The sequence below is a fragment of the Melanaphis sacchari genome, unplaced genomic scaffold (assembly GCF_002803265.2).
Source record: "Melanaphis sacchari strain LSU unplaced genomic scaffold, SCAv2.0 Contig16_pilon_pilon, whole genome shotgun sequence".
Taxonomy (NCBI): Eukaryota; Metazoa; Arthropoda; class Insecta; order Hemiptera; family Aphididae; genus Melanaphis; species Melanaphis sacchari.
The window spans coordinates 22,881-91,854 of record NW_020270786.1 but is presented as its reverse complement, the minus strand read 5'-3'; the positions used below and the strand labels follow the sequence as shown (position 1 = coordinate 91,854).

The 68,974-nt window shown below is 24.8% G+C and overlaps 7 protein-coding genes and 1 non-coding gene across 8 annotated transcripts in view; 1 reads left to right on the top strand and 7 right to left on the bottom strand.

Moving 5' to 3' along the window:
- Positions 1-4,357: 4,357 nt before the first annotated feature.
- LOC112592340 lies at positions 4,358-4,476 on the bottom strand. The gene has a single exon (XR_003114552.1). It is a non-coding gene; the product is annotated as a 5S ribosomal RNA (ribosomal RNA).
- Positions 4,477-7,402: 2,926 nt separating this feature from the next.
- LOC112592331 (coenzyme Q-binding protein COQ10 homolog B, mitochondrial) lies at positions 7,403-10,103 on the bottom strand. The gene is made up of 3 exons (XM_025336351.1): positions 9,900-10,103; positions 8,053-8,229; positions 7,403-7,983 (listed from the first exon to the last, which is right to left on the bottom strand). Exons 1-3 carry the CDS (start codon positions 9,962-9,964, stop codon positions 7,539-7,541), a joined length of 687 nt encoding a protein of 228 aa, XP_025192136.1. The 5' UTR covers positions 9,965-10,103; the 3' UTR covers positions 7,403-7,538.
- Positions 10,104-14,655: 4,552 nt separating this feature from the next.
- LOC112592332 (ionotropic receptor 93a) lies at positions 14,656-30,714 on the top strand. The gene is made up of 19 exons (XM_025336352.1): positions 14,656-14,773; positions 14,869-15,021; positions 16,343-16,447; positions 19,674-19,823; positions 19,927-20,041; positions 21,014-21,122; positions 21,197-21,358; positions 22,603-22,770; positions 23,495-23,707; positions 23,929-24,035; positions 24,326-24,392; positions 24,455-24,532; positions 24,845-25,000; positions 26,555-26,717; positions 27,380-27,603; positions 29,342-29,525; positions 29,589-29,667; positions 30,289-30,443; positions 30,508-30,714. The coding sequence occupies exons 1-19, from the start codon at positions 14,656-14,658 to the stop codon at positions 30,600-30,602; spliced, it is 2,601 nt and encodes an 866-aa protein (XP_025192137.1). The 3' UTR covers positions 30,603-30,714.
- Positions 30,715-30,727: 13 nt separating this feature from the next.
- Positions 30,728-34,700, bottom strand: LOC112592333 (protein TEX261). Its single transcript, XM_025336353.1, has 6 exons — positions 34,605-34,700; positions 34,342-34,511; positions 33,797-33,876; positions 33,336-33,557; positions 33,159-33,255; positions 30,728-30,877 (listed from the first exon to the last, which is right to left on the bottom strand). Exons 2-6 carry the CDS (start codon positions 34,409-34,411, stop codon positions 30,768-30,770), a joined length of 579 nt encoding a protein of 192 aa, XP_025192138.1. The 5' UTR covers positions 34,412-34,511; positions 34,605-34,700; the 3' UTR covers positions 30,728-30,767.
- Positions 34,701-35,226: 526 nt separating this feature from the next.
- On the bottom strand, positions 35,227-36,277 carry LOC112592334 (THAP domain-containing protein 2-like). Its single transcript, XM_025336354.1, has 3 exons — positions 36,010-36,277; positions 35,689-35,923; positions 35,227-35,471 (listed from the first exon to the last, which is right to left on the bottom strand). Exons 1-3 carry the CDS (start codon positions 36,078-36,080, stop codon positions 35,457-35,459), a joined length of 321 nt encoding a protein of 106 aa, XP_025192139.1. The 5' UTR covers positions 36,081-36,277; the 3' UTR covers positions 35,227-35,456.
- Positions 36,278-38,973: 2,696 nt separating this feature from the next.
- Positions 38,974-44,268, bottom strand: LOC112592338 (putative serine protease K12H4.7). The gene is made up of 9 exons (XM_025336358.1): positions 44,053-44,268; positions 43,781-43,962; positions 43,274-43,503; positions 42,938-43,073; positions 42,658-42,844; positions 41,906-42,038; positions 40,295-40,427; positions 39,185-39,354; positions 38,974-39,092 (listed from the first exon to the last, which is right to left on the bottom strand). Exons 1-9 carry the CDS (start codon positions 44,266-44,268, stop codon positions 38,974-38,976), a joined length of 1,506 nt encoding a protein of 501 aa, XP_025192143.1.
- A 6,212-nt stretch (positions 44,269-50,480) lies between these two features.
- Positions 50,481-60,964, bottom strand: LOC112592337 (putative serine protease K12H4.7). Its single transcript, XM_025336357.1, has 10 exons — positions 60,942-60,964; positions 58,811-59,026; positions 58,510-58,691; positions 56,587-56,825; positions 56,162-56,297; positions 55,883-56,069; positions 54,618-54,750; positions 52,290-52,422; positions 50,704-50,873; positions 50,481-50,605 (listed from the first exon to the last, which is right to left on the bottom strand). The coding sequence occupies exons 2-10, from the start codon at positions 59,003-59,005 to the stop codon at positions 50,481-50,483; spliced, it is 1,500 nt and encodes a 499-aa protein (XP_025192142.1). The 5' UTR covers positions 59,006-59,026; positions 60,942-60,964.
- Positions 60,965-67,022: 6,058 nt separating this feature from the next.
- The window catches only part of LOC112592328 (putative serine protease K12H4.7), an 8,993-nt gene continuing 7,041 nt past the window's right edge, over positions 67,023-68,974 (bottom strand). Inside the window, exons 7-10 of the mRNA XM_025336346.1 lie at positions 68,283-68,412; positions 67,963-68,095; positions 67,380-67,549; positions 67,023-67,239 (exon numbers count right to left, since the gene is read on the bottom strand). Coding sequence (XP_025192131.1) covers positions 67,100-67,239; positions 67,380-67,549; positions 67,963-68,095; positions 68,283-68,412 — 573 coding nt within the window. The 3' untranslated portion in view covers positions 67,023-67,099. The remainder of the gene's footprint in view (positions 67,240-67,379; positions 67,550-67,962; positions 68,096-68,282; positions 68,413-68,974) is intronic.

Sequence of the window (68,974 nt, the reverse complement as noted above, 5' to 3'; positions counted from 1 at the left end):
TATTATTGTTTGTTGTGTACCTATATATATATAGGTATACGTAAACATTACACAATGTTTTCGCGGGTTTTTATTATCGTATATATCGTGCAGTTATTATTATTATATATCCTTTTTTTACATGTCATTGGCGTGTTTTCAAAATAGTCAGCCATATATACTTACGACGCGTCGTCGTTTTATTTTATTTTATTTTTTTTGTTTAAATTTAAACGCATATTATGTTCATACAAATATATCTATATAATATATGTATATATATATAATTTTATTTTTCGCAAAGCCCCGTGACTGTCACCGAATGCCGTTAACGTAGGATGGCGTGGCGCTGTGCTGCAGAGGGCCGGTATTTACACGAGGCCTTATTATTGCTTTGTTGCGTAGCCTCACATCATGCGAATTTTCGTGTCCCGGGCGGTATACGGGAGTGCAGGTCAAATTCTGCTGTTGCTGTACAAGGTGGATATATATAGTGGACATTATGGCGGTAAAATATTCACATCACACGTAATGTCGCGTATAATCAAAGTCTACGGTGTCTAGTATTGATGTCATGACCTGCAATAGGAATCTGAACTAAAGAAAGCTTTATAAAAAAAAAATACATATATTTAGTGATACGGTGCTCGAGAAATGTGTAGAAATTGAATTGCACATAAATAATGACAAATGTCAAAAAGTGTCGGAATTAGTAAAGTGTCGGATTTAGTAAAAGAAAAAGGAACTTTATTAAATCGTACAAGACAAAGGCGATAGCTATGGCATATAATATGTTAGACCATTCAGTGAGACACGATGAGAAACTCCGTCTGACATCAGTGTCGCGTCACTGAGACGTGGTAATTTCGACGAAAAGCAATTTGGTTACACATATCTACGCGTACCTACTACCAACGTTATTTTTTTGCGGCACATATCTGCAAAGTAATTGTTTGTTAAAACATTTTAGTTAAGTTATATCATGATCTCATTTTAACACGCATCAATGAATGACTGGTTTCGTACAATTTATTAGTGCTGAAAATATATTATGATACAGCTCTACATTGAGCATTGTTCCTTGAAAGATCATTTTGAAGATGACTAAAACATTCGTTCTATTGAAAATAGTTGAGTTTGACGTTTACCTCTTCTATCCAAAATTCTGAACCACGTCACCTCAATATATGTTATAACAGGTGATAAAATGTCTAAATTTTTATTAAAAATCGAATATTTCAATTTTTAATAATAAATTTCAAACTATAATTAGTTAATTATCTGTTTTTTCCACAAACATAAAAGCAAGTTCTTTTAATGTTTGTGTTAATAACACAAGTTCAGTATTATCCGTATATTTATTTAAACAGTCATAATTTTATATTTGTTTCCAAATTGTCTGGCTAAATAGCTATAAATTTCCGTGTTTGATCGAAAATTCAATTGAAACAACGCTATTTTTTCAAAATCAGTTTAAAGTATATTAGATTTTGGACAGAAATGGAAAATCCGTGCACGCATGCCCAAGATTGCTCGGAAAAAAGGTTCAGAACATGCGAACAATTAAAATTCTTATTAGGTATATTATTATATTTTTAATAATAAATAATAACATTATAATATAAGAATGTTTTCATTATCGTTGATGTCTTCCCAAAAATTAAATTTAAGTTTGTTTATTTTTTTTATTAATTTACTACATAATTACAATAAATACACTTTTCCTTATTTAGATCTATTATAAAATAGAATAATTGTTTTTATAATTTTTTATTGAATGGCACGCGAGAAAAAAAATAGTTAATTTTTGGTGCGTGACGTTAGAAAAAATTTTCATTCCAAATTTAGAATATAAATTATATTTTAGAGATTTAATTACATTTAAAATATTACTACTTGAAAAACAAAAGTTTAATACAATTATTAATAAAAACTTATTTCCGTTTCGTAGATTTCAAAAAAAAAAGAAAAAATTAACATACTTGCAAAATATTAAAATTCAAGTGAAGAAGTTTATCCCGATAAAATTTTTGTTGTCATAATAATTGTTGTGGCATATAATAATTAATATGTATCTTTCAATTTATTAATTATTAATTGTTTTGTTTAAATTAATGTTATTATTTTATTTGGTACACGAATATGTTCTGTCAATCTTATAATTTCATTGGCATAAAAACCAATATGCTATTTGATAATTAGGTAGGTAATAGGTATATAACATGAGGTTTTTACCTTGCATGTACTCATCCTGCACGACATACTTTTTTCATTGCATCTACATTCTACATAATACATTTTCTCCACTTCACATTTTCTGGTTGTAACTTTTGTACCTTTATTTTGATATTTCTATATTATACATATATACATCATATATAGATTTGATTGTCATAATACTTTTCCGATTATATGAATTTAACGTATTTTAATATGATCTTATAGTTCTATGAAACTAAAATATAAGATTTAAATTTTGGAATTTATATGACAAAATACGTACAATACTGAATTATAATAAAGGTATTAGGTACTTATAATATTTTTCAAAAAAATATTTTTCTAGTTAAATTATTTTCCCAAATTTGTTAAAAAAATTGTATTTGATTTGCATAATATAATATTTTCCAACGTCGCGTCGTACTTATATTCAGGGCAGGAATGTATTGCACTTAAGATCATAAAAATATTTAAATGTGCATCAAAATATGAGTTTAAATATGTGTTTAATTTTTAATTAAAAATAGACATACTTGTACAAATGAATTGAAAAAAATGAAATATGAAATGTGGAGTCACGTTATTGATTATTGCCTTATATTAGCATTAATACAGATGAAATCATAAGACAAAATTAATTAAGAATGAATAATGTATATTGTATCTACACATTTGTTTTCTAAGTAACTTTTTTATAACGCGTCAAAAAGGAAAATTTTACATTAATATATTATTTTATTTTTCTTACAAATCAAATTAGAAAATATATAAATTTATAAAATATCCAATAAAAATGAATAAATCTTTGCAATATGTATCTGAAGAAAAAAACCTAAAATATGTAAAACATCCAATAAAGATTTTTGAATTCGAAATTTTGCTATCAAAAAATAAATATGTATCAAATCCAATTTATTTTATCTATTTCCCGAACAAATATGCAAATGCATAGTCCCGAGCCCTGATTATAATCATTTGCGCTATCTATGAAAGCGATATTTGAATTACATAAATTGACTTCTATTTGTAGCATACTATCTATCCATCTTAAGAGCAAGTTACATTTCTTTATGAGACGTTTAAAATGTATTTAATTTAGTTTAAATTTTATTATTTATACTATAGGTGCCTAGTGGAAATATAGTATTTTATTACAAAATCATGAAAATTTTAAAATTAATTTTTGTACTTAAGATTTTTAATTTTAAAAGTTAAGCCTTGGAAATTTAATGTTGGGTCTTTCATTAATTTTTTTACAGTAGTTAAAATTTGTAAAATTCACAAAATTAAATATTTAATATTCAATCTGCATAACTAATAAGTAATAACTATATCTATAATCTGTGGACTATGAGTAAAAATTCCACAAAGAAGTTTCATAAAATATTCAAATGTAAGACTTAGATAGCAAGTATCTACAAGATATTTTTGAATTTTGATATTGATTTACATTTGTCTTTGTTACAATGTTCCTTTTTATTTTTCCAATTATATTCGTCAATAATTTTAGTCTATTTATTAAGGGCCAATAAAGGGCACATGATCATTATTAATAGTTAAAGATAAAGGTCATAAAACACTTAGCAATAATTTTCTTAGGCTTTATAAGGCAACACCTTATAGATTTTAAGTGGAGCAATGAGTGTATTTTAAAATTAAATTTTACAATAATGTTTTTATATCTGCCAAAAAAGCAAAAATGTTTCAATCTTCTTTAATATTTTCTAATAAAAAAAGTGAATCTATATGGTACTTTTAGGAGTGAAGTGTACAAAATTCCCAAAACTTTTTTTAATAATTGAGAAAAATAAACAATGATTTGATTTTTACATAAATTTAGTCTTTGGCAATACAAATTTTGTTATTTTGTTGTATATTTACTTATGTTGTAAGTACCTGAAATTTTCATCAAATGTATGTAAGTGCTAGTATTTTCTTTGCGTAATATAATTCTCAAGATAATTTAATATAGACAATTGTTTATCAGTTATAGAAATATTTAACCATTAATACTTTAATTTTTGAGATATTATTAACATTGTCAAAATAAATAATATTTATTATAATAGATAATCGTATAAAAATAAAAATTATAATAAATTAATGAACTAAAAAAATACTTAAGGAACTTGAAATTTTAATTTGAAATAAAAAAAAATGCCAACGGCACGTAGTGTTCCCAAGCGGTCACCCATCCAAGTACTAACTACGCCCGACGTTGCTTAACTTCAGTGATCGGACGAGAACTGGTGTATTCAACGTGGTATGGTCGTTGGCGATGGGTTATGGACTGCTCGAGTGTATATACATACGGATTGTTAAAAAGATTTAATATAATTAGGTAATTAATTACATTTAGTAGTAAAAAAAAAAAAAAAAAATGTTTAAGTACGTATTTGAATTCCCAAATATTATCAATAGTATCAAAAAACATATTTGAATGCATTAAATTAAATGGTATTATTTTTCCATGTATCTCTCGGAATCAACCGTTCCTAAGTACTAAGTGGGTACCTTATTTATCATTAATTAATTTTTTTATGGAATTGTGCAAACTTGTAGGTATTTAAATGATCTATGTACCTGTTTTATTTATGATGGGTGTAAATGGGCTCAAAGTACTTTTAGTTATCTATGTATTTTAATAGTTTAACGTTTATTTTATAAAAACTAGCTGAAGTGTCATATTTTAGTTTTCCTATTATTTTCAAAACTAAAATATGAAAATAAATAATATATATTTTTTAAATATTGAATTATTATCAAATGTGTATATTTTTTTGTATAATTATTTATTTATATGTTTAACATTAATACTTACCTATCATTAATACCCAAGAACTTTATAATTTTTTTATTTCTTATTTTCTACTTCGATTAAAAAAATGTATTAAAGAATTGTGACACATTTGGTAAGTACAATACTCTTTTGAATTGTTTTTGATCTTACTATATTGATTATGATAGATATTATTTAATCTGATTTTTAACTTCAGTATTAAACTGTAAAATGTTTTTAAATTATAATGGTATTTAATGTAAAAGGACATCAAATGTATAAATTAGACTCTAAAATATACCGTATTAAAATTACTATAGGTCTATAGTCTATACACATCATTATTTGGCTCCATATTATTAGTACGGCTTGGATTTGAATGAAAAATGCAATTTTTTTGGGAAATTCTAGACAATGCTTTTCAACCACAAAATCTCTTTTTATACTTCAGAGAATTTAAAACAAACTTTTATTTTATATTTTCAACAGTTTAGACGCTCATAATGCATTTTTTCAAATAATTTTTAGCTTATATTTATTAATTAGGTATACTTTATGGATAAAATTTGTTTAATAATTCAAAATTTTTAGTCAAGAAATTTTGTTCCGGAAATTTATTATTTGTTGATTACATCATTGTTCAACGAATTGCTTGCAATTTAATACGTACAATAGCTTATCATAGAAAATAAAATTAATTATGAATTTTGGTGTACTCAAAATGAATAAATCAGTGTCAAAAGTGATGTTTTTCATCAGTCAAAATTCCATCGTCAATGCATCTATTAAAAATTGCAATAAAATAATAAAACGAAAATGTAAAAAGAAAAATTACTATTTTATAGCTTATACCTCTTGGCTATTTTTTAGGCTATTTAAATCCAGGCTATAATTATTATATATTCTTAAAATAACACGGCAGTAGGTCAACATTTACAACCAATTAAAAAAAAACAATTTCTTTAACAACTAATATCAAAATGTTCAGTTAAACAAAAAATTTAATTATGTTGGAGTTAACCTTATATGTTTTTCATTTTGTTAATAATTAACCTCTTGCAATAGTTTAGATCTCCAATTATTGAAAATGTATATTACGAGTAATTACATTGCATAAAATACCTAGAAAATGATTTCTATGATGAAAACCCTTTTCTGGAGTCTGGATAACTAATATTGTGATTAAATCATATTTAATACCTTGCGGCTTGCACCAATATACAGACATTCAGTGTCTTATACTCTTATCATCACGTCAATCCCGACATTTTAACAGTAGTATACTATTATCATTGATTTTAGAATATACAGTCATAGACTTTATATAAGGTCTATGTATATAGTATATTAATTATTATTCATAGATAACACCATATTCTATAATCAATGATAAAATTAATAATGTAATTAATCTTACTAGTCTAGTAATACTAAAATGATTAAATTCACGACATTTATATATCCAACTGTAATTTATTAGTTTCCAAGTTGCCAATACAATGATAATAATTTATTAAATACTTAATAAATTATTAATAGGTATGTACGGAAATTAAATAAAAAAACCAAAATAGAGAAATAATCTAATTTATATTATATAATACATATATACAAAATATAATAAAATAAGTAAGGCAATACCTATTAATAACAATAAATTGGTAACGTTTAAAAATAATTTATGCTATCAATAGTAATAGAAATAGCTGGTGTAAATTAAATTTAAATATAATAAGCTCAAGTATTAAAGATATAACACCATTTAGTAATTGATATAAAATTTTCTCAAATGTATATTTTTGTATCCATAATGTTGCTTTATTATGTGACTAATGTTTTACTTTTTTTCTACTAATAAATAAAAATATTAGTTATGCTCAATTACAATAGTTCATATTAAGATAAAGATATATATAAATCGACTATCTTGGATGGTACTGAAATTTATTTAAGACATGTAGAGTATTTGGATTAAATTTGGCACTTTTAACTGATGTATAAATAAATAGCATATAATTAGTGTAATTTATTAAAAATTGTTACAGATCAATGGTTTTAATATATTTTAACCATTTTGTTTATTACCTTTCAAATTAAAAATAACAAATAAAAATTAAATATGAAGGATTATAGAAAAGAACAAAATATTTAATAACATTCAAAATCAAATAAAAATCAGTAATAATAACACCGGTTAAAAGTTAAAACATGACAGAACATAACATATGTATTACTACTGCCTATATTATGATAAAAGTAAATATATTAAAAATATATAATATATACATTAATACATTTTAGTATTTATTTTCATTATTATGTTTTCATTCAATGTTATCACAATTGATTTTTTTCTTTTTATTAATATTTTTTTTACTTTCTTAAGTAATTAATCAACAATGATAAATACTTAACTATGGATAATTAATTTTCTAGATATTCTCTTCAAAATAAATATAAACAATAGGCAACACTAAAATTTTAACAAAAATTATTCACTTGGAAGTACTTTCATTAGTTACTTCTTTTGGAATCGTTAAACAACATATTTAATTTACAGTTAATTATTAAGTTTTTGGGCTTTTATACAAGGTTTACCATATCGTCGACCAGCTTCAACAAAGAAAGCATGTTCCATTTGTTTAACTAATTCATTGAAAAACATATTAGCTAACGCTGAATGTAATTGTGATTTAAATTCATAAGCCACAAAAAAAGTAATGACACAAGTATTTGGATTATCTTTTAACCCAGGATCACAATTCCATTGAGTTGTTAAATATTTAAACAGTTTTCCATCACGACATTCTGCTTTAATCATATGAGGGCGTTGAAATGTTATATGTGATACATAACTTTCTATTATAGGAGGAAAACCAATTTCTAAATAAGTTTTAGCATGATCTTTTCCTTTAACTTTGACTGTAGACTGTCGACAGAATGGTAAAAAATGTTTATAATTTTCTGTGTCTTGAATAACATCAAACATTTGCTCAGGAGAATATCTACAAATTAAGTATTTGATTAATAAAAAGGAAAGTATAGTAATAATTTTTAAATTATGTAAAATTTACCCAATCAATTGTTTTTCTTTATATTTTTTTTCATTATTTACTCCAGGATTAAAAACATTTATAAATGTTCGTATTTGTATGGAATACAGAGAATTAGGTGTTATCGCTATTTTTGCAAGACCACTAGTTGAATAGAAAATATCTTTGCCATTCATAAAACTGATGAATTTCCATTCCCTATAATCAAAAATTTAAACAAATTAAAAGGGAAATATTAAATTAAATATTTTAAAATAAAATAAAAAATGGTTATCAATTTAATCCAAAAATTTTAAACTAAAAATATTTTTTTTATAAATATTGAATATAACAATTAACAAAGTAATTATATTAGATATAAATTATAATATTAAAGATACTTCTAATTTTCTATTTTTAATATAGGAATATTTAGAAAAGTTGATTGTACCAATTATTATTATTTATTAAATAATTTAAATTAATAGACATAGGTATGGTGAAAATATATCTTAACTATTTGATTCAAATAAATAGTAATTTGTTTTCTATATTTTAAACAAGCAAAAAAGTAAATTACATTTTAGAATAGATGTATTAAATGATATTAAATATTATATGTAAAATTGGAAAGAAAATTAATAGAGGCTTCCTTCCCTTAACCCGCCCAGTCTAATTAAAAAATACAAACACAATTACTTATACTATTATATTTGTATACAGATAAAAAAAAATTTCGGCTGTTAAATTATCTAATTATTTTCTAACAATTTAACTAATATTATCAGTTTTAAAATATATTGTACTTATAGTAGACTATTAACTACATTTCACATATGTTTACCTGCTTATATAAATAATATTTACAAAATAATGCATCTCAAGTACCCATAATAAAAAATATTATCCTGAAAAATATTCTTTACAATGAGTATTATTTTACTTTTCTAAGACTAAATCTAGAATATATGTCAATTTAAAAGCTTTGAAAAAATAATTTACACAATTTTGTTTATAAAAATTAATATTTAAAAAAAACATGTTTATGTTTAGTCATACATTATAAACATTAATGCATATGTAGGATTCTTGCTTAGAAAACAAATAAATAAATGGGTCATAAAAAATATTTCACTATTTGTCACTTATAACATAATACCTTCAGAGAGCAGTATCCACTATGTTAAAATTTCTATTAGAAAAAATGTATTTTCCTTATCATTTAGGAATATAATAATTAATAAATTAAGAAAGAGTAATTTAAAACGAATGTATATTTAATATTCTTTTAAAATTTTATATATAAATAAATCAAAAATAAACTATCTTTATTAAAAAAAAAGACAAATGAAATGTAAAATAAAATGTAAAATAAAATATATTAAATGATTTTTTTTTCAGATACTAAGCATCCAAAAAAAATATAATTTTAATTTAAATAATTTTATTTAGTATTTTTGAAATAAATTATACTATACTATATATTATTGAAGAAGAATTGTAAAAAAAACAAATTAATTAATGTGAACACCAATTACTTAATATTTTATTTTATTATACTACCTATTATTGTATAGTAGCAATTGTGAAATTTAACAATTATTCATTTTTTTGTAATACATGACCTCGGATGTTTAGCTAAAATTGAGTAGGCGAAAAAAAAACCTAATTTTAACTTATAACTAATGAATACAAAAATAAATTTAAAAAATGCATCCTATCAAGGACAAAAATTTTTTTTTTATTGACACTAAAATAATTTTTATTTTTTTATTTTTTGAGTAAATATTAATACATTGATATGCAAAATACATTATGAAAATATTTGAAATTATCTAAAAAATACAAGCAAATTGTTACTTTATACAACGATAAAAAAAAAAATGTACCTGTTTTTTGAAAACGTGTTTGTATTAGTTATTCGTCTTAAATTGATAAACGTTGCTCTAGACATGGCTTCAAACTAAAGAGAAGTGATCAACTACAAGGAACCTTTGGCATAATGTTACGTAATTTATAAACGATGTCGAGTGGTTAAAAAAAATTTTTAAGGCGCCGATTGTAAAATAAAACTTTTGAGATAGAAACAATTTTGTGATAGCTTATCAACAGCAATAGTACTTATCATAGTGTGATACTAACAATTATAGTTGTGTACGCCGCGTAGATTGATAGTGTGAACCAAAAAATACGTCATTATATCTAATAGTAGTTTATTCCAATAAGCAGATTTAAATATGTATAATGTTATAAAATATGAATAAAAAATGTACAACCGCTGAATAAAACATTTTATTTAATATTTTAGTATTAAAAACTATGCATGAGTGACATTACTAACATATGTGTGAGATATGGTTAGGTAGGTACCAAATTAATAGGTAAAACCGAAGTCCACACTACTCGTTCAAACTGCACTAGCACTTAGGACACCACCAAACACTTTTTTCCAATGTCCGAGACAGGGTGCAATGAGTTTTGAGGTTGCCTTGAATACTCGCTCTTTGAAAGGGAGGGGGAAGCATCTTGGACAAAATGTCAGCTTATGTCTTATAAGAATGCGTGTAAATATTTTGTAAGCCAATAAGTAATATTATAAATAAAAATTGGTATTTTGATTCTTTTTTTTTTAAAGATGTTTGTTTTGCATATTGAAAAAAAATTCGTTTGGGATCTAAGCTGTATTTGTTTCAATTAAATGTACATAATGATAACAAATAATAACTTAAAATTAATTATAAAACATGTTATTTAAAAAAAAATCACTACACAATAAAATCGCTCGTTTACGTTATTTTGCAAATAAAACTACTACACACTTTTGGGTTTGACGTTGATGATCGATGTTGACTGCGACCGTGTGCGTATCGTACGTCAACTAAATTTTAATTTTTACCAATACTACAAGTAGGTAATAAAACATAGGTATAATTAGTGAAATCCTAATAACTACGGCTTTCTTAGTGTATTGAAAAATTTGATACGATATTATGTTGTATAGTTATATTAGGCGCTTGTTATAAAAGATAATTAGATTAGCCTCGTACCCTTTAATACAAATAAATACATTATTAATTTATTTTGTCAAACAAATTTAAGTGTTCGATAAGACATCGGAATAACATTTTGACTGTGCTTGACCATTGACCACGGTAGATGTGCCAGATTATGCTTTGTGGCTCATTTTTTTCTACTTTCGCGGTTTCAGACCAATATGGCAGAGAGGTCTATGGCTTTTTATGAGACCGAAGAATATTAAATAGAGTATTTTACAAGTTAATAGAGGACAGGACATTTCTTCCGCCGAGAAAGATGAAGAGCGTGCAACGCAATTCGTGGGAAAGTGGTTTACACGAAACAGGATAGTCTCGCTGTCACGATACTGTTGGAGGTGTCATCAACCAAGTCTTTTCATGACACCTCATATACTTATGGTACTATGGGTGAAACGACGATCACGGCAGATCCACTTTGTCTCATGTTGTTGTAAGCGGCCTATAATGTATTGTAATGAAGATTATTTTGTATGACTTGCGCGTCGTTGTTATTGTTTTAATTGCACAATAAACGATCCGACTGAGGCGGAAAGTACCTATAGTAAGTATGCTTACCTACCGTTAAGAATTAGGATGGAAATTTATAATTAATGAATTAGGTACTTAACTTTTATTATTATTATTTTTAAGTCCACAAGCTTACACATTAACTTGGTTTATATTTTAAAAAAAGTTTGCGTAATAATACAATTATTAATAGTACTAAGTTGGTATTGATATTAAACTTAGTACCTACTATTGTTGCGTTGGTAGGTACAATCAGTTGTTTTGTGTTCAGATTAATTATTAATTAATAGAACGTTAAATAATTCCAACACTGCAGTTTTGTGAGTTTTTGAAGAAATATTTTAAATGTTTTAAAAATTGAAAAACAATTCAAATCAAAATGACAATAAAATAATGACTGTGTTGTGGTAGCTAGAGAGGTAATGACACAAGCTCTGTGATTTTGTGTCTGACAAAACCTTGTCAGTTAAAGTGTCAACTTTACTAACGGAGAACTTTATCCATACTATAATTATGCATAATATATGGATAAATGATTATGTATGGTCTGCGGAATCTTCCTATGCTATTTTAAGATTGTAGCAGAGACTGATTGACATGTTCATGGCCTACGGTACCTTTCATATTATTATTTTTAAAATATACGTTACCTACTATATAGATACATTTATACTTGCAATCATAATATGTGTGTGTGTGTGTGTGTACGTGTGAGTACGAGTTATCACAGCTCGCTATACTCGCTATACTACCTACTAAGTACTAACAACAAATTATTATTTTTATTTTGAGTTTTGAATGGATTTAAATGCTAGAATACTAGATACTTATTTTACGATAATATCTATTTTTTTTTAAGCAAATATTTTGTTTTCAACGTTCAGTAGACATAAACAATTTAGGTTGTGAGCAGAGTTATAAATGTATTGATTTTACAATGTATTTTTATTTTATTTTTGTGTCTGTTATATTAGTTATTAGTTATTACTTTATAGAAGACTTATTTTTAATTATTTATAGGCATTTAAAATTTTTAATTTGATATACCTAAATTTTATTGTTTGGTCAAACGTTTAGAAAATTTAATACAAGGTTCTTAATAATTTGTAGTTACCTATGAATAACAATTTAAAAATATGAAAGATATATTTGAAGTGATTTTTGTATAGAAGTTAAAAGTTAAAATGTTGATGATATTGTATATTATTGTTAAACTAAAAATAACGATTTTTACGTTATTATGTTGAACATTTTTAATCCAAATAATAGAAATATAGTAACTGTTAGGTACTACTACGAACCTATAAGCTACAATATTATTTTTTATGCACAATGGCACAATGAAATTTTCAAAATATTTAAATTAAATGTTAGGATATTTTTACTATGAATCTATTTATGCCGTTATCTATAGTACATACTACATTAGTACGTGTTATTGAATAAAACAGAATAAAAATATTATTTTTGCTAATGTTACGCGATTTACGTATCGTATATGCATACTTAATACTATCCAAATTTTTACTTTTGACCCCCTGTTTCCTAAAACAAAAACTAAACCAATATTGAATATCCTACTATAGAAACCACTTTGATGTTGAAAATTTAAGTATATTTTCTATTTCAAAACGCAATGACAGATATAAAAAAATTAGGTATTTAACCAGTAACCACTCTACTGTATAGTTTACTATAATATATGTGTTAAACTTGAATTTAATAATAAATCATGGTATATACAAAAAACGATCCTGACTTCTGAGTAAAAAACGATCTGTTAGTTTGTATATATAAACATTAAACACATATATTTCTAACTATATTAGCAATCTGATATTTTTATATTGCTATTCAAGTAATTTGTTTTAGTATTAATATTTCGGTAGTCTGTCAGTGGAATTAATAATTATTTGAAAATATAATTGTGTATACAAAATTATAAAATATAATAATTTGTCACAAATTCCAATAATCTATGAATAGTATTTTTATTTTTTTAGTTATATAACAAAATAATTAAATTCATTACTCTTCTTTTAATAACTAATTTTATCCAGACTTTAAAATGCCTATAAAAAAATGTGTTTGTATATTTTTTAGATTTTTCGATTACTGTATAAAGTAAAAATAAGGAGTATTGTTTTAAATATTAGTCCTAAAAAATTAAATTATTAAACATTTTACATATTTTTGAATTTAAAAATAATTTTTAAATTTTCATGAATATATTAAACTTTGTTAAAATTTTAACTTCAAATACTTTAAAAAAACTTTAGATACTTATTATATGTATCTGTAATGATACTTCTAAATGGACATGGATATTAAAAAATTATAAAGTACTTTGTAATAAATTTTGACTGAGTGAAATTATTTTTATTAATATATTTATTGATTTAATAAATATTCAAATCATAGATATGAATTTTTAACTAAATAATAGTTTTATTACTAAATTCGGGCTCTTGAAATAATAGTGTTTTAGCTTGAACAATATATACTTGGGTTAATAAATTATTATTCTCATAAGTTATATAACACTTATAACTAACTGTTGTAAGTAATGTAGAAAAATGAAAAATCTTTTCAATCCTCACTATTTATATGTTTATTTAATTCAATTTAGATAGTTTTATAGGTAATAAAACATTTAAATTATTCCTTTGTTATTATATTTATATTAATGATTTATTTGTTTGGTGAGCTCATTAAAGAGGTTGTCAGTTTATTTATTTACACGACCTAGTTTCTTTTCTAGAGGTGAACGAAACTACCCTTATGATAGACTATTATTTTTTTCCACAAACATTCGTGTGTGGTACCTTCACAAAACCTACGTCGCGTGATCGTTGATAATGTTCATATGGTTAATAATATTATTGCCGGCTTTTGAGTTCAATCAGAGTATAATTTTTATCGAAAATTAAAATTATAGAAATTATTAAAGTAAAATATGACAAACCGACATTTGATTTAATATTCAATTATATTTTCGATAGTATCTAATAGTAGGTACCGAAAACAGTTTTAAGTCAAATTTTTTAAAGTAATACTTAGAACGGCAGGCAGTTGTTCAGACATGATGATTTTAACCAAGGTATATATTATTATTGTACAGAACATTCTACTTATTACGATTTGTAATGGTCTTAATATTTACAACATTGACACTGGTCCAAGGAATAACGACACAGTTGGTAAATAATAAAAATATAAATATTTTTACGTCGTTTAAAATTATATTATTAGTTTTAATATTATTTATTTATATGAATTATTTTATTAAACTCAGCTATAGTCATAAATCCAAAGTTTACTACAAATAAAAATAATGACATTTGGAATACTATTAATGGATACATTAATAAATTAAAGCAAGATGTATTTAAACAAGCTGGGGTATCTGTCGAAATCTATACAAAAACGAACATTAAACTTTCGAGAGGTAAAGCAAAGTTAAATTATTATACATTGATACTTTTAGCAAATTAATTAAATTTATTAGAATTATTATCAACCAGATCTTTTATAGGTAGTTATAACTTATATCCCAATGAATTCAATAATACATAAAAAAAAAAATGAAAACATTTTTGTTCATGAAACTATATTTTATTTAATAGTAAACTAGTCTTACTACTTTAATATGATAATACTTTGTATAATATACAATAATGTATATTATATTTTATTTATCAATAATAAAATTAATAGTCAATAGAATGTGATAGAATGTGAATTACGAGAGAATGATTGGATTTCAATTGCATATTTGAAAGCAGATTTTAACGTTTGTACATTTTTTGAGCGAAAATTGTATTTTTAAATTATACGTGTACATCAGAGATCTGATATCGTATCAACTTTTCATTGAGGTCTGTAGTAAAATTAAAATAAACGTTATTAAAAATACGTTGGGTATGCTTATCAACTAATTTTGAATAAAATATACTGATAGAGAAAAATTTATATTATTATGATTATTGCTTTGAATAAAAACATGAAAAAAGTATACTAAAATATAATTTCTAATATAATTTTTGGCTTAAAATATTTAATTTATGCTCTGTTTCATAATGACGTTTAATATTATATTCTTTTACAGATAATTTAGTTTTTTGGTAAATTAAACATAGCAGTTTAAGCAGTTCAACTTTATTTTCGATAAAAAAAAATAAATATATATAAATCCTTTTATAATTTGTTGAATACATATAACAATCACGCATTTTTTACATTTTTTAACATTGTAATAATAATTATAATACACTTAAGATTATTTAATTCAAATTTAAAATTTTCTAGCGATGTCTGCATGTCGGTAAGTTTGAAAATAAACTACACTAAAAATATAGCTACAAAAACATTTAATATTAATAATCAGAAAAACATATTTGTCGTAATCATTGTAATCTAATAAGTAATAGTAAGTATATGGAATGTCACTATATTATTACTATGTTATTAGATTATAAATTTGACAATAATAGTTGAAATAATATCATAGCTTAAACTGTGAAAATATAATAGCCATGAATTGAAATCATAAAACTAATACTTCACATTTATAATTTGAAATATAAAATTAAAATTTTTAAACACCACGAGGGCTGCAAAAAAAAAGTTACAAAGACCACATGTAGCACGTGGGCTACGGGTTGCCACCGGTGTCTGCTGTACACTATACACGATAGTCGATGTTGAGGACTTAATGCATTTATAAAATAAAGAAAATACTAAATAGTATAGTTTATTTTTAATTTCAGATATGGTTTCGATTTTCATTGTATCATATTGTGAAGATGTTTGGGACTTATACTACAAAGCTGAATTCGAAGGATTAAATGGAATACTGTACATTTCAATAACAGGTTATGTATACAATTTATAATTTATAAAATCAATTAAAAAAAACTTTAAATATTTGATAACATTTTTTTTATTAATTGCTAAATCAAATATTTAGGTATTCATATTTTAGTACCTAGTAATTAGTAAACAAAGTTTGGTCTGCAATATACCTAGTGGATAATGTTTACATTTTTTATTCAAAGAGGTGAAAATAGTAACATAATAATTATTATTAGTTCACCATATAACGTTAAATAATATTTTCAACATCTAAGTTAAGATAAATCACTGTACCGTCTGTACCTACATGATAATGAAGAATGATTCTGAAGTCTATCATTTTTTAAGCATATATTCGTATTTCTATAAGGATTATCTTATATTTATATTGTTATTAATGATATGGTAGGTAAGTTGATATGAATTTTTAAAAAATAAATCACATAATATATTTATAGTAATTAGTTATTATTATTATTATTATTCCATATTCATAAATCAAACAAATTTAGTGAAATGCTTATAAAAATGTAAGGCTTTAAGTTAAATGTTTTTTTTTTATTTACAGTCATCAAATCTTTTGAAATTACATTTTCATCCTTAATATTTATAATGTTATATATTTTTAATGATAAAATAATTCATATATTTTCCTGTTTTTATTGAATTCCTTAAAAAAAGCTTAAATGAATAGTGATTTAATATTATTTTCAATTATTTTAAATCGCAGTAATAAGAACATATGAGAATCTTTGCATTAAATGTTCAAGCTTTTTACTCAAAAGATTATCATACATAAATTTAAAAACTAAAATAAGTAGAACATTTTAAATAAATATTTATAAATAGCATAAAAAGTATCAAAATATTTTGAAAATTTTATCATGGCATACGAAAAATAATAGTTAAAATAATTTATATACAAAAAATACAAGTAATTGTAAAAAAAATACATTCATCACTCCTCTCAAAATAATTAACCATCCAGTGTTATGTATACTAATATTTAATAAAGTGATTTTAGTATTTATTATTGTTAAATATAAGCTATTTTAAATTAATTATTACTTTTTTTTTTTTACTGTTTAACCGACGACTCCGCGGCGACTGCTTTTCGCATTACTTCAGCGACGCCGCCATCGTTTATTAAAGATAAAATACGATTTACAATTAATTTTTAGAATCATTGCCCCCTAAGGGCGCACATTATAATTTTTAAATGAATATAAGAAAAATTTTTTAAAATCTTTTTTGCTTATGGCCCAATTTTTTCCTGAGAAGGTTCTCGACCAGGCTTTGCTGCCCGCCAGTCATGAACCTCTCCGCCTTCGCGGCCCGGTTTGCTAGCCCGCCAGCCTCACCTCTCGGTCTGGCTTCCTTCCTTCTCTCGATGTTGTTGAGGAAGGAGCCTCGTCTTCTGGTCTCTGAACCGTTCGTTCCACAACCTAGCGCGGCGTCTGCGTCCACAAATTCGTCGCCTGCGACGACAGGACGGTGCCCGGTTGATCTGTGGAAGTCCTACTAAGGCCCTGAATTCCCGAGTCTCGTGAGCGGTTTCGAAGGTGGGGAGGGTGCGGTCGAGCCGCCGGCGGCGCTGCCGTCTGATCACCTCCGGATTTCCGGCTGTGAGTCCTGTTGGCCCCTTGTGGCCTGTGTGGTTTTAGCCACCGTTGGTTTGCAGTTTTCCATCTTTTCTCCGTTGTCTTTTTACGCTCAGCTCGAGAAGCTCCGTCGGCGGAGCCGTGCGGGGTCCCGTTCCGTACGCCTTTTTGTTTCAACCGAGATCACTCAGACGGTAACCAACCTAGCTGTGGGCATCCTACTAGCGCCCCAGGGCAAGCCGACTGCTGGGGGGCAGTTTCGTATGGAACTACTGGGGTGTAGGTGGGTCGCGCGTGGGTTTGCTTTTTGGAGTACCTTCTGAGGCTGAGTCTTCGGCCTTTTGTCCGGAGTTAGGGGACGATTTTTGTCCTCTGGTCGCTGTTATTGACCGACCGGCGTTGGTTTTATACAGTTTTCCTTCTATGCCTCCCCCGTTAGCTGGAACGAGTTCTGTTACCAGTCAGCACCGCGTGAAGGTAGGGGTAGGACTTCGCCGACCAAATTAATTATTATCTATTGATATCGAAAATACAGATTTTCACTTTTTGTTTAAATACAATTTACAAAACAATTTCTTATTAAGTATTTAAGGATATATTTCGGGTTTTCAAATAAATAGTCATCTAATCTAATATTGTATTCTGTAATTAGTTATTACTTACAACTAATAAGTATTAATTATATAATAAATATACACAATGACTAATGAGCATTAAACATACAACAACTCGTCTTATGATTATGATTTTATTTGTTTCATGATTTAATTTTGATTAATTAAGTATTGTTATTAAACACACTATATGGTTAATGTTATCTCATACTAGTATAAACAAGATTATGGTTTATTAGGAAGTGATGTCTGGATACTGCAGTAGTGCTGTCGTTCTTAAACAAATGTACAAATATGCAAATTTTCGTTCAGCTAAATCCATTTTATGTTGTAAGTTTCACATTAAAAATGGTAAATTTACCTATTGAAAAATTTAAAGTCAAGAATTTTGTCAGTTTTTTTTTTAAAACTTTAAAACCAGTTATTATGAGTACTGTCTAATGTTATTATTAATAACATTGGTTATTATTTTTTATCGATTAAATTTGAATTCAAATAATGTAAAAACATTAGTTTGTTGACACGTTTGAAAAACAATAATAAAAAAAAATTAAATTAATATTTAATAGTATCTATATCTTATTTGGAATGAAATAAAAAGTTATTTGTGTTTGTAAGGGAGGAGTATTAAACTTTAATAATAAATAAGAGCGGAAATATATTAAATGGCCAGGAGTACAGATAGGCTTCGCTTCAGCTCTGCTTCAAGATATATCTGAATATCTAATTATATTAACTATTACCTAGCTATTAAATAACTGCATACATATGTAAGCTTTATTTTATGAGCTTTTAAAATTGTCAAAACATACATTAATAATTATTTCTTAAGTATAAGCGTTATACACTTAAAGTAAACCATACAATACATTTGTAATGGGTTTCCGTATACTATACGACTAATGTTTTATCGTGTTGCTTTAAAATGCTAAATTGATCAAAGTGAAATGATATTCCCCAATACCTGCAGGTCATTAACCATTACGTCCTATTAGTTATGTTTAAAAAATAATAATTTAATTATTCCTTAGATACTGACTGTCCGAGACTACCAACCGATGAGGCAATTACTATTCCTTTGACTACCTATCAATCAGAACTATCTCAATTAATATTGGATTTAAGAATGTCAAATGCGTTTACATGGAGATCAGCAATTTTAATGCATGACAATTCTATTGGTAATTTTTTTTAACTATTTTATATTTTAACAATTTAACACAGATAAGAATAATATACCTAAAACTTCACATAAATAAAATAATTAATATATTTTTATTTTAGGTGATAGCATTGTACAACATATTGTCACCTCATTAACAAAGCACTATCCAAGTAATATTCTATCACCATCTGTAGCTATATTTGAAATCTATACGCAAGGATCTGAGTGGAAAAGGTACTAAAAATTAATACTTTTATATTATTATATTATTAACTAACGATCTCCATTCAATACAAATTATTTTTTAAATTAAAATACTATATTTTGAGTTACAAGTTTATGACTAAAATATTTAACCTTAATATAGCCTATAATTTATACTATTTAATTTATTAAAATTAAGATTATAAAATGAACACTTAATAATTTAATAATTTAAGATACAATAAAAGACGATACATGTCAGACATGTTAAATTTGGTACGAGTAATACCTATGATAGTAATTTAAGATTACGATAAATTATAAATATTTTCATTCACGGGTCTTTCACGTAGGTATTTCACGTAAAATATTATGGTATCTATTATTAGTATGGTTTATTTAATAAAATTTTTTTATTGATTTATTTTATTTGGAAAATTTTTTTTACTTTTAATAAGTTATACCTATCCAATAAATACCTATACTATATTTAACAATAATTTTGATTGCTAAATTAATGAAAAATTGTTTCAGATAAAATAAAATTTACGATAACATTATATATTATACTAATTAACTGATAGATATAGGATAACTTTTAATTAATCTTGATAATTCGAATGACTGGATGATATAAAATCTGATGCAGTTGGTATTTGGTATAAAAATATAAAATACAAACTGAAAAGTATTGTAATGAATAGTAGAATATCAAATTCAATGTTAAGTTTAAGGAATAGGTCTATGTTAAGTAATAATTGTGGTATAGTACTATAGTATCTACTATTTACTAATTTTAACGCCATTAAAACGTTTATTCAATGATGCTAAAGATCATTTGTGTACTCGTATAAATAATAATTTAAATTTAAAACAAATAAACCAATTAAAATTAAACAAATCAATATAAAAATAATGAATAATTATATTTTTTGTAATCGATTTGTCTTTATATACTTACATGGTTCACAAAAATAACAATTTTTCATCATACATTTTAAGGAGGAAATTATTTATGGAGGATCTTGAACATTTTTTAAAAATGAGTGAAATGAATTCAAATTATATTTGCATTGTTAGTATTCATTATGTACCTTTAATTATAGATGTGGTAAGAATTATTATATATAAAGAATAAAATATTGCATATTCGAGTTATTAATATCGTATATTTTATAATTTTAGGCTAAATCATTGAATTTAATGACTGCTGAAAATAGTTGGCTAATTATTATTCCAGATATAGACTCGTCTAGAAGTAATATATCATCATTTTCAAGTCTATTGAGCGAAGGAGAAAATATATCTTTTATTTACAATTCTACAAAAACAGATTCTAAATGTCTCGTAAGTTAAAAATGATGATATTATATGATAGATAAAACTCTTCAATAATAAAATATTATCCTTAGTTAATTATTTCTCAAGATACTAGAAACGCACTCAAAAAATATTAATGAAACACGTTTTAAATAGATGTTTAATAGAAAAAATTAAAATTGAGTAAAATAATTTTGAAATATCAATTTATGTTTAACGGATTATTTAAAGCTTTGTGCAACATACAATACTATCATTAATTATAAATAATACTATTTAAAATCAATAATGTAACTTACAAAACTCGAATAGATACTTTTTAACTAAATATTAATCCAATATTTACATTTTTCATTTAAACTTGAAAATTAATATAGTTGTTATTTTTATGTTACAGCGTCAATTAGGTGTATTTTGTTGGTTTTAATGCCTACAACTAAATCAGTAAAGTGAACTTAAAATAAATATTGAAGTTAATAATGAATGCCATTAAATGTATCATATCTATTATTGATTTTTAAATATAAAACTTCAATATAAGATCATATTTTGTGATTTTAATAAATGCAAGACTGTTCTTTTCCAATTTTTTAAAGCAAAAGCGTATTTACAAATTTATATATTTTAATCACTTTAATATAACGATCATACTTGACACAAGATACATAGAATTACATAAAACAAAAAATAAATCAATGTATTTATTAAAAAGTATAAAACATAGAACTTTTTTAATAAAATGTATTAATAAAAACTATTTCATCATGATAATCGTATAACTGTATGTCTGTATGTACGTAAAATAATATACGGGTATCTAAAGTAACATTTCAATTATTTTAAATGAAAAAAAAACACACATACATTTAATTTGTAAAATCAATACATTTATTGTAGAATCTTAAAACAAATCTATAGATGTATGTATTTAATATAATGAATTAGGATTTTTCTATTAAGTATCTGAAAAAAAAAATTTAATCATTATATTAAATTTGGGTATTTATATAATAATATATTATCCAAATTTTACATTCCATATTCCATGTACACCTATATTTTTGACAATTAGTTAAGTGTTCAATTCATTGAAAATCCTGAATATATTTTTAGTATTATCTATCCTTCAATGTCTTTTACACACATTGTTCTAAACAATATGCTAACAATACTCATATATAATATGTATAATTCAAATTGTATTTTTCTTTATGATTTAAAAATATTATATATTTTACTGTTTAGTTTTTACTATAATACATATTTTAAAGGGTGGTATCTTGTGTTTGGTGGATGAATTAATGTCTGTATTCATAATGGCCTTCAGTGCATTGATTCAACAAGAAATAGAGTTATCACAACGAGTATCAGAAGAAGAATGGGATGAAATTAGACCATCGAAAATTGATAGGAGACAATCGATGGTATCTTTCATCAAGGTAAAATATAACCATAAAACTAAGTAAAATGTATATAATAATAAAAAAGGTAGTGATTATATTCATTGTTTTTATTATTTGGATATAACTTGACAATTTTTATATTTATAACATAGATATTCAGAATTTATTAAATCGAGATATTAAACAAATATTTACGTATAGTTATGAATACACATGCTGACAGTTGTACACTTTAAACCTAGACTAATTGAAAATGTGATAATCAAAATAAAAAAATTTTAATTACCCATCTTATTATTTTTAAGAATTTATAACTATAATTATTAATAATATAATATTTTATTTTTATTTTTTATTTATTAGAGTTTTTTAACTTTTTTTAATTTAACCGTCATACATACTATTTATAGAACTTTCAATAGATGGCAAACCGCCTCAATTTTAGTGAGATATTTTTTCCCCTTATATACTAATCAAGATTGTAATCTTGTAAATTACATACTTAGTCGTAATGAATAATTACAATTTATTTGTTAAACTGAATTTTTTTACTAAAAAAATATAAAAATGATTAAGGTCGGGGAACATTAATGTACATCAAATATTATACATACAAAATAAATATAAATATAATATATTTTTAATGGTTTTTTTTTTTTAAATAATTTATTAAATGTAATTAGTTCTATTTAATTAATCTAAAAATCAATATTAAATACTATAGCTGCTTAAAAAACAAAAACTTGTATGTTGTTTATAGTTTCGTTTGAATGAATCCGGTATATGTGAAACATGTCAAATGTGGCACATTGATTCTGGTGTTACTTGGGGCCAAGAGTATTTTGGTCATGGATGTTACATTCTTCCAGTGGGTTATTGGAATACAAAAACTGGTTTAAAGCTAACTGAACCACTTTTCTTGCATTTGGCGAATGGTTTTAGAGGAATATCATTACCTATTGCTACTTTTAATGTAAGTAGTATTCGAATTTATAAATTTTTAATATTTCAAACAAAATTAAATACTACCTAATAGTCCAATAAACACGATTTTCAAGTTAAACAGTACATATACCAATTCATTTATTTTAATAATTTTATTTACATAGCTTATTACATGGCAAACTATATTATTTTAGGTAAAAAATATTAATATATTATTACTTTTATATTATATACTTTTAATGTTTACAGTTTCCACCTTGGCAAATCGTAAATTTCAATAAAACTGGTCATTTAATAAGTTATAGTGGTTTAGTTTTCGATATTATCAATCAATTGGCAAAAACATTAAATTTTACGTAAGTATAATGCTTACATTAGTGGTTTATGTACATTTTGTAAAATAATGAAATTGATAAAATTTGAAAAATTATATTTTATTAATCTATTCTCGTATAGTCGTATACTCGTATGTATTGTATCTACCTAGTACCTATGTATTACATGCAACTTAGGTAAAAATAAAAATGTAATTAGAAAATATTGTAAATTATTTATACATAACGTGTTTCAAAAATATAATACGTTATAAATAGATATTATAATATTTTTAAGTAGTAGATTTTTAATGAGAATTAATATTTTGTAGTTATAACGTCATTGTCATATCTCACTCGGATCAAATGAATACTACGAAAGCTCTGTTTATGCAAAATGTAAGTCAATTGTTCTTAATTTATTTATTTTTAATAACTAATCATTAAATATTATGTCATAGAATATATTGGGTGAATATGACGCTGTGGTCTCAAAACCCATATGGGATAAAATGATAGATCTCGTTCGATCTGAAAGAGTAAGTTTCAAATAAAAATCGTATGTCAAATACATTATTAAATCGATTTGGAAATTTTTTAGAGTTAGACTATTTTACTTCATTGTATAGTTATTCCTTCAAGTTATTACTAGGTGTAGTTTGTTTTTGATTTAAATGTGCGTTATTTTTACAAAATTGATTTATTTATAGAATGAGTAAGTCTATAGCTATAGAAAACAAATTCGACAAAATAATTTTTATTTGCTTGTCTAACATGTTATAAAGATACTTACATTATACATATTCTAATAGTGTATAATGATTAATTGAAAGCTTATTTTTACAAATTAGGTGTTCATTGCAGCAGCTGCATTTGCTATAAAAGAAACGAACCAAATATTTATCAACTATACAACACACATAAGTCTAGAGCCACATCACATTTTAGTGGCTAAACCAAAGGAACTAAGCCGAGCTTTGTTGTTTACTGCTCCGTTTACGTTATTGGTAACGTCAATGCTAAAATATAATTATTTACCTAGGACCTAGGTTATAGAAATATTTTTATTAGCGATTTGTATCAATTCAAATATGCTAAATCTTTTAAATTATAATATGAGTTTAACAAGAGCAGTAGACAGTGTATATTTAGAAAGATGCGGGTGGATGCCCATAGACCTTAATACTATACTAATTTATTAAAGGGTAATGTAATACTTATACATAGGTACTAAATTGTATTTGACTGATTACCATATTATTAAGTTGCAATAAGGAATACCTATAAGGCTATAAAATTAAATATAATGTTGTCATAGTATTATTATCATATTCTTTATGATTAATTTATGTATGTCAATTGTTACGTTTTTACGATGAAGTTGAAATGGTTTTAGATCACGGAGAATGGTATTTTTATTGGTTGTTGGTTAATAAAATAACTCAAACTATCTATAAGATAGTGAGTAGGTATATCCGAACATTAAAATTGTTTTAACGTTACGTCGTCACTACTCACTACGTTAATATAGTACCTATATTATCTGTATATATCATGTATGTTAAATGAAAATATAATATATCAATTTATTTAATAATTTTGGTTAAAATTTACATTTTTGGAGCATGTTTAAACATTTTTGGTGTTGCATGGCTTTCTCATGAGTTATGATAAATCATATGCTTGTGGATTTGGTATTTTTAAACTCCATTAAATGTTAACTGCATAAATTGGGTTAATTCAGTCAAATATAAAATACATGTTTAAAATTAAATCGAATCTTAATAATTATTGTATTATTTGATTTTCTGTAGGCTGTAACCAATAACAAACTTATTCCAATAAAAAAATTTGTTTTTGATGCACTAAGAAATTCCTGTGTGAGTCCCTCTTTAAAATGAAAAATTTAAAAATAAGCTTTAAAATTCACATGCTTGATTGTAGTATTACTTATGTACAAAATTTTAGAATCATGAGTACGATAAACATGGTTGTGGATCGTTTACACAATTACACACACATTACTCTTTATTAATGTAGATTGGTAGGTACACAAATACGTGTTCTAAATGTTTAATTTATTAGGAGTTATACGGTAGAACGTATAACTCACTCTCTAATAACAAGATAATAAAGAATATCTGTAATAATAGATTACCTATAGACCTATATCATTAAGTATTTTCACTATTTATGTAATATAACATATAACTATTTAATGTCTATGTAGCTGTTCCTACGTATTTACATTTTTTTTTTTTTTTTTGTAATTTTTTAAGTTAATTTTGTTCGGTTTTATTTTTTTCTTCATCTTTACAATATATTATTATGTAAGTAGGTACTAGATACCTATCTATACCGGATATACCTATAGGCTATAATATATTTTTTAATAATTTAAGCACTTCATAATATTATTATATAGCCTAATTAGTGTACTTTCATATTTTTAAGAGTTGATTAAATGTTTAAGTATAACTTATTCTATAGGTATTTTACTGATATCGCAAAATTATTAAACAATAAATAATTTGTTATTACAGTTTTTATAATTTTTCCAGACTTGGTTATGCATAGCTATTGTGGTTGGTCTAATGGGTCCTATATTGAATGTATTTCATATTCTAAGTCCATACTATGAATATCACAACATAAGTAGAAAAGGCGGTCTTAACTCACCATTAAATTGTTTTTGGTATGTTTATGGCGCACTGTTGCAACAAGGTAAGTCTGATAAAAATCTTCAATTACCTCTATATACCGGTAGGTTTTAACAGCCGATTCTAATCCAATATAGTCAATAGCTGATAATAACTATAACTAGAATTTCTCAAAAGTTTAAGTTATTTATTCTTGTCCGGTACGATCAAATAATATTGTATATCTGTGCCTAATATTACTTATATTAGATATAGTGTTAGGTATCAAATTAGTTTAGGCTGTATATCGTTTATAAATCATAGTATTCTTATAACAAAAGTTCTAAAAATAATTAATTTACAGACAATTTAACAATATTTTATCAATTATCATATTATTGTCTATTAAATACCTATGCTCTATACGCCTTATGTAGAATTTTCAAATTAATAGGTATTAATGTATTATGTAGAATATTATATTATACATCCATTATATCCAATATTTATATCATATTAATAGGTACCTACCAATTGATATGTTCAGAAGTTTAGTATTTTTGATTCAACGATTCAGTATATATTTGTTAAAAATTTTTAAAAATGCGATCCTACAAAACATGTTTAAAAGCATACTGAAAATGATATACTTAATTTTTAATTTTTGAAAACCATACGTTTAATCTTCATTACAATTTATCGTTGTATCATTAGTGACTTATTAAAAATTGATTATCTACAAACTAGGAGGAGCCTATTTACCTGATGCGGATAGTGGTCGATTGGTAGTTGGCACCTGGTGGTTATTCGTTTTGGTCATCGTTACCACCTACAGTGGAAACTTAGTGGCGTATTTGACGTTTCCTCAAATGGATACAATGGTGTCTAATGTAGCCGATTTGATGGCTCGTAAGGCTCAAGGGTATTCATGGGGAATACCGAAAACATCAAATTTACATTCATTACTCACAGTAAGAACATTTTCAAAACATTACGTTATTACCGTTATTAGTAGCTACAATACATACTTATTATATTTAAATATCTAATTATTGAATAGGCAATAGTTTTTCTTGAATTACGATGCAATTAGTAAATATTTTACTAGGTAGATATAATATTGAAAAACCACTAACGTTACACTACCTCCTCCCTATGTATTTTTGTAAGTATTTAAACAGAGATCATGCAAATTCTGAAAATGATCATATTAATATTGTAGTTTAGTTCAATGGTGGGAGACGTAGCGTAACGCGCCTACGTGATATATTATTTATTAACTATGAAATAGAATGTTATATGTTTATTTTTCAAAATAAAACTCAAGTACCTACCTGTACTTATACGGTATCTAATGATAACATTTTTTACACGATTTACAACTACCATGGAGTCGTTAATACAATATAATTTTTCTGTCAAAGTGTATGCGGACTTTAATAATAATTTAATATTTCATAAATATTTAAAAAAATATATAATACCAGAATAGTAATTAGTTAATTCAACATTATACTATAAATAGTGATTATTATAGTATAAAATGTTTAGTACCTACTTTTTTATTTTAAAGTATTAATAATAATAATAATTATAATATTTGTTTATTGTTGAAAAATGTTTTCAATTATAAAGTTGTTGTACCTACTAAGTTTTGTTTGTTTTAATAATAGTGAACAAATCACAAAAAAATTAATTAAAACACGTCTCCTTAAAAGCTATAAGAAGTGCCTGAGGAAAGAAAATAACAATAGATCATAATATAATACCTTATTAATGAACTTTTATTTTTTTTTTCATTTATTTAACAATTAACTTTTTTAGTAATAATAATAATAATAATAATGGGTGATTTACTAATGTAGATGAATCGTGTTTGACATAATTATACAAAAAATTATAGTTGAAAACATTCATAATATTTTTTGTATGTTTTGTATTTCAATAGTTTCAAAAAGTAATTATGAATACTTAATTTATATTTTATGTAAAATTCAATGAACTTTTATTTAGAACTTATATTTTTATTTTAATACTACTTAAATATTAATTTTAAAGATAATGATATTAATATATTATTATTAGTGTTAACATTAAAGATTAAAAATAGATAAATTTGGATTATTGCAATGTAGGTTAACTTTTTAGTTTTTAATTTAAAATATGTTTAATAGCTTTATAAATATAGCAACATTTTACTAGTTGATTCAATAAATGTGTACATCACATTTTAAATTATTGTCAATAAATATACTAAGATAGTAAAATATTGTATACAATTAACTATTTAACGTGCTATACTTACACTAAATTTATTATATTGAGTTATTTTTTACAAAATTGTATAATAAATTATTTATCAAAAAAATTACCTAAAAATCAAATTGTTTATTGTAAAAGAATTTAATACTAATTTAAAAATTCTAATAACCTATAAAGTATAAATATACTAAATATACCTATCTATTAAAGTACTTTCAAATTTGTTAATTAAAATTTAAATGAAATATTATATGTCTGTAGTTTGAAAACATGCTTTTGTCATTATTTTTATAAATCGGAATAACAAAAAATCCCTTAAATGATTGATAGAATACCTCTTTGTAAAACAAGATATTAAATATTATGGATAGTGGCACAGCTATAGAAATATTTCTATTAATATCTTAATATTATTAATAGTCTGATTTTTATTTAATCTATGAGTAGTCATTACCAGATGATACGATGGTCAAAGAATTAATTAAAAATGCTGAAAACCATGAGGAGTTGTCACGGTCGGTTATAGAAAGAGTAAGATCTGGTAAACATGCATTTATTCATCGTCGAACCAACCTGATGTACATTATGAAAGACGATTTTCTTAAAACTAATAGATGTGACTTTGCTATAGGTAAACTAATTAACAAATATTTTACTTATAATTGTAGATGAAAAATTTAAGAGTGATTTACAGGAAATGAAGATTTTGCAGAGGAAAAATTGGCAATGATGTTAGCAAAAGAAAGCCCTTATCTTAGCAGAATAAACAGAGAGTAAATATAATTCAATAAATAAGTTAAAAATACATTGTATAAATAATTTATTTGGATTAAGGTTGAAATAAACTTATGTTTTTAAAGATAAAAAGTAAAAACAGAAGTTCACTCATTTATGATTTAATTAAACATTAAATTAACACAGATCTATCATTTTTAATATAAATTCACATATTCAACTCAATTGTAAATATTGTGTTGCTCAGTGCTTGTATACATCTTAAATTATGCATTAAAACAAAAATATTAATAATATAGTTTATTTTCTATCAAAACAAAATAATTTAAATTTAAGCAAATGTAAATATATAAATGCGAAAAAATACCTAGGTATGTACTATCACAGTTTTTTTTTGTAGACATTATAAAAAAAAATAACATAAGTTTGTTTACTATATATGAGTTTTTCAATTTACAATACAAGTGTTTCAAATATATTTTTTTTAAATAATAAAAAAATGTTTAGTGTAAGAAAAAAAGGTATTAAAATATTTAACTTGTATATTTATTAGTTATTAGTACTCTTAGAGAAAAATTTTAACCTCATTTTGTCAACATGTTTTTAGTTTAAATATAAAAGTATAAATTGTTATTATTAAATCTTTAATGTTATTACAGGATTGAAAAAATGCATAAGGTTGGTCTTATAAATAAATGGTTGGTGGACACTTTACCCAAAAAAGATCAATGTTGGACTAATACACAATTAGAAGTAACAAATCATAAAGTAAATTTAGATGATATGCAAGGATCGTTTATTGTTCTGTTATTGGGTGAGTCTACTTACATAAACAATTATTTATTTATTACATTTTTCTCTTTATTGATATGTTTAAGGTGTATTATCATCATTAGTGTCATTTGTATTTGAATATATACTAGAAAAATACATAAATCGACGTCAAATAGTAATAACACCATTTATAAACTGATATCGAACAACTGTATGTTTAACAGTCTTTTTCTTTTATTAAAATAAATAGATAACAATGGTAATTAATATTCTTACAAATAATTAAACACATAAATATACAAATAATTCTATACTTATATATAATATATTGAAATTATAAATACCATTTCTTCGTGTTGAGTTATTACTTCAAATGATTATTTTTACCAGTAATATCACCAAGATAGGTAAAAAGATTTTTTATTTTATAACTTCGTTTACGATTGGTAAAATAATGCGATACTACATTGTCATCTGTAAAAATTTACAATTAATTAATAATTATCAACAAATATTTGTAAGATATACATTAAAAATCTCATGTAATAAATACTTTATAAATATAATATCATTAATATCTAATTGAAATATATTTTTTAATTTTTGTTTTGAAAATATGTTTTATTAATTTTTTATAGTCTTATTGATCTGTAATAATATATACTACAATTAAGAAAGTTATTAGTAATAATTAAGTTTTATTTAGTCTTAAAAATTTATTATTACTTATGTTATGATAAAATCATCACTTTCAAATATTAAAAAATAAAATAATATATCTTATTTAATTTACAGTTCTTAAAACAAAATACTAAGAGGTTGTCTCTTATTTATTGACCATCTTATTAACAAAACCCAAACCAAATTTAATGTTCAGAAGAATCCATTTTACTCAGTTGTTTTTAGTATTAAAATGAATTGACCTATTTTAAAATGTTAAGGTTAGAATATTATTTGGAATCTTTTAAAAGATTTTGAAGTAAGTTATGAGGTATTTATTTTAAAATTGTAATTATTTTGTAAAATCTTGCTTCAAAATTAAAGTATTAAAAAAGGGGGTAAGGATACATTTTTTTATATAGTCTTAACATTTTATTTTAGATGTAAATGATTTTAATAATAAAAATAATAAAGTAGTATAAATTCTTATGAACATACAATTTGCTATACTACTTATAAGATGATCAATACACGGTGGAACAACTTTTCAATTGTGAATTTAATTAACTAAAATCTTTATTCCATATGCTATTTTATTGTTTAATATTTAAAAACAATAATTCTATTTTAATTTAAGAATTAATATGTGAGACTGACACAACAAATGTTGGTATGACATATTCTTATTTGTATTATCATTAATTATACTACTTCATTTTCACAATCCTATTCAAAAACTAATCAATAGTCTATACATGTACTTAATAATAATAAAAATTAAAAATTGATAATTTTAATTAATGTATTTAAAACATTTATAAACTCATATAAAAATGTCTTTAAGTTGCAGATAATATGTAAACAATGGTGTAATTTTGTAATCAAAATATTTATATAGTTTTTATACAAAAGTTTTCTTTAATACTTAACTTATTTATTTTTTAAACATTTTAGGATTAATAAACAAGTTAAGTACATGTATACAATTTTAATAACATATTTAAAGCAAGACATTATATTATATATTATTGTCAATGATACAGTAAATATATTATAAGATTTGACTTTTTTTAAATTATCCATGAAAAGTGTCACTAAACAAATATACCTATTGAAGGTTGTGATATATAACAAACTGAAAGCTACTAAAGTTTAACACATCTAATTAATAATTATTTAAAAAGATGAAGAAAAATAATGATCATCTGTATAATAAATGACCTACTGGGTATTTTAAGATTTAGTTTGTGATTTATTGCCACAAATATGATACTATAGTAATCGCCAACAAAACATAACTTTAAATAGTTTGAATATAAATATTTTTATCTCTTAAAGTATGAAAAAAATATGTGTTTCACAATTCTATTTGTGATTTTCACACTATAGTAATGATTCATTGATTAGTACAAATTCTTATTCTCTTCACCAATTGTTTGGTGATTGTCAAACAATAAACATTAAAGATCTCTGCATAAATCAAACCAATCAATAATAGTTGATTTAGAATGACCAGTAAAAAAACATTCCACATTACAGGAAGATTTTGATTCTTAAATTTGGTCTAAACATAGATTTAAGGTTTATATAGGTAGAGAAAATTTATTTGTAACATGGACATCTTTTAATAGTGCACGCACCTGATAAATTTGTATTCTCATGTCTCTTCAAATATTTTTTATTTTTTTATCATTTTTATCATTTGGTACTACCAAATTGTTTACAATCATAAATTTCTTGTTATATCTTTGCAATAATTCCTAATTATAGAATATTTGTATTAAATATTTGATTCCTAGAGTTCTTAGCATTTTTAATAGGTATTATATTTTTTAACATAAGGTCAATTTTATGTAAAACACAATACTACAGTTGGATATATTTGGACGTTGTAGTTGTCATTCACACTAATTAACAATATCATAGATTGGTATAATCAAATTTTAAATTATGCACACACTATCCGAGGAAAATTACAATAGACTATAGTAGATCTGGTGAGTAATACGCTTTACCAATGCCAAATAATTCAAATTTAAAAATATATTTATGGCTATAAATAGATATTTAGAATTAGAAAAAGTTTTCAACTTACCCACATTAGTGATAGGTAATGTATTATCGTTGGCTGATAATGATAATATAAACATAAAGGGTACCATCCACAAACACACTGTAAAGTATGAAAAAACCTAAAAAAGTATTTGTATATTATACATGTGTTTAATCAGACAACAATAAAATTCTACAAGTTAATAAAATGTATACATACTTCTGATAATGTTGAATAACGCTGTCGGAAAAATTTAAAAGCTAGGATGTGATTTCCAATTAACAGAATAATTGACGAAATAAATGACAGTGATGTTAAGTTGAAGTTTGGAAAGTCAATGAGCAAAAAGTAGTATACTATATGGCTCAAAAGACCCAAAGCAATTAGTGTTAAAGGTATATTGTCAAATAAATACAATCCTATATGACATATTATCACAACCTGCAAAAATGTACAAACATTTTATTATTTAAGTGAAACAATTTTATTTTTAACTTTAAGGTTATTTAATATTATAATTAGTTTATAGAAACAACAAAGAAGAAAAATAAAAAAATATGATTTTTTATATTCTAATAATTAGATTCAAATTGATAGTTATGATAAGTCACAACTTATTAGAATTGATGAAAATATACTACTGCATTAGTTCAAAACAACAACTTCGTATTTAATCTTACATGAATTGTCCATTTAATAACTTTTTTTGTTAATGCAGTGTGTTCTTCAACAAATTCAGCCAAGTAATAAACTCCAGCACCTGGAATATAAAAAAAAAAATGAGTTGATGCAATATATTATATTGTTATAACCCCTAAATTTTTGTAAATTTAAAAAATTAAAACCCATAGGTAATAAAAATTTGTGTTCAAAAATAGATTTCTATATTAGGTAGGTAAGTAGTATAGAACTTTTTGATTTAAAACAGACCGAACCACAGATTAAGAAGTCTATGTGAATGACATAGATAATAATAACAACAATAAAAACGAATATAATGAATGGATTTAACACTATACTTAACATCATGGCATGAAAATGATAGTTTTGGCATTCTAGTTTCCACAAATATTTGAAAAGCTGTAATAATAATGTTTTAACGTTGAAGTGAATGGATTACACTTATTAAATAGATTGACATGCTCAATCGACAACGAAATTAAATGCACAACATCCACAGTGTAATAAAAATCTTAAGCATGCGATCAATAAAAATCTAACTCACCGATGAAAACCGAAATCAATGCTATCTGCAGTACGGCAGCAATAGCAATTACTAAAACCATAAAAATCATTGCTTGGCGGCACACGGACGTGGAATGTTTGGTACTTAACTAATTTTTTTTTTTAAATAGAATCCTTATACTGACTACGAGGCTGTTTCCAGGCATCAGTCTTAAAAAAAATAAAAAAAACGATCTATCAGACTTTTCACTTCAAATGGCACGAGTGCACGACACACTAAACTATGAAGTTTTTGTGACGTACTCGTTGACCATTTCGATGTTTTTAGTCATTACGATTCTGGCTTCTATGCCAGTCCAGTCAGCGGCGACGGCGAAGCATATATTTTACCAGCTACGAGTAATCAAATATTACATTTTGACTTATGAGATAGTGAGTAGTGATAACGTCAGATAACGTCTATAGTACTAGTTGGCAGCATTGAACTCTATATGATAACTGGAATGCTCACCAAGCAGTGTTGCCCGAAAGAGGATGTTAGAATGAGATAGCACATACTAATGGTGTTACTATCTTTGTCTTGCACATGGCGCTAATGTCTTAATTTCATATTTTACCGCGATATTATTTTAGTTTGGTTCTTAAAATGTAGTTGCACCTCATTATTTTTTTTAACTTCCACAAAATATTTTTTATTAATTTAATAAAATATAAATAATTAAATGATAAATAAATAGTTTATTAGTTTATAATTATAATTTAAAATAATATAACAAGTATTGAAACATGTTTTTTTGTAGACTTCTGCATTTTTTTGTCATATAAAGGAAGTAATAGGAAATTTTAAGTTGGGAATAAATTAAGTTGTAAATTGAAAGTTAGAAGGTTTTAGTTCATAACTCAAGCATATGAAATAACAACTGCATTTTTAGTAAAATAATATTTATTAAAATATAAACATAGTATTTATAATATTAATCATAATTGAAATAAAAGTGTACTTACGCTATTTACCTGGAGCTATATCTACTACTTACTTTAGATTGTACTTACTACTTTCCTAACTTAAGCTTAATATTGTAGATTTATAATTTAGGAAATATTAGTACTGGAAATATCCAGAAAAACAAAATCTGCAATACATTTTGTTATACTTCATGGCCAAATTTCCTAAAATAAATAAATATTTAAAGATACTATGATACTTTGTAGATACTTTAACTATATTCATAACCTTGGAGTTATATGATCTGTTAAGTTAACTAATGTAACTTATGTATATCCAACAATTTTATCAAAGAACACAAAATTCTTAATACATAATGGCCATGTAATAATATAAAAAATATATAAATACTTGTTTTTATTAATTGTATAATTTACTTACTTCTCGTTGCAGAATTCTCCTTTCTTTAATTTTTGGAGTTAAATGATTTGGGAAATCAAATACAGTTGGTACAGCAGATTTTATTAACATTTTTTTCCCACTTACAACTGCTGAATAGAAGTCAGTTTCATTGAAATGTAAACTACATAAAGTTGTATTGGAACTAGGTTTAAAATCTTTCCTTCGAACAGCATGCACCCATTTTTGAAGCCTCTCTTTATCTTTAAGAGGGAACCTTAAATATTAAAATAATAGATGTAAATCTGTTTAAAAATATCAATGAGTAAAATCAATAACACCATATAATAACTTAATACTAACTTGTGAAATGACAAGTCTTTTCTAACATCACTAGAGCTAGCACAATTAAAGGCACTACAAAAATTCACCATTTTAAGTCTTAACTGCACAGTAGGTACACACTATTTTAATTATTTTTAAAACTTTGAGAACGCAGAAGGCAGAACAAAAGTCAAAACGTTAAACGAACAACGAATTTAAAATGTATTGGTAATCAATTCATATAACTATGTGTGATAAAAAAAGATAGCAACACCATTCTTATCTGCTGTCTTTTTCTAACACGCTATCTCGGTTATGTTTACATTGGTCTTATGACTGGTGAGCATTCCAGTTATCATATAGAGTTCAATGGTTGGCAGCGAGTTTGTTTGCGGGCAAATGTCCGGAAAATGATAAGGAGACCCGGCGAAAGATAGCGGGAAATTTGTATTTATTGTCGACGTATCAGCTACTCTTTGAAACAATTTTACTACAATTATATTTTAATCGTTGGCTTGTGAGAAAATCAAAAATGCTGTTTAATGTTTGATAATATGTATAATGATTATAAATTTATAAACTATGTATACCATTATTCTGGACGTAGATTTTGGGTACCAAACTAAAACTACAAATTGCATAGACCTAGTAAAATGTGATGATAAAAATACAAGATCAAAACAAATCGAAGTGTCCTACCATAATGGATGTGTCCAACTTGAATTAATTGATATATCATTATTATTTATTGGTAATGAAAAACGACTGTGAGCATAGACAGTATATTACTATATTAGTCTAAATCACTAAGTTTATTTTATATTATGCTTTTTTGGTAGGTCTGGCTATGAGTTGAGTATAATTTGTTTTACTGGTAGTAATATGGCGGCTTAAACTAATTTTTGCCGAAAATATTGCATTCATTATATTATTAGTATTTAATTATTATAATAAATAATAATATATATTATTATTTTATACTGTGTTGCTGGCTATATTATTGTAATTCACTTTTTAGCCAATACCCTTTAGCCACATTGCTGAAAAAATGTGACTGGTTAATGGTATAAATAGGTAATAGGTATATTAAAATTAATCTACGTATCACGTATCATTGCGAAATATCAAATTCATAACACACGTAAATATTTTAAAGCCCACAACTAATGTTTTTAAATTATAACAAAATAATGAACACTGTCATTATCATGTTATTTCTTTAAAATTTTAACTTTAAATTAAATAAATAAAATATTTATCGTCACATATCTTTTAGATATTTTAGTTTCAGTTTAAGCTATTGATGGGGAACATTGTATTAAATATTCACACCATAGCTACCTATACAAATTGTACATTTTATAACATTTTCATTATAAATTGCTTGTAAATTGTACATTTTTGTGATTTTGACGTATTTTTTAAGATATTTAAACTTCAAATTTTCACCAAAAAAATTATACCTATATATTTTTATACAGCTATAGTCTATAAGAACTATTTATGTGGGATTTTGCATAAATTTTCAAAAACTTTGACCCAATGAATAATTTTTATCAATATTTATATAAAAAATAGGAAGTTTCTCATATCTATAAATAGGTAGTTTACCTAAAAGAGTTAATGTCGTAAAAATTTGACCTTCAAATACTCATAAAATTAACTTAGCTTTCCGGTGGAATTTTTTTCTATACAAATTGAAAAACTTACAAGGATTTTTGTCTTAAATTTTCAAATCTTAGGTAAAAAAGAATTTTTGTAAATTTTTAAAAATAGTTTGAATATTTTTGATACTTTGAAGAATCGTTATTTTTTGTCTAATTACTAATATTATCTAAATTTGAAATATTTAGAAAACTAATAGTGTATTTAGGCTGCTGTAAAAATAATTTATAAAAAACTTATATTAAATTGTCAAGCTCTTATGTGTTATTTTAATTTAATTTTTTTTTTTAATTTTAAACTACAGAATAATTGTAAAAATTTTGATTTTTAATAAATTTTAAAAACATTTTATATTTAAATGCTTATAAAAATAAATGAGTCAATTGCATTTTTATTATTTCAATTTTTCAAATTGTTATAAAAACAACTTATAAAAGATCTGATATTTATTTTAATCCTAACGCTAAATTTTATTTTTTAATTCCAGTGAGAAAAACTTATTAAAAATCTTGTTGAGAATTTATTTGAAAAGTATAGCTGAAAAAAACAGACTTATTCCCTCGATGAAACTTTTCTAGATAAGTACCTAGTTATACCGTGAGCGCCGTATTATCGGCATAATAGATAAGACCGCGTTTATAAATAGGTACGTATAATGTGTATATACTATAAACAGAACACAAAAAACGGCAGTAGGTATAGAAGTGGTTCTACAACAACCAATTTATCTATTACGTTTAATATTTAACGTATATACATATACCTATATTTATCTACTTTTTCTTAGCTGTACCTAAATATTATTGTCCAGGAGGTAAAAATCCAGACGAATGAGATCTTAAATATTGTGAAAGATTTAAATATTAATGCCAACAGAATTTTTTCTTTACATTTGTGAATATAAGTTATAACTCTTGATGAGTCCAAGTACATAATTATTGATTGTTTTATCGTGTTCAAATCAATGAGTTGTTTATAGTTTGAACATTGACAAGTATTCTTTGGTATAAATACTGCAGACCACTGTAATATAGGTAGTGTTATAGTTATTAAGTTTTGAATACATTTATATTTTGATTATAGCCTGTTAAAATGAAGTTCTGGTTCTACAATTTTTTCAAAATATTTATTCACATACAATTTGAATGTGGGATAGTATTTTATATATTTTATATAGAGTACCTACTTATTACAAATAAATACATTAACACTCATTTAAAGCAAATGTACTGATATAATTTGTATTAATCAAAATTTATTTATGTATGAAGAAATATTTATATTATAATTAAGGTACTGTTAAATTTACAATTTTAGTTATTTTTAGTACGAAAAAAATCAAGGTCCATCTTCATTCAACCACTTTTTTAAATACATTACAACTGTTTCACGAGCTTTCGTTAATTGTGGAGGGTCCGATGGAGTTGAAGGATATACATCTGCACAATGAGATACTCCTAAAAATAAATTATTTGTTTATTTGTTTTCATATTAATCAAAATTTTTAATTTAAAAAAATAGCATAACTTAATGAAAGCTTAATAATTACCTTCAATAAAAATTGAAGCGGAATTGTTTGCTTTTGGTTCAATAAGACCTAATCCGTTCCATGGATCGATAGACCCGTGTAAATAAATAATCCTGCTTGTTTTGTTTTTTAAGTCATGATACATCATGGCTGTCTTTTCAACTGCCTTTTCCAATGAATTTATATCAAAACTATACAAAATAATTTTATAGCTATAAAATATTAATTAAATTATCTCTGGAGTATTGTTTTTGTTAATACTATAGATTTCAAAATTAGTTAAGTCATTTAGCATAGTAGTTTCCTCATACTATTCATATTCACTTCGCCGAATTTTAATTTTCCAATATTCTGGTTTGCTAAAAATTATATACTGGTTAGTGGTTTTACGATATTTGAAAACATTAGCATTTAGGTGACGTCTCAATTTTCTATGAATATATCAATTTTATTAATTTTTAACCGTGTTCTCAATTCATCGAAAAGTGACCATAATATTAACGACACTTAGAAATCGGAATCAGCGACTTGAATATTAGCAAATTGGGATTCGGAAAATTGGGTTTCGGAGACGTGCAAAGATATGTCCGATAATTTTTTAATGACCAAGTTATAAATAATTGAAAAATATGGTGATATGGTAAGTTTTAAAAATGTATAGCGTAGAAAACTGTGTTCAGTAGTATAACTTTCTATAACCAATTTTTAACTTTATAATATTAAAGTGAATTAACCTATGATGCAACTTATTAGTAAGAACATAGTTTGTGTTAGAATGTTGGTTTTGTGAAACATTTTAATTTTTAAGAAAAATAAAAGTTTATTAGTTTACAATTTGATAATGTAAACTTGTTAATGTTTATAACTTTTATAGTCAACAAAATTAATCGGGAAACTGCAAGTGCTTATAAAAATCTAAAGACGCTATGAACATTTTAAGTTCTTTCAAGATATCTTATTAAAATTTGCTATATATCTTGTAACATAATTCATCATAAACCTACACGTGGCTTTAATACGTGCAACAAACGATCTACGTACACATTGGTTATTATTTATTTATATTTGAAATGAACTTTGTCTCAAAACACACATACAATACGTTTTATAAAAATTTTTTTATTAACTTACGATTCTCCAAAAACATCAGAGCACAAATCAGTAAAAAATTCTAATGGTATAGTATTACCAAATAAGTGACTATCTTCATGGGATGTTATGAAATTGCCTATCTCTGTACAGAGCTGGTAATACCATTGTCGATCTGAAATAAAGAAAGTTTTCTCATTAAATATGAACACGCGTCAACAAATAAAGTAGCTCTATTTAACAAAATAAAGTAATATTACAATACAACGCGCACGCGGACGACAAAAACAATACCACACAACAAACCGAGTAAAAACATAAACGAAGAAATTTGAAACATAAAGAATAGAGACGATATGAACTATTTAGAAAATATTTATATTCTCGATGCAATCACCCGAGTCAACGTTACAGTTCTATATCCGTAGACCGGTGAAATATATTGTGTGACATCGCACGTCACGCACATTGCATTCGACACGGCGAATCCGACGACTATCGTACTCCACTATAAGATTGCCACCGCTCTCCGATGCAACACAAACTTACGTAAGTCGAACTATTCGTAGGAACCACCTCGCCATTTATATTATTATGTACGTATTATTGTCTATGTCATCGATTCTCACTCGATAAAAATAATAATTACGTATAATATTACCTCGTCACCGATTGCCTACCCGACCCACGGGTAGGCGTTGAGTGCCAACCGTGAAGAATAAAGATTATTCTTCATGGTGCCAACCTACGACTGAGACAACGCTGAATAAGCGTATGATTTACAGAGCAATATTACTCTATGCCCTATGGTATAATATCGTAGAGCAATACAGGAATGACACTCAATCAGCTGATTGTATTATTTTTTTTTTTCACTTTTGAATCTAATTGTTTGAGAAATACGGAGACGAACCCGCACACCGACTTTGAGTTATACGTTTGTTACCCAAGTCATGAGGTAACGTCTACTGTAGACGATGTTCAAGCCCACAAACACCAAACGCGACCAAACCACTGTATGGTAGACCGTAATTTTGGTATAAAATCGCCTAGTGTCATGCATTGCGGATTGCTTGTTTGCAACCCGCAGGAAAGTCCCGACCGAGACACCACCGCGGCGAACGTTACCGACAAGACGACAACTCGAGGTCGGACGAACCGTATCGGCGAAATGCAACTGTCGGCGCACTCGGGCACATAGACGAAGAGCTGGTCTACTGCAAGTTTAGCTGTAAATTGTAAAATAGTCGTCACATCTTATCCACTCAGATGCGCCTTCAAGCCGTGTTTCCCGAGCCAACTTCGTACCACAAATGAAACTTACTCGAGCAAGCCGGTGGACGACACGCGATAAATAAGGTAATGTACATTAATTTAGTATTATTAATATTTCTTATTTCACAATACTCGAAACAAGTCAAAACGGTAACGCGTTATGTTATAAAAGTAACTAATCAATAGTTATTTTCATACACAATTTTCGTCCTTGGGAAATAATTCTAAAGAAGTTATGTAGCGTGTTAATTATCCCATACTGATTATATTATATAGTTACTCGCAGTCCTCGGAATCACCGAGTTCGACAAGATATTTTGTTAATAATCAATTATGATAAATTAGTTATATTTAATCTAAAAGTTGCGTTATACTAACCTCCTGATTCGACATATCCTTTACTCCAAGATATCTCTGCATTGGAAACAAGTGATGATTGGTATGAATAGGAAGAACATTTTCTATTAGTAGCGTATCTTAAACTTTCGTGTACGGCTATATATCTTTCAAGCTGAGAAATTTATGGTTAAAAATTGTTATTTTATCAATTACTATTTATTAAATCATATCAATTACTTAGTTGTAAAAATATTAACAGTTAACAAGCACCAACTGATACTGTCAGATTACTTAGATCGATAATTCGATTTCTTTAAATATTATTAAAAAAAAAAAGATTCTAGAAAAATTTAATTTGTTCTGCTGTTATCTACTACAATCTAACTAATTATTTTAAATATGTTTAAAATATTAATATAGATATGTATTGTAACATGTAGGTAGGTACCTATTACACTGCACATTTTTTTAATTAATTAATAATATTTAAAGTTTCACTAGGTACTTGTGAATTAGTAGTTAAAATTTCAATTCCGTTGACAGTCTAGAATACATTATTTTTGCCTTTAACCAAAAAAAATAAATAAAGTACCTATTTTTTATAATATTTAGGTTGGGTACTTCTACTAAATTTTCTAGTAGGTATCTAGTAAGATATTAAATATTATAAATAACAAAATAAAATCTACATTCAGCTATTAGACAGTTCCTTAATATTATGCTCTGTTCGTTATCATAAATTTAAAATATTTATGATTATTATTATATTTCTGATTAATAAAATACTCAACTGCATTTCCTAATTTCTTGTTTAACATAATATCACATAATGATGTTATTGTTACAAACGATTGGTTAATATTTTCGTAATATCTATTGTCTCGATTGTATTGTATAACTGCTGAAAACGATACAGCTAATTGTTGAAATAGTTGTCTAATATCGTTTTTAATATTTGTGTTTATGCGATTACATGTTCTGTAATTAAATAATTAAAATTTACGTTTATAATTTTACCATTATTTTGATATTAATCAATAATTGTGTATAAATTTATAAATCAATAATTACTTGAAATTTTTTTCAATAAATTTCGTTCCATTTTTGGTTTTTAAAAGATCGCTAATCATTTCCGTTGCTTCACTTATGTGTGCGCTACATTTTGGATTATAAGCTGATAATGCTTTTTGAGCAACCTTAAAATATTCTATGGAAATAAAACATCCCAAAATTATATATTTCTCGTAAATGACCACCTCGAAAAAAGTTAATGTTAGTCAAATAAACTGCTATAAATCATATAGTATAAAGTAATAGATACTTTAATTTAAAATGTATGTGCTTTAGGTATATGAGTTTGTTGTAAAAGATTAAATACATAGTCAAACAATGCGTTATATATAGTACCTTTATTATCTATTTTCGTCTTTATAATACTACTTGACGAAACTGCTGCATGTACAATATTTGGATATTTCATTCTTAACCAGGCAGCTAAACTTCCTGGATAAGATCCTCCAAATACTACCCATTTAGCGTCACTTAATTTTTTGTTTGTTTTACTCTTTATAAATACTTCTATATCAGCCAATGCTTGTTGAGTAGTCAGATATGCTAAATTTGTAGTATTCAAATTACTGTAACATACAATTTTTGTAAAAAAAAATTAACTAAAGTTATTTTGTTATTTTAGATTATATATATTATTATTTTGTCTTACAATATTTTTTATTCTTTACATATTGTTACTATATCTCATCATAATTAAAGTTAATTTGACTATTTAATTGCAATTGATTGAAATAAAATATTTATTTAAATTAAAGCGGTATTCATTTATTCGTTAATATTAATTGATTGAAATTAAGATCATTTAAATTAATAATTTTTAGTATCTCTGAAAACAGCACTCACTCAGTGGGACGGCTCTTTCCATAATACCGATGTTCCAATTGAAAGCATAGAGCATTAAAAATCTTAGCGTATTCTATCATAGCCCCGTCGGTCATCCACCTTAGTAAAATTTGTTCTTCTCCTCCTATCAATAAAAATATTGGGCCACCCTTTTTATAGTGTTCCGAATTCATTTGATATCTCTAAAAAATTCGATTAGATTGTTAATACTTAGGTTAATGAATCATTTTAATACGTTTTAGTTGATCATATAAAATTAAATACATTAATACCTGTTTCCACGTTCTCTTATCATTAGGATTAAAATGATCTAGTTTTTGTACAATCCAATTGTCTTCGATATTGTATTGAACTAGACTCATCTTTATAGATCTTGCTCTAATAAAACCTGAAGTTGGTGCTCCTATGCCAACTAAACTTGTAAAACTACTATAAGCTGTCGAACTCCACCAAAGGCAGCACCACAACAGGCAAAATATTGAATTCATTTTTCAAATTAATATCTTCAAACTGAATAAAAGTCAAAACTTGTATTAAAATTATACTTACGTAGTAAGTAATCCATTAGTATGAGAGTTATTACTTAGATATTATAAGAGTAGTTTTATTTAAATTAGAAAATAGCAAAAGAGGGTACTTTATTGTTGTATTATACATATACTAATCTACACACTTTATTTAATATAATATACCTACCTAAAACTTTAAAAACTAATTTTTGAATTTTGGATAAAGCTAATTATAAACACCAATTATTCTACTAAATATGATGCAATCTCATGATATTTAAGTATTAGCTATGCTATGGTATATTGTGTCGGGGTATACGGGGGTGTTTGAATTTTCAACCATAACATTACGATACATGTGATACAGCTGTATTTTCACTATACTTTTTTATATATTCAGTGACATAAACAAAGTATTCTATAATTATTTTCAAATGTTAATTCTTGGACAATACTTAGATAATATTAAGTGATTATCAAAAATAATATTTTGAGAATCCATAGCCTCAATAATTATTACTAATTATTCATTTTTGTGATTTTCTTTAAAAAAAGTATCTATTTTAAGAAATATTCTTACAGTACAAATTACATAAAATATAAAATAAAACAAAATTTACTTACTTATAATCTGTATATTATATACATATTCAAGAATTTTACTTTGTAAAGTTTTGGATCAACCTTAAAAAATAATTTCCAATTGAAAGACAATTAAGTATTCAACTGGGGATATTTTGTTTCTGTATTTGTGTCTTAAACATTTCATTCAAGGTTAAAAAGATGCATACCCAATTGTAAAAACTTAACGAGTTGTAAATTAAATTAAATTTATTTTTTGGTAATATACTAAAAGTATAATTTTATAGTGCCTATTACATATTTGTTATCATTATAGCATTTTGATGATCTCATTAGAAATTAAAAATATTTTATGAATATAAAAAAAAAAAAAAAAATAAAACAATTTTTTATGAAAAATTATATTTTTAATTATTGGCAGACAATTAATATCTGATAAGTAAATAATAACGTTGTTATTTTATGTTTGTACCTACTATATATTTTAACTTTTAATGTCTCACTTAAAAAAAACTGAAACAATTAAAATGTTAAAAACATAAAACTGTAATAGATACTCTAGATAAATACTTAAAATTAATAAACATAAATGGTTCAAATTATTTTTTTCTTAAATTGGAAGTCTATAAAATTCTAGAAAAAGAATAATGGGACAGAAATAATTCAAGAATTCAAATCCTAGACTATAAATTAATGTTTAGAACACAAAACAAATTGAAATATAAATTTACGGGACACAATATTTACATAAATAATTAGACAACTGTGGAATATAAAACTCGGAACGTAAGACGCTCCGAGTATCAATAAAACCTTCGGAAATCGAAAATAAGCTAAAGTTACTTTACGTGAGCTGACCCACAATACTAAAACTCTAGGTACTGCTCTAACAACTAATATTTTCTGTTGAATAGCAGGTGAGTATAAATATACACATGTACGGGAATAAGGCGTTCGTGTATGAGTTCCTATTAACATTTAAAAAAATTATAGAACGTTACCAAATGATTTACTTTTATTGAGATAATTACAACCAATATTATAGATTAGTATAATATGAATATAGTTATTAGCTCAGCTACAATTTATACTTAATTTGCGTTATTGATAAAGTAATGATGGTCTTTTATAAGATATTCATACTCACAATAGGTACCTACTTCGATTTATGATATTTTTTTCTCAAATTATATGGTTTTAAATTCAGATTGTTCGTTGAATGATCTATCATTTTTTTCATGTCTGTTATCACTTTATGGAACAGTAAAAATGCTTTAATCTTCAATATATTTACCAGTAGAAAAGTGAATCTAGATACTTTGTAAAGTAAAAAGTAAACATTTTTTAGAAAAAAATCAATTTTTGGTTGTTGTAGTTTTATTGCAATTCAAATACGAATATAATCAAACTTGTTATTTTTACCAAATTATTATAGTAATTTCCTATACATAGTATAATATCCAAAATATTTTTTTGAGTTTTGTAGACATTTTAAATTCACTGTTTTTGTTTATTTTTATTCTATAAGTGTTTATAAAAAAGTGACATTCAGTAAAAAAGCTTAAAAATTCATGATACAAGATTCCATATAAGTTTTTCTTTTTACAATTTTAAAATATTAAAAATACTTAAGCCAAATTTATTTATAAGTGTTGGTAGTTAAAATTTATTTAAATTTCGTTAAAAATATAAAAATTTGCAAATTATTTTGTAGTTAACTATTTATGTGAACATTTGGAGTTTTTTAAAAAGAATAACAATTTTGTTTATTTTTTTGTAGTTCAAAAATATCGATAGATATTTAAAAAATTTTTATTTTATATTAAAATTCAGTATACGCAACGGCATTTTATAAATATTTAAATTAATTTCAAGGTATTGCCTATTTATAAAATCATTATAATACGGTAATACTAACATATACGTAATTAAATAAATAACTATAAAAACAATAGAAATGTATAATACAATTTACTCGTATTATGGGCTGATAGCTTGTTTCCACTTAGATTGTATTTTGAATACAATGATTAATCATTAAATTTTAATTTAACATATCTATTATTCCATCACAGTGATCTATACCTTAATGAAGAGGTATAATCAAAATCTACTGTATAGCAGAAAATTACCAACTTGACAGATTTTTTTTATTATAAAAGAACAAATTTTGATGAAACCTAAAAGTAAAATTATTATGCAATGCTATTAGTATTAACAATATGAATTAATATTGTAGCATTGTTATGATTTATAAAATTTGATGATGCTTAAATTGAAAAAAAAAGTCATATGATACATATTTTAGAGTAGAATTTTTGAAACTAATTATTTTATTACATTAGCATTACAACTTTAAACTATCATAATTTAATAATTTACTTCAATTATTATTTTAAACTTTTTATAGTAGTCACTCAATAATTCGAAATTTAGGGTAACAAGCTAAAAATTCGATTTACCGAAAGTTTAAATTAAAATTAATAATTTGAATTAAAAAAAGGTGAAAAATTTTATTTTCCAATCAATCTTCACTTGCTTGAACATTTGTGATACCTAAGCTGGTTGTAAACAACTTAACTTTCTGTTTTAAAATAGGTCCTGCTATAGGAATATTATTTAGCGTGCATTGAGTAAACCAGGCCATAAAACATTCTTCCAGAATTCCTTACTCACATTTTCTCTATCTGATCCTCGATAAGTAAGGAGTCAATGAAAATGTAATTATCAATGTAAGATGGTCCTTTGGTTTTATTATAGTTGAAAGCGTAGAAGTTAGAATATAAGAACGTAAAGCAAAATTTTTTTCACCAACTTCAACTACTGTGATCACTTCATTTTTTTTTTTTTTTTTGTCGGCGATTGATAAAAACTTATATTTTACAGGACCTATAATCAGATTAACTACGTTTTCAAAATTTGCAACACATTTCAGAGGTTTATTTAATGATACGATTAACGTCTAGATTAGGTAGGTAAGGTAATAAACTATGATAATATTTTATCGTCGTTGTTATTACATACATAGTTTGATTACGAGTACATCAATGAGGTATGAGTTTAAACATAATAAATAAATTCGAATTATAGAGGTGTTAGAAAAAAATTTTGAATTGTCCAGTATTTCTCGTTGACAGACATTTTGAATTATCGAGGGGATCAAAATATATATGTATTCTTCTAATTATAGAGGTTTTCTCAGGGGACCAAGCATTTAGTTGAATTTATGGAGTTTCTTGAATTATCGAGTGATTACAGTACATGAAGTAAAATTATATAATTTTCTTTTAAATTATGTTTTATAAGTATTGGAAACAATAATATATTAGAAACTTGGATAAGTATTTTGGTTTTATCTACCTATTGGCTATCCGACCTAGATAAGTAATACGATTCATCCATTCGCCTATATAGTCAATAGATCGCAGGTATTAATGTGTTCTAGAAGAAAATCCTAAAAAGAAGGATAATAAAGATTTAAGTCATGTATTAATTAGTTGTTATATCAAATATCCTACTTATTAATATCAAGTATTTATTTAATTGTTAATATTTCATAAGTGTATTTTTCAAAGATTTAGAGCAATAAGATTATTGTAACCATGCACCGTGTGTCTACTTTAAAACTAAAATTGTATGAATAAAAATAAAAATGATTTTATAATTAAAAAATGTTCAGTCGTTTTTTCTCATTGTACTGGTATGGATATGGCATAAAATGTGATATAAGAGGAATAGTTATAATACTTCTATATAATAAATTGCAGTGCACGTAAAGTTCGGCGAACTCTTTTTACAGTTTTCTGTATAGTGAAAATCGAATGTATTTTATTAACAATAGATTAATATAATAGATTACATTTTTATTTAATGATAAATCATACGAAATACAATTCTGAGGGGTGGAAACAACTCGTCTCCGTTCAAAATAAGTTTTAAGTTTCTAATGCCAGGTCGCATAAAAAAATTGATTAATATAGTTCTATAACATTTAATAAACCAATCACAGGTCACTTAATCATTTTAAAAGACCATTGCTCACTATTAAATATGATTTCATTAAATTTTTAGTGATTATTCGTCCTAATCTGCATAATAATAGTATTTATATTTTATGATTTATTTTATATTTGTATTAGTATATTACTATTCACACAATCTTCAATCAGTTATATGGTAGGTTGAACGAATTTTTACCAAAAACCAATTACATATAATTCATATTTAAATTATTTCATATAATATTATAAGTTGTTATCAACACGATAATAATCTATTATATCGTAGAATTATGATAATAGGTTTTAATAATAGCATAAAATTAGTCTAAATATTTAGAAAATTAAAATGTGAATCAGGGGCGATTCAGCAGTATGATGACCATAGGTAGAATATATTATGAAGGTCTAAAATAAATAAACAAGAAAATACATTTTTTTAATAATTTTATAAAATATTAATATTTTCAATATGTTGCTTGTTTAATTTACTTAGTAATAAAATATAATAAGAAGAACTTGAGAGTTAAATTAATAATAAAAATAATAATTTTAAATGATATTATTAAAATAAAATGTTTGAAACTTTTCTTGATATTATTATGAAATCTTCAATTGAATTTTGAAAATTAATTTTCCTTAAAACATCACACTTTGAGCTTATTCTTGTAATTAGTCTGATTCCATTAATAAAAGTGCGCAATCTTTTTTTTTATGTATTTTAAATTAAAGAATGATCTTTTACTACCATAGTTAGTTGTCATAAGAACTAGATAATTGAGAAAAACTATTTTAACATTAAGAAAACAAGCTTTTACTTTTTTATTAATTAATATTTTATACATTAAATGTTCACTGGTTTTATTTTGAAAAATGTTGTAAAGTTCTTTTAAATTAAATAAGCTCGTTTCTTAAATGTATATACATTATGTATACATATATCTATAGCATCTATATATTTATAAATGAAGTAACGAATACTTTTAGAAAACTACGATAAATATTTATTTTGAATTATTATAAAATAGCTAAAATCATTATTTTTTGTTAAAACATAACTAATTTCATCAAGATCTAAACTTAAAATTTTTATAAAAAAAATTTCCGATTTTCAATTTTTTTCGGTTAACAACTACTTAAGAGAAACTTTGTATAAAGTTGTCACTTATCAAGTTTTAGGTATTTAAAGTTAAAACTCTAAATGTTAAGAACTTGTAAAAAAACTGAATTTATGTTTAGTGCTGCGATAATTCTGTAGGATTCCTAATTTATACTTAATCTTTACGCTTATAGTTAGATACTAATTATATACTAGTTACTAAAACATGATACCTTTTATTTAAAAGTTTATAAGGATAAATGAAAAGTTTTGTATGTATATAAATTGATTCTATAGTTTTGTAGATATTGTATATTGTATATAACACTTATTACTATATTTACTTATAACCAACAGTAGGGCAATTTGTGTAAATTGTGTTTATAGGTAAATACATAATAATAATATGAGTTTAAAATAAAAATATAAAATACAAATATTAATTGATATAAGTATTGATGTTTTTTGTTCAAATATTATTTCATATAATTCAGACAAATATAGTTATGTCGTTAAATGACGTTTCTAGTCTCCAACATCCATTTTTTTAAATAATATAAAACTTCTCTGCGAGCATTAGTTAACTGAGGAGGGTCCGATGGAGTAGAAGGATATAAATCTGCACAATGAGATACTCCTAAAAATAAATAATTTGTTTTCATATTAAATTGACATTTTTAATTTTTTTTTTTTTTTTAATGAGCTAAAATAAATAAAAGTTTAAAGATAACTTACCTTCAATGAAAATTGAAACGGAATTATTTGATTGTGGCTGAGTAAGACCTAATTTATTCCATGGATCGATAGACCCGTGTAAATAAATAACCCGGCTTGTTTTTGTTTTTAAATTTTTGAACATCAAATTTGAGTTTTTGATTGCCTTATTTAATGCATTAAAGTCATATCTAAACGAACAAAATATCATATTATTATAATGTTTATTAAATTATTTATACGGAATAATTTATGTTCATTCTATAAATTTCAAAATTAAGCTATCCGGTATCATAATACGGCCCAAAAATGTATTAACAGTCAACATACATGAGTTATCAGCAACCATAAACATTTTATTATATAATATGTCAACCACAAAAAATCAAACTGCCAACTGCTGTAATTGACTATGTTTTTTTTATTATGTAAAAATATTAAATAGGTACTACTTCGAAACGTATAGGCATATTATGTAATATAGAGATACCAAAATGGTAGAGCAGCTGCACCCCTTTCTAAAATTTTAGAAATATTTAAAATTGCTTTCAGTGATTTTGAGTGAACGTATTACGTAAGACATGACCATAAGTAAACATTTTGGTTTGTAAAAATATTGCTACAAAATTTTTGAATATTATATACCTATTGCGTTAGCATACTAAATTTATGAGAAATCTAGTAAAGACTTTAAGAGAATGTAATTTGCTATATAGCGTGTTAGTCAGAGAGAAAATAATATCCTGGATGCGCTACTAATAAATAAATATAGAACTTTATAGCCGTTATAGTTCACAAGTTCACAGCATACTATAAATCATATTAATCTTTTAAAGCTGTAAAAAATAAATAAAAAAATGAATACAATATTATATTGTTCTTAATATTTTGATACATTTTTCATATTCCACATAAATAATACAAATCAAATAGACTACCATCTAAATTATAATTAATTATCGTATTGTACATTGGTGCTCATCATAATTCGAGTGCTATTCAAATAGTATCTGAGATTAATTTAGTCAACGAGAAATAATTTGTCTCCAATCCATAATATTGTCATGTGTCATGTAGCTTACCAATAATTAATAAATAAAAATTATTCTATAATAAGAGTCCTTGATAAGAATTTCTACTTACAGCTATCTACGCATTTTGATGTAAATATTGAATTATTTATAAATGGTGAATAGCATCAAATTATATTGTTGTTAAGTTATCTTGTTATTTTAGTTTAAGTCTTTGGTCAAATATAATGATAAAAGTGATTTTGTGATATGTAACATTCATTGGTATAATAGTAGTTTGTATAGCAATGTATTAGGTAAATAATAATAACCTAACCTTTAAATAATAAATTATCATAATCAGCGTCATCAAACACCGTTTTAGAATAAAATGAAGTACACCCTCAAGTGTTGTCTCGAAGTACAAGTAATATATTATAAATGTGCAATAGAGACAATTTTGCGTATTATTATGAATCTGAGGGACCTAAAAATTCCCAAATTATCCTCCCACTTTTCGAGAACTTATTGAAATACACTAGATACTATAATAAAAATTAAAAATATAATTTTCCAGAAATTGTTTTATGAACTTACGAGTTTCCAAAAACATCACTGCACCTATCAATAAAATAGTTTAATTGAATGGTTTTACCAAATAAGTGATCATCTTCATTAGATGTAACAAAATGACCTAATTCTGTACAGGTTTGGTAAAGCCATTGTCGATCTGAAATAAAATAATTTTTTTATTAAATTATGTTAATTTTTTTATTAAATTATGTTATATGAACCCAGATGAAATAGCTACCTATTTAAAGAAATAAATAACAAAGGTATTCTTTAGATAAGAAAAAATGTTTTAGAAATAAAATAACATTTCAAAATCAAAAATGCTAAAAGAATGTGTTTTTTTTTCATTATCTTTAACACTTTACTATTTAAGATACAAAAAAGTTACAACATTACATGTTTAATGATGAGTCTTTCCAAATAAGTAGAAACTAGTAATTATATAATAAATACTTAACAAGTAAAATTGAGGCTAGTTATATAATAATGATAAATTTACAATAGTTTAGTTTTTCAGGTTATTAGTGTTATTGTTTTATAAAATTGAAAATTTTGCATTTATCTGGGATATATATGATATACTTACAGTATAAGCAAGGGTGGAGTGGCCCACCGGGATATCGGGAAAAATCCAGGTGGCCTGGAAGCTAAATGGCCCGTTGGCCTGAAGTATAGATAGAAAAAAAAACATGAAAATAGCGTAGAATAATGTGAGAAGTATATTAATTATCTATACACAAAAACGAAATCATAATAACAATTTAATTAAATATCCTTTTTATAATATTTTTGTTATTTTAACTCTAATAAGCGATGGCTATTCTTTATGAATTTGTCGTAGTCCATACATAGTGTATACGATATACCAACGTTAATAGAGTACACACTCTATTTTTATAACTTACGTCGAAACTCTACAACAAAATAATACTTTATCGCCTCGCGACTATCGAGTCAAATATACATTTTCCTATTATTTTGTCATCAAAGTATCTATTTAACAGAATACAGTATGATGGACTAGTAAAGTATCTTTATACTAGGTACATAATTATATTTCATACGTTTTGAAAATTTTTGTTTTTAAATATTATATTCATTTCAATATTAAATATTTTTCGGGTTTCCTCGAAATGAGTGATAATATTAAAAGGATAGGTGGTGCTGAAAGAGAGAGAAAAAAGTAAAAAAGTAATAGTGTTATGTAGAACACAACATATGTAATTAGTTTTATATTATTGCAAAAGAAATTTACCTAACATTTTTACAGATACTAAAATATCTCTGGCCATAATTATTTATCATTTAAAACCGATCATATTATTATTAACATCATTTATTATGTAAAAAAATTTTAAGATAATAAAATTTTTAGTTATTTTAGATTTTAAATTTAAAGTTTTTTTAATAGTTTTATCAATAAAATAGATACCTATGCAATGAATTTTTATATTTATCATTTACCTATTTACATTTTAATACAAAATTCATCACATACATAAATAAAATAAAGTTTCTATTCAAGAGATAAAAATTTTGAATGGCCTGGAGGAAATTTATTTTCCTGGCCTGAATTTTTCCCCCCTCCGCCTCTGACAGTATAGGTACTATTGTGAATTGAATAGTGTATTTATTAATATTCTAATTGTTAGGCTTTTATATTTTTCTATTCTCCTATTATTTTTAATTGATTATAAAAAATATATTTATTTATATATATAATATTTAACTTAAATATTTATAAAGTATATAGGTAATAACTACGTTACTCTTACGTTACAAAAAATTAATAGATTACGGATAACGGATATTCTTTTAATTCCATAAAATTTGTTATTCAACAAGCTATGTAAGTATAATGAATAGTTAAAAAGTAAATTAAAAAAAAACAAAAAAATTATAAACAGTTGATACATAAAAATTATTAATTCTTATCTATTAAAATAAATTAATGTTAATATTTAATAATTTATACCTATGTATAAAACCATATAATAACACAAGTCTACTTGACCTATTCGTATAAAATATACTATATTATTTTTTTTCCAAAAAATTACTCTGATTTTTTTTTTTTAATCTGCAATATTTGAACAAGACTAAACAACGATTATGTTACTTAAAAAAAAATATTTTTGTGAGCCATAATATTATACTATTTAGTCATAAACAGTTTTAACGAAATTACTCAATTATAGTAATGAATTATTTTAGTTAAGTTACTATTTATTAACTGAATATTACTGACCATTGACAATCAGTCTTCAAAATCATCAAGATCAAAAAAACCCATTTATAATCAACTAATATTCATTATAATTTTATTTGATCAAAAAGATGGTACATACTAACCTCCGGATTTTACAAATTGTTTTTTCCAAGATGTTTCCTTAAAAGCGTTAACTATAGATTGATATTTATTTACAATACATTCTTTATTGTTAACGGATCTTAATAATCTGTGTAAATCTGCATATCTTTCAAGCTGAAAAAAATTTTACTTTATTATTGATTATTATTTTATTAGTTTCTAATTTATCCAATGATAACAATCATTCAGTTATTTTAAAAATATGTGTAAAAATAATTTAAAAAAATAATAAATAGTTAGATAGATATATCCTAAACAAAAATTTAAACTAAAGGTAAACCAGCTCCTATATCCGTAATATCTAGCTCTAGATGTTATATTATGCTAATGTAAATTTTTAATAGGTATTGTTTAAAATTAAATAGCTTTATACATTTCTAAATTTTTAAGAGTATTAAAAATAGATAAGAAATAAATTATTTTACGTTAATATGCTTAGTATAATAATACGTATGAAAACTTAATAACACCAGTTCACGTGATATATTTAATTAACTTTTACTATAATATTTATGGTTCAAGTAAACATTAGATATATTATTGTCCCAATCACTGGAAATTGAATTATGATGAGCTAAAATGTTATACATTATACTTTGTACTCAATAATGTTTAAACCTAACCCGTATTTTAAGCATTAATTATTTTATATTATTATTATAATATTTTATATTGCAATACTCCTCGAAACGGTACCTAACGCGTTTTTTCGTTATATTGCTAGGTACCCATCAATGAATAGATAGATGTCTATTTTATTTTATGGTGAGATATTAGATTATTATTAATAAAACAAAATTTACAGTTAATACTCAGTTCACAATCATAAATTATAGTATTACACTAATAACTAAATTTTTCGTATTCAATAGCGTCCAGACAGATTCTATAAGTACTGTAACTACATGTGCTCTTAAAAGGGATATGTAAAAATAACTAGTGTAATAAGAAGTATTTATGTATAATAATTAATATTCCAAGGACTAAATAAAATTATTGATTTATTTAAATATTTAATCACTGACACACTTAACTATTCAAAAATATAATGTATTTATATACTATATATTTAATTAAAAATATATCTTGAAATAAATATTTAGTAAGTATAATAAATTTGTAAAGTACAGCAAGACAATTTCTTTATAAAACAAAATGGGGGTAAATGAGTGGGTATACTTTTACTTTTTATACTTGTACTTCCAAAATTTCTGTACACTACTGCTCTTAATGATAAAATACTTACTTCGTTTCCTAACGACTTGTCTAACATCATATTACATAATGTTACTATTGATATAGACGACCGGTCTACATTTTCGTAATATCTGTTATCTTTATTAAATTGTATAATTAATGCAATGGGTATAGCTAAGTTGTCAAACAATTGTGTTATATCTTTTTTATTATTTATGTCTATATGAGTGCACGTTCTGAAATTATATAGTTACAATTTATTGACGTTTATAATATTTAACTATTGTTGTATACACTATTTTGGTGTCAATTAATAATTTTAAATTACTTGAATTTTTTCTCAATATATTTGGCTCCCTCAATGGTTTTCAAATAATCGTTAATCATTCCAGTTGCTTCTCTTATACGCGAAGCGCATTTTAAATTATAATCCGATAATGCGTTTTGGGCAGTCATATAATATTCTACACAAAAATAAAAGAACTAAATATTATTTATTTTTTATCAATTTTCCCGAAGAAGGTAAATTTTGATCAAATAAAATGCAATATACTAATACAAGTATAATGTATATAGTACTAAATATTTAGTTTATATCAATTTATTTTAGTACGTACTACCTATAGTGTACTATTATATTTTAAAATTATGTATTATTGGGATACAAATTGCATAATATATATTTTACTATGTTGTTGTGAAAGATTAAATAAATTTAAGATAATGCGTTATGTTATAGTGCCTTGTGTCTACCTTTATAATCTATTTTCGCACTTAAAGCGCCACTTGATGAAACTGCTGCGTAAATGAGATGTGGATATTTCATTCTTGCCCAGGCAGCTAAACTTCCTGCATACGATCCTCCAAATACTACCCATTTAGCATTAAGCAGCAATTTTTCATTTTCATTTGTTATGGTGCTTATAAATGTTGCTAAGTCAGCTAATGCTTGTTCAATATTTAGGAACAGTAAATTTGTAGTATTTAAATTTCTGAAAAATACAATTATCATAGAAAAAATCGATGAGAATTGAATAAAAATTATTAAATTATTTTTTAAATTTATACCTTAGATATGGGTTGAGTGCTTAAAATTTATTTTTTTTTAAATTTTCTTAATAATCAACTACATCGAATAATATAAACAATCACTTAAGTACTAAATGTTTAATGGATCAATAAGTAGTGAAAATTAAGCAAATAAGCGTATACGATGTCTAAAAGGTAGTAGGTATGTATATATAAATCATTATTGTGACTAATGATTGTTTCATTAAATTTTATTCAATTATTAAATCAATCAATTTTTTGTGCAACTAGACATAAATTATCTTTGAATTATTTATTTCATAATTATTATGAGTCAAGAGATATGAGAAAATATCTTAAAATTCGTTGTAATATTAGTAGTTTATATTATACTTCCTACTCATAAATAGATACTTCAAATAATGGCAACTGCAAGTTAGAGATTGTAACCAAATAATGTCAGATCTTTTACAAATTTTACAAGTATTAAAGCGATGTAGGTGCGTAATTTCATAATTTATATTGAAATTTAATTTATGTTTATTATGTATAGTGTATGCTATAATTTTTATCTGGAGTTAAATAATAAATCTCGAATACCTGTCGAGAAAAATTAATTTTAATGGTACCTGCACTGTGCACAGCTTAAATCATTATAATATTATAAGCACCTTAATTAATTTTCCATGTAATATAATCGATGTTTAAGTTAAAATGTTGACGCCATTAGATATTTAAACATATAAATATTTAATATTGTTTATCTTCAAACAATGTTCGTTATTTCATTGTTATTCAAAAATCTTGAAACATTCTGCAATTACTTAAACTGTAATTTACTATACACAAATCAGTATTTAAAACATTTAGACTAATTTCAAGTTAAGAACTTAGGTGTATGCATATGAAATTGTATTTATTATTTTTTCTATGAACGTTAATTTCCAATCTATCAAAAAACTCAAAAAATTGTAAACAAAATACCTCATGAGTTATACCACTTATACCTGTAGTTATTTAAAAATAAGTATTTAAGATAAAAAAATTCATAAAAATCGCAGATGTGTCATGTTAGAAATCAGTTAAAGAAAACATTTTTTATCATATTACGAGTATTATATATTTATATTTTTTATTTGTAGTTTAATTAATAGGTATTAAGTAGGTGCCTAATATGCTGTGTTTTAAATTTAAAAACAAATTTCATTAATTACTTCAGGAGAACTGTAGTCTGTAGAGTGATTTTATTCCATGATATCATATATATATATATATATATAAGAATTGAAGTAATAAATTATAAAAAAGTATTTAATATCCATATAATAAAATACATTATGCAGATAAACAGATTGTATAGTCAACCATTATTAAAATAAAGTTTGTTAATAGAATGAACCATTCTAATCACAGTTTTTAATATCAATCAGGTATTATCAATCATTTAGGTAGGTACAATATTATTATTTTGGCCTATTGTATTTTATTTTATTATTAGAACTTTATTTTATTCTATACTGTATTCAATTGTAAATATTATTAAAATAATCTTCAGATAACATTCATTATTGAGTCCGCAATAAATAATAAAGAAAACCTCTCGAATTAATTATTATTTTATTCCTCTTTGTAGTACTTAGTACTTACCCAGTGGGATGACTTTTTCCATAATACCGATGTTCCAATTGAAAACACAAAGCATTGCATTTTTGAGCGTATTCAATCCAAGCCCCACCGTTCATCCAATCCTGTGAAATCTTGTCTTCTCCACCTATAAGTAGAAAAACTGGGCCTCCGCGTTTATAGTATTTCAAATTCATTTGATACCTCTAAAAAAAATCAATCATTTTATTAATACTTGTCTGATAATAAGTGTTATAATATTCAATATATTGATTCGTTTTAACGCGTTACAGTGTGCTATATTATGAATTAAATTAATTAATACCTGCTTCCATGTTCTCGTATCAATAGGATTAAAATGATCCAGTTTCTGTTCAAACCATTTGTTTTCGAAAACCAAACTTCTAGTTGATATTGGTAAATATGGTTTTCCTACACCCACTAGTTTCATAAAACTACTTTCATTAGCCAAAGAACCCCACCAAAGGCAACACCAAACCACACAAAATATTAAATTCATTTTTAAAATCAAATCCTTAATCTGAAAAAAATATAACCTTTCTTTAAAAATTAAACTAATTATTATTATTTACAAAAGTTAAACTTTTGTAATTTTTTTAATTGTTATGTAATATATTTCCAATATATTATATTATAATTAATACATTGAGTTACATATATTTATTTTGAAACACTATTCCTTAACAGTCATATTAAGTACTCAAATTTTAAAATTTAAACAAAGGAGAGCTCAATTCAATGATTTAAAAACTGTGTTCTAAGTGAAATTTTTTTAACACAAGAAACTTTTCACTGCACTCGCCAAGCATTACAAAATTTTTTTTTGTACTATATTTCTACTTTATACAATATAGTTAATACGTAATTAATAAATAATTTATATTAAATATAATTTATGTTAGGTAACATGAATTTATGTTCATCTAAACGTTCGCTTATTATATTTTGCAAAAGTTATCATAATACTGAAGTTTTCACTTGTCTTTAGTAAGTATATTAACATTTTAAAAAAATTATAACTATTGCGACTAAGGATTTATATGCAATAAAATGTAAAATATTCAAAAAAAATGTCCTTTCAGTTTTGAAAACTTTATTAGAATATTCTTCACCAAATTGAATTTTGTTGGTTTTTTGATTATGTGACAAACACAATAATTAGTAGCCGTATATTAATTATATTTATGACGTATAAATAAATATATATATTTTTTTTTTGTAGGTATTAATTTGTAATAACTTCTAAATATGCAATTATATGCAATTGAATAATAAAAAAAAAAAAATGTGGAAAAATGATTCTATTTAATCGAACTGAGCAAAATAATGAATATAACTGATAGCTAATTAATTTAAAATAAAAACCCATACAAAGACTTCTATGCCTTAGAAACCCTACTAATTATAATCATAACTTATAACTATAAGATTTCTATTGGTAGTGATCTCATGTATGTATTTTTATGAACGGACTTAGATGTTTAGTAGGTAACTATTTAATATGTTTAAATTATGCATTAAAACGGTTTTAGATTCTCAGATAACTATTTGTATTTTTACTGATAAATAAAATAAATCAAATTATTGGAAAAAACGTGAGTAGGTACCTACCGATGAATACTGGATTTTAAAACTTTTAACGCCATAATATAATCGAACCAAATAATTAAAAACTTAAGTATTGGTTAAGGATGTCCTAAAGGTACTCGAACTATTACTTATAATATTTATGCCATGCATCCAAATCATTTACGTATTCGGCTTTCGGATTTTCAATGTACCTAATTCTAATTTAACATACTCGGCTGTTCAAGCATTGAAATAAAAAGTATAAACAAATGTTTGGATGTTACTAACTTTGTAATCGTTATTATTCAAGTTATTAAGGATGTTAGAAATTCAGAGAAAATTTAATTTGAAAACTATAAAACTATGTACCTAAGTAATCATTTTTTAAATTACAGAATATTCCTTAGAATATTATTTAATTTATAAATGGGTGACACTATTGCATAAATGAACGAAACAAACCATAAAGCATGAATTTTAAAATGTGTTGATAATAAAAAATATTTAATAAAAATTGATTATAAAATTATTTTTGTTAATAATTATCACTAAATAACTTAATAGAAATGTAAACTAATCGCTAAACTAGGGAAAATCCTTACAAAATATCAAAATTACATATTACCTGATAAAATTTTTAAAATTAAAAATAACTTAGATTAACCATGGTGATTTATACTTGGGTTTCAAGTAATTCAGATATTTAAAAAAAAAAACATTTGCTTATACGGGGTTTTTGGAAAATGCAATTATTGTAGGCTTATAGTGGTGTACTAATGTAACAGATTTTAGTTAATTCGGATGCAATTCCCTGGATATATGCGTATAAAAAACGAAAAAAAATAATACTAAATAAATATACTCACTTATAATGATCTACAGAATTTTAATTTGTTAACTTTTAAACTACCTATTGTAATAAATTCAAATTGAAGTTCAACTATTTAACTGTGAGTATTTCGTTTTTATACCTGTGTTTTAATTAATTGTATCAAGGTTAAATACTAGTTGTAAAACATTTAATTAGCTTTGTGGTAATACACTAAATGTACTATTTTATCTTACATATTACACACTTGTTACTGTTATGGCATTTTGACGATCTCATCAGAAATCATAAATACCTGTTTAATGAATAAATTAAAAAATGTATCTATATAGTTTTTAGCCGAGTGTACTTTTATTACAAATTATATTTTATATTAGCAGATAACTGATGTCTGTTAAGTGAATAATAATGTTTTTATTTATGCGTATACTTAAAAGTAAGTACATTACCATTTTAAATGCTACATCAAAAACAATTAAAATATTAATAAATTATTTAAGCTGAATTGCATAATACATATTTAAAATTAAATTACCTCAGTATACTAATATAGAAATGTAGTTTCACTAGCCTAAGCGTCAACTAAGAATCTTAGCGTAGTTAAGTGCTACATACAATATTTTAAATTCCATTAAAGCTTATTTTATCATAGCACGTATAAAAATATATTAAAAAATACAAAATAAAATATTTAAGTTTGCATTTTAAATATTTAAATTGTGATGTATGTGATAAAATTTTACATAAATATTTCAAATACGAGTAGATAATATATAATACATTCCATAAAATACAAGACTAAAATTTAAAATAATAATTATAATTTTTATCATCATCTATTTATTTAAGTCAATAAAACACTAATAAATATTAATATCAATAATAATTTATGTTGTAAAAAATCTTTTAATTAATCATTTATATTATATTATAATTATAATTTATTAATATATAAACTATAATAATACACCACTAGTAGATTGTTGGTTCGAGAGAGAAAAACAAGGGAGTCGAAATCGTTTTTACAGTCGTCTGAGTGTTTAATACTTGGATAGTCTTAAATCTATCGCCTTCAAAACGTCCATGTCATAATATTGTAGGGTAAACCCAATTTGAATTAAAAAACTATAATGTTTTATATACTACACGCGTTATAAGTCAATTTTGATAAATTTTTAACTTGCAGTCAAAACAAAAAGTATCCTACTTTTTAAAGAACGAAAGGAAAAATATGTCAATAGTTATAAATTAATAAATTATTTTATTTTTGAAGTGCTTTAATTTTTTTGCTTGCCTTTTCAAAACTTTCTATCTTTCAATTATTAAAATATAAAGCGTAAACTAATGAAATATTATTTATTAATTATTTTTTATAAATATAAATGTATAAAAATAAATATTATAAGAAACAAAATTTAAGAAATACTACATAGTTATATTTTACTGAATTTTTTTAAAATGGAAAATCACGTATAAGTGTACAACCAAGTGTATAATATAAAATATAGAAGGACGTAAAAATAACCAATTGACATTACTGCCCGATGAGATACAAGCTACACACAAAAACATTACACGGATTAAAACTTTTCAATAAATCATTTTTGTTTATAGGTATTCCATTTTAAGTGTAGTCTAGGTCAAAACCTAAACGAATAATAAATTCTCCTTGATCTCCGACTTATATTGATATCAATAGTGTTTAGTATAGGTGTTTGTATCAGAGTCCTAACATATATTTTGATAAATATTTTATATTATTAGAACTATATTCAGTTAAATATAGAGTACAGTAGATATTAGTAGAAACTTTTTTTTCAAATTACCTAGTGTCTCAGCTTAAATGTAAAATTGAAATGTTTTGATAATTTTATTCGTTGGTAAACATTTTTTAGTAATTTTCAGATTCAGTGCTGTTAATTTCATATTTTAAATTATAATCAGCTATCAAAAAAATAACTGAATAAGTATCTAATTATATCATGTTCCAAATCAACAACATTAAATAAATTTTTATTAACTGTTGGTGTAATTGTCGTGGGTGAAATATCTTCTGAACCTACAGATCTATCAGAACTATATTAACTATACTAGTCATATTAATTAAACTTTTCGATACTATAGAACTTTTCTCAGCTCATTTAATTTCTAATATAGTTGTTAGACATCTAGGTAATAAATAATAATTATAGAAAATAATGAATTACTCTAATTCAATTAATTACTTACCAATATATGCACTTTGCACACTGTCTTAACTCAGGGTAAGTGAAAATCGAAATGACATAAATTACTGTAAACGTAAACATATGTTTAGACATAAGTGTTCATTAAAAACGATACCAGAAACATTATCATATTATGAAATTATTCGAGAATTTAACTTATTTTAAAGATTACCAACATTCAACATGATTCATAAATGTTTAATTGTCTGTATTAATATAAGCCAATACGTGTGTGTGTGTGTGTGTGTGTGTGTGTGTGTGTGTAAATGATCATATGTAAAAGTATATCGTATTCATGGATCTGAAATATGTAATCCTATGCCCGATAATGTACACTTAAAAGCCTCTTAATACTGACCACTTATTTTTTTCATTTTAAAGAGGGGATCCTACAAGGATTTGTCAGCTTACGAAAAACGAATATTTTTTTTCTTTTTTTGGAAGAGGTTGATTACATACAATAAAATAGTCACTTTGATTTTCTATAATTTTAGACGTGTGTATTTTGGATTTGCGCAAAATCGTCCGAACGATTGTAATAAAAATATGTGTAGTTTATATATTTAACGAAATTTGAGAAGATGTCTGCGCAACTATTTTTTTTTTTTAATGACATACTTTCAAATAATAAGTTTTATTCCTAAACGATTAGACTTAGCGTTACACAACCTATTATAAAAATTATAGATAATAAAATTATCTAAGGAATGACTTACCCATTTGATTTTTCATTTGTTATTAAAAAAGAATATGATTTTTTTAAATTGTCGAAAACTGCAATTTTTTAATCTTTAATTACTATCGTTTCAGTTATTTAATCAAAAAATAGAAATGTCGTACCCTTAATAATAATGTAATATTTATTTAAAATAATTTAGTATTTTTCTCTAAAAGTACTCTAAACCTTAGTTTTGGTCATTTTTCGTAGACATGTTTTTTTTTGTCAAATTGTATTTTCGTAAGGTACTGCCACCTACGGACGGCGGCAACGCCGACGGTTACTTCTTCAACGTTACCACAATTAGAGCAGATTCGGTCGCGTAACATGTATGCTCGGTATATTTTTAACTAATCGGCGATTAACTTTTTCAAAGAATAAATCATGTATCAATTCCAAAATAAAATATTGCAAATTGCAATGCATACCAGATATTTATAATAATAATAATAATAATATTTCTATTATTATTATTTTAATGTTTGAAGTAATTAAAAATATCTCTAATGGCTATAATGCTATACGAATACGACGTCGGTTGTCCATCAATATTGTTAATTTTGACCTTTTTTGTAAGACAGTTGCACATCACTTGATTTTTGGGTTGTACATCATTTGCGCATCAATATTATTTAACAATTGAACTAAAAAAAAATAGTGTATACTCAAAAGTGCTGATTGTTTTCTAACTTTGATCTTATAACTCGTTCATTTCCAAATTTACTCTCGTAACATCCAATTTTCAAATATTGTACAGATGTTTCTATTTTAAAATATATAATAAGTAATATTATGATAAATAATATTGCGATAATATTGTATAGGTAATCAGTTAACAATAACAAAACTAAGATGTACGGTTAACTAATCGATTTTTATCGTATAAGTATATCAAACGAGATACTGTAATTTTAACTTTTGAGTACATGTAAGTACATGCTCATTTCAAATGAGTCAATTCAAATTTGTTAATTCAAATCGTGGAAAAGCTAAAATAGTTTTCCAAAAGTATTTTTATAATATGTGTAAAATATATATTATGTCTTCCGACAAGTGGACACGTACTGCGCCACTGATTAAGAGATTACGCGACAATCGTCAACGCAAATTAAAGAGTTCACATAATAAAATTACGCGGAAAATTACCAACGCAAATTTAAGAAAGGTGACTGACTTAGACGATCGCGGCGGCCCGTATATATAGGGACCGTCGCGGATAGATCAACAAAGGGGGGAGGGGGTGTCGCGTCTAGAATATTCAGGCGTTGTCGCAGTGACACATGCGCATCATCGAATGATCGAGAATATTCCAGATCTGTACCCAACATCCTCCCGCCTTTGAAAGGATACTTTCAAAAGTTACAACTATACAAATAATTAGTAATAAATTATACAATACGGAAAGATAAACAATGAAAACTTGTGAAATTGAGGCTTTGTCATTCCGATCGTCGCTAAATTAATATAACATTACAACGCGACTTTCGTTGTGTACCGATCGGTCGACGTGTGTGAATTGCAAGTGCTGTCTACCATCAGCTTACTATCATTGTTTTGGTTGCCCGTTGTTATACCGTCGTGCCCAAGAAGAAACAGCTGACCAGTGGCCGGACTGTCACCGTCAATTGATCACCCGCCAACGACAACATCGGCATAGGAACGGAGTCACGTAAATATTGTCATTATTTTCATATCTGATATTACACTATTACAGTAGACGCCGCTTATAAGACTCACTTTGGGACCAACACTAAGTGAGTCTTATAACCGAATGAGTCTTATAGCCGAAGTGGAAAAAAAAAATAATTACGTATTTATAAATTTTATTTTACTACATATTTTGCTTTGATTTTAATACATTAACACATATTACATATTACTTACTTTATTATTGAATACATTTTATAATCCCGATAAAAATACTAAAATTATAATAGGTAAATATTACATATTACGATAACTGTGCAGCCGCCAGATAATCAGTACACTATAATAACAATTATCGTTGCGATAAATGTGAACTTTTATCTGCGATAAAAATTATTATACGTTATAAGATACCAACAGAAACTAGAAATAATCAACACGAATATTATTTCATTTTTCAATACCAATTTATTTCTAAATTATAACCAAAAAAGTTTATTTTCTACTATTTATTTTACGAAATTTGAGTCTTATAACCGAAGTGTTGAGTCTTATAACTGATTTTTTTTTAATGTATTTGGATACGTCCGGACCGTTCCAGACGATTTTGAGTCTAATAAGCGACTGAACCTTATATCCGTGAGTCTTATAACTTATAAGCGGCGTCTACTGTATTACATATACAAATTGTATCACGATTGTTTAGATCGTATTTGTCCGAATATTATTATTATTATTTCTTATTATTCTTATTATTATTATTATCACCACGACGAAAGTGATTGTGATATCTGTTATTCTATTATCAATCATTGTATAAACTGTCAACACTTCGTCGTTGGTGATACGTTAATTTGTACGTTTTAATATTATATTTGTGTAATCCATACTTTAAATACGACTCGAATGTTTATATTTTGTATGGTCACCTCTCTTTAAGCAATTCTTCACGTTTATTCCCAATTCATCTTTCGGTGGTGTAGTCATCGAGGCCGACCACAGATTTGTAGGAGCCTCGTGGCTAAACAATTATATTAAACTAACAACCTAAAATTAGTTCTTTTGAACGCTAATTCAGAATGTTATGTATTTGAAAGACGATGGCAACATGCGCATTCTTTTGATGGTATTTGAATTAATTTATTTCATAAAACGAATAGAAAATATTGTACAAATCGAACTTTGTAGTGTTCATTTCATGAAAAGTTTTACATACATTTTTCTTTATTTTCACAAAGTGCAAAAAAGTGCTTTCTATTTCATGAAGTAGCAAATAATACTTTAAACGAAATGAACCATCTCCCTAAGTGGATGTGACAAACGTTTACATCTTTAATTTGACGTATTAAGTCATTATAGATATCACGTATGTATATTATGAATGTTTACTGGATACTGGTGTAACGCCATCGTAAATCTTATTTTATTTTTTTTTAATGACTTACTGCATGGTTATTCTAATGTACCACTATAATAAAAGTAATATGTAAATATCTCTACGAAAAAAAATTGAACATACGAACAATGTATTTTATAATAATGTGTTTATAAAAATTATTACAACCAGAAATAAACATTAAAATTAAATTAACGAATAGCATACTATTTGTATTGATCTAAATCAACGAAATCATTTTCCGCCAACCATTCTTTCAAGTATTCTCTGATCGTAGTGCGAGCTTGCGTCAATTCCGGAGGATCTGTTGGTGCAGGAGGATACATATTTGCGCAATGAGCTGTCCCTAAGAAATAAATGCACGCATATCGCAATCAAATGTTAGCGTTACGAAATACTTTTATTTATATTTACGTCTACACGTTATATATCAATTAACAGAAAATGATATTGATGTAATTTTAAACGATATTAATTAATAGTTACCGTTAATGAAAATTGCCACATTGTTTTTTGTCCTCGCGTGCGTAATACCTAATGCATGCCATGGATCAACAGAACCGTGTACAAATAATACTCGACTTTCTCTAATGTTCAATTCACCAAACATGTTATTCGTTCTTTCGACCGCATCCGTCAATAGTTCTAAGTTATATCTAAACGGAAAATATTATCTTTAATACGGTATTTTCAAATAATTTATACTATTATACATATTAATTATATTCTATAGACTATATAATAAATTTATAATAAACTTTATACAATAGGTTAATATGTCAATGAACGCACAAAAATTATCGTCAAAAATACCAACTCTTACTCTTCTAGGTAAAATAAATTTTAAGTAAGAATGATATCGTTTTGTAGATGTTAAATGTTAATAGTTGATAAATAAAACTATTTTTTTTTTAAATGTTAAAAAAATAAATAATTTTTAGTATTAACTAGTAGGTATACAATTTTATTGTGTGTTTTACAATATTTATAAGTATACTTTAATAAACTAAAGCCTACCTAACCTAATACCGATACCGATATTAATATTGTGCCGCGTTCATCAACTTACGATTTTCCAAAAATATCTTTGCACAAATCAATGAAAAACTGTATCGGAAAGTTATGACCAAACACATGATCATCTTGACTGGATGTTTGATAAAATCCAAATTCTGTACAAGTTTGATATGTCCATTGTCGTGCTGTAATAAAAATTTTTAATCCCGAAAACATAAAGAATTAAATAAAAGTTAATATTGTTGGTATTCCATTAACTATTTTTTTACATAATAATGTATGTATCATTTGTGATAATAATTTTTAAACTATATTTTGTATAAACATTTTATAAATTAATATAATATACCTACTTAAAAGCTCAATACTAACCACCTCCTGCTGCATCACTACTCCAAGATGTATTTACATAAAAATCGATTGTCTGGGAATAAATATTATCTTGGCAATCTGTTTTATATAAAGATAATATTTTACTGTTAACAGCTGCGTATCTATCTAACTAAAACAATATAATTATAATATTACAATATTGCTATAAGTCAAAGTTTATTATATAGATAATATAATAAATTAAAAATAAATGTTTATTTTTTAATTATTAGTATTAAATAAACCAAAACTCATCTCAGATTGAAGAATAATATAAAAAATACAATAATATTCTTATGATTTCAAGTACCTACATAATTTTTCAGGGTTTGTTAAAATATTTAATATCGTTAAAATCTCTTTTTTATATAATACAATACCATAATTCATTTATTTAGGATAAAATCTATTGTTTTAGTTAATTCATGAAAATAATTATTATTTTGACTTTAAACCCTAAAGTGTCTGTTATTAATAACGCGAAATCGTTTTGTGTGTGATATCTAAATTCTTTTTTAATGAAGTTGGACGTAAATTATATATTACACAGAAAAACATTATTTTTTAAACTTCCTATGCGGTATCTTTATTTAAATGACCAAAGGTCTTTAAAAATACGATACATTATGGACGAGTACAGTATAATAATATTTATATAAGTAATAATATAATAATAATAATAATAATAACTT

Bases quoted from the DNA above. Each gene is read 5' to 3' on its own strand.
- LOC112592332 (XM_025336352.1), top strand. From the start codon at position 14,656: ATGATGATTTTAACCAAGGTATATATTATTATTGTACAGAACATTCTA. The intron at 15,022-16,342 runs GTAAAGCAAAGT...TTTTAATTTCAG, and splicing joins GAACATTAAACTTTCGAGAG to ATATGGTTTCGATTTTCATT. The intron at 29,526-29,588 runs GTAAACTAATTA...AGTGATTTACAG, and splicing joins TAGATGTGACTTTGCTATAG to GAAATGAAGATTTTGCAGAG.
- LOC112592334 (XM_025336354.1), bottom strand. From the start codon at position 36,080: ATGGTGAATTTTTGTAGTGCCTTTAATTGTGCTAGCTCTAGTGATGTT. The intron at 35,924-36,009 runs GTTAGTATTAAG...TTAATATTTAAG, and splicing joins AAAGACTTGTCATTTCACAA to GTTCCCTCTTAAAGATAAAG.
- LOC112592338 (XM_025336358.1), bottom strand. From the start codon at position 44,268: ATGAATTCAATATTTTGCCTGTTGTGGTGCTGCCTTTGGTGGAGTTCG. The intron at 43,074-43,273 runs GTACTATATATA...TTATTTCCATAG, and splicing joins GACGAAAATAGATAATAAAG to AATATTTTAAGGTTGCTCAA. The intron at 42,845-42,937 runs GTAATTATTGAT...ATTTAATTACAG, and splicing joins TTTATTGAAAAAAATTTCAA to AACATGTAATCGCATAAACA.
- LOC112592337 (XM_025336357.1), bottom strand. From the start codon at position 59,005: ATGAATTTAATATTTTGTGTGGTTTGGTGTTGCCTTTGGTGGGGTTCT. The intron at 56,298-56,586 runs GTAGACACAAGG...ATTTTTGTGTAG, and splicing joins TGCGAAAATAGATTATAAAG to AATATTATATGACTGCCCAA. The intron at 56,070-56,161 runs GTAATTTAAAAT...ATATAATTTCAG, and splicing joins TATATTGAGAAAAAATTCAA to AACGTGCACTCATATAGACA.
- LOC112592331 (XM_025336351.1), bottom strand. From the start codon at position 9,964: ATGTCTAGAGCAACGTTTATCAATTTAAGACGAATAACTAATACAAAC. The intron at 8,230-9,899 runs GTACATTTTTTT...TTTTGATTATAG, and splicing joins AACACGTTTTCAAAAAACAG to GGAATGGAAATTCATCAGTT. The intron at 7,984-8,052 runs GTAAATTTTACA...CTTAATTTGTAG, and splicing joins AAAGAAAAACAATTGATTGG to ATATTCTCCTGAGCAAATGT.
- LOC112592333 (XM_025336353.1), bottom strand. From the start codon at position 34,411: ATGATTTTTATGGTTTTAGTAATTGCTATTGCTGCCGTACTGCAGATA. The intron at 33,877-34,341 runs GTGAGTTAGATT...TTTATATTCCAG, and splicing joins ATTGATTTCGGTTTTCATCG to GTGCTGGAGTTTATTACTTG. The intron at 33,256-33,335 runs GTATGTATACAT...ATACTTTTTTAG, and splicing joins GTTATTCAACATTATCAGAA to GTTTTTTCATACTTTACAGT.